Raw genomic sequence first — 72,089 nt, forward strand, 5'->3', positions numbered from 1 at the left:
ATCTACAGAAAATGTTTCCATAAAACATAGTTTTGACTTTTACTTTTATCATCCCTGTTTCACGGTCACGATTTTGCAAGGACAAACGGGCGCCCGCAGTAAGGGGCTACTTAGTTCCAGGGGAACCAGCAATTCTCCCCCCCCCCCCCCCCCCGAGACAACACATGTGACATACCATCGTAATGTACAGTTCTGAGTTTAGTAAATTTGAATTCAGAAGAATCATTTTGCAAGGAAAACAAAACAGCCAAAAACATGTTAAGTCTAAAGAGAAAAACAAAATTCCTTCCTAATGCACGTTGACCTTGTTTACAACGGAAAACTGACCACGGAAATTGTATTCCGACTTTGGGCCCACGCGGGCCCAGGTATCCAGAACCACGAAGGACTTTTCATTTATTTGAGTTGTATTCTTCGTTTGAAAAGTCCTTAAATTTACTGGCATTTCCGACAGTGTAACTTCAACCGCTCATAAATTTCCAATTTGCCTTTTACAGTGTTACAAAATAATTACACTCGTCTCGCAACCTAGTCGCGAAATGTCCTCGTCCCACTGGTTCTGGCTGACCGAACCTGTAGTTCTGGTTTGCAGACACCGCCGATTCAACCAAGGGTGTAATTGTGATTAGCGTGTGCCCCGACAGGCAGGTTTTACGGTGTAGTTAAAGAAAAAGTGTCTGGCATTTCCCCTCGGAAAAAAATGACCGCTCGTTATGACGAAGAGGGGAGGGGGGGTGAAGGCACTCCCTATTATATTGAAGGGGGAGCAATCATGTCGCTTGAGTTTACAAGGTCGAGTTAAATGTTGGACCGCCTTCGTTTGTAGTTTTTTTTATTTATTCCGGCCTTGAATGCGAACGCCAGTGCTTCGATCTAGGAAGATAGGTTGTTAAGGCCCGCGGACAGAAACACCGAGCCACACACCCTCATGAACAGGGCTTGCTCAATCACAGCGTGATGGGCTTTATCGGGCTTATTTTTATAATTTCCACATCACTTACGGATCAAGCCAGGGCTGTGGTCCTCATAGGTAGAGACCTGAAATATTCGCGAATTCATTTTATGTTATGCTAAACTTCAAATAATTATACCTTAGTGCTGCTTCTGCCATTGGTTCACTGTTAAACTAGAGGAATGAGGGCCAATTAGAGACCCTCACTCATAGAAGTGTCGAATCACAGGCCACCCAGTCGAGACGACTCACAAGTCAGCAACCAATGTACAGGTGGCATTTGCCCGATTGTGCATAGGATTGTGGAGTCTATCCTGGAGGTTATTGAACCCGCGAGTTTATCCGGTCTCTACTCATAGGGAATCCTGCATGTGTAGAGACCGGAAAATTTCGCGGATTAATTTCTCTGTAGGCTAAAAATCAACTACACATACCTTTAAGCTGCTCTTGCTTTTGGCTCACTGTTCATCTGAATGACTCTGGGCCAATGAGAAACCATCAAATAAAGAAGTACCGAATCACAGGCAAAACTGTTGAGATGACTCACAAGTCAGCAGCCAATGAACTGGCAGTATTTTCCCGAGTATACAGAGGACTGTGTAGTCTATCCTGAAGGTCATTGAAACTGCTAATTTTGATCCGGTCCTTGTGCATGTTTAGAGACTGGAAAAATTCGCGGTTTCATTGACCTCTAGGATGGACTCCAAAATCCTCTACGTACTCTGGAAAATGCCACCTGCTCATTGGTTACTGACTTGTAAGACCTGGTGTCTGGGTTGCATGTGAGGGTTTTTCGTTGGTTTTGAGTCTTTCTAGCCAACTGTGGTCCAATAGCAGAAGCAGGAATAAGGTAAACATGTTTGGCTTCAAACCAATCGCGAAATGAAACAGCGAATTTTTCCGGTCTCTATGCATGTGTTGTAAAACCACTTGTGATTTTACCTGCGACCTCAGTGACCAAGATGGCTTCGCTGGCTGCTACTAAGTCATGATTTAAAAAAAAAAAACTGTTTAATTTGGCGGGGAAATTATTTAAATTGTACACTGTTAAAATTTTCACAATTGATTTACGAAAAACTTTGGTTACAAATCATACAGGGTTCTTCGTTAGTTTTCCATATTCTTCATAAATTTGCTGGTACATACAAAGTTCTCGTATTTTGAACATGAACCCACAAGAATAATCTTGGTATATCAGCAAAACTTCTAATTGTAAAGATTTCTTGCAAAATACTGTTATGTCTTCCACATGTTTACCCTTATCTATAATTTAAACACAGGGCTCTGAAGTTGAAATACGGAATACGGCGTAGTTTATACGAAGATTCTGTTATCTGAAATTATGAAGAACACTTGGTTTATTTTAAGCGAATTCTTCGTTTAAATATCTGTTAATTTACTGTAATTTCTAACAGTGTTGTAATTCTTAAAAATTAATTCACCTGTGACTTCTTAGGGAAAAAAATTGTAGCAGTTTTTACAATTAACTTCAGGCGTTGTATTAAATTATCCTAATAATATTATTAATGTGAAAGTTTGTGTGTGTGTTTGTTTCCACTCAGCTTCTTAACGATTGAACGGATATTCATGAAATTTTGAATACAGTTACTTTAGATCCTGGGATAAGACAGTTGGTATTTTCATCCCGAAAAAAGTGGGATAGTAACAACACATAACTCTATAATTTCTGAACGGATTTTTTTTTTTTCATTTTAGTGTATTCGATGGGTGTACGTCCTGAAATAACACAGGTTATTTACCTGGAAAAATGTAAGTACCTACCTACAGTTCTTGTGCCTTGAATTGCTGAGAGTATTTTAATTATTTTAATGTGGTTTGGCGTATTGGATAAACAAATCAATATGATATTATTATTTATCAGTGGAAAAATTACTGTTATGATGATTTTTCTTTTCTGGACTATTTTTATTCGATTAGGTATCTGATTCTCTTGGTTCAACTTTAAATATATATGTGTATATATTTTTAATATAATATTCTGTATATATATACATTTTATTTGACCGTTTGAAGTCAGGTACCATAGCTAGTATACTATAGGTAGAGACCTGCAAAATTCGCGGATTAATTTCGTGATATGCTACAATTAAAATAATTATACCTTAGCGCTGCTTCTGCAATTGGTTTACTGTTAATCTGGAGTAATGAGGGCCAATTAGAGACCATCGCTCAAAGAAGTGTCGAATCACAGACACTCGGTCGAGACGACTCACAAGTCAGCAGCCAATGAACATGTGGCATTTGCCCGAGTGTGTAGAGTGTAGTAGAGTTTATCCTGGAGGTAATTGAATCCGCGAATTTTGTAGGTCTCTAACTATAGGATTTAACAAATATAAATTTTGAAAATCCAACTATAGATAGATTCCGGAAAAATTCGCGGATTCATTCGGTGATAGGCTAAAATTGAACTACATGTACCTTTAATCTGTTCTTTTTATTGACTCGCTGTTCAACTGTACGACACTGGGACAATGAGAAACCCTCAACCAAAGAAGAATCTAATCCCAGGCAAGCCATTTGAGAAAAATCACAAGTCAGCAGCCAACGAACTGGCGGTATTTTTTTTCCGGGTGCACAGAGGATTGTGTAGTCTATCCTGAAGATCATCGAACCCGCGAATTGTTCCTGTCCCTAACTGTAGAAAATATCTACGACCAAGATTGCTTACTTCACTATCTTATTCTCCCCCATAAATAGAGACAGGAAATATTCGCGGATTCATTTCGCGATTGGCTGTAAGCCAAACGTGTTTACCTTATTCCTGCTTCTGCTATTGGACCACAGTTGGCTAGAAAGACTCAGAACCAACGAAAAACCCTCACATGCAACCCAGACACCAGGTCTTTCAAGTCAGTAACCAATGAGCAGGTGGCATTTTCCAGAGTACGTAGAGGATTTAGGAGTCCATCCTAGAGGTCAACGAAACCGCGAATTTTTCCAGTCTCTACCCATAAAGGGATAAGAGCGCCTGATCAAGGAAGACTTCCGAACCCCTGAAGTGCCGTCACAGGCTCGTGTGTTGGGATCATGCCCGGAGTGTTTGGGCTCGAACCCGCGACCCCCGCCTCGGCCAATGAGAACTGTTGCGCCCCGACAAAGCTCGGTCTCGCACGCTATGTTGATTTTTTTTCTTTTTTCGTCATGACTAGGGGCAGGCATTTTTCGCGAAAAAAAAAAAATCTGAGCGCTCATTAGACTGCAACAAGGTATACCCGCAACAACGGTTTCTCCCTTGTGATTGGCGGCCGTCTGCGAGACAAGTCGTTACCTTTTTTGACCGAGCCACTAAGGACGTGTTTGATTCCGTACTGAATCACTGTGATTGGTGTTCTAACAGTAGACATGAACCTGAAAGAAACTCACCCAATCACTAGGGACCGGGAAAATTCGCGGGTTCAATGACCTGTAGGATGAACTCCATAGTTCTGCGTACACTTGGTCAAATGCCACCCACTCATTGGCTACTGTCTTGTGAGACGTTCCAGCGTAGCAGCCTGTGATTCGATAAAGCTTTGGTTAGGTGTTTCTCATTGGTCCAGAGTCATTCAGGTGAGTTGTGAGCCAATAGCAGAGGCAGCGTTAAGGTACACTGAGAAAAAGGTTTGTTTGAATCAAACAAATATTTGTTTATATATGGCGAAACAAATATTTACTTGGTGGAACAAAATATTTTGTTAGCTTAACCAAACTCGGTAAGAAACAAAAATTATTTGTTACACCTAACCAAATATACATTTGAGTTGACAACATCATTTTGTTGGGTCGGCAGATTCTTTCCTACTACAAAATATTTGTTTGAATTAACAAAATATATTTATTTCGCCACATACAAACACATATTTTGTTGAGGCAAACAAACCTTTCTCTCAGTGTATAGCGATTTGTATTTTACCATATCGCGAAATAAATTCGCGAATTTTTCCGGTCTCTACCAATCACGAAACACAGACGATGCTACTGTATTTTAACTTCCAGCTAGTCTCAGAATCTTTTCGCGAAATATGCATGCCCCTAGTCATAACTGTCATAGGAAACTTACTTTTTTTCGTCGTCGTTGTGTTGTCTATAATATCGGTTCATTTCCATAGTTGTGTTCGTGCATTTGCTGCGTTGTCCAGGTTTTGTTGTCTTCCTGCATTTACTGTTATTGTTGAAACTGTCTCGTCGTTGTTACCCCACTGTGTTCGTCTGTTCTGTTAATATTTATTTCAGGACTAAATTTCTTCCACAAAATTCCTGTACTGTCTGATTTTTAAGTTTGAATGTGTTTTGTCTGTGCTGTCGTCGTCGTTTTAGGTTAATCGTTAGGTTTGTATGTTTGACGTCAGCTGATTTTGGTTTGTTTTATATGAGTTTATGTTTTAATTGTTTTAAATTATTATTTTGCATTCATGAATTTTTTTCCCATGACAAACAGTGAAAAACTGTAGTGGTGTATATCCAAGAAATTGTATTAAATTACTTTTATGGTAAGCACAGCGAAAACATATTTATATCGTCGATCAGGTGTATTGGAATAGAGTCGTTTTTTGTAGAGAGAATAATTAAGAAATCCCACAAATAATAATGGACGGATATCAATCGTATCAATAATTATTTTAATAAGTTTATTTGATTGATTTTGGAGTTCTCTAGAATTTATAGGTCAATAAATACAAATGCTCAAGATGGTGGCCATATCGGCTTACTGGAGGCTGGTAGATTAAGAACATTAACCGCTTTTAGGTTTTTACATCATATTTTATGAATATTTTTTACTTAAAATTACTTTTTTGCATCTACCAGGGATCGAACCAAGGACATGAATCTATTGAATCAATCAGTCTATTAATAAGCAATTTTTTGATAAACTTTGGATTTTTCGAATTACTAGCTTAATAATTACAGATTTCCAAGATGGTGCCAAAATGTCAAGTTGTTGGGATACCATGTCAGTTGACTGTCTATTAATTAATTATTCCTACACTTTAGTGGGTAAAAATCAAACTAGTATGGCGGCAGCACACTGTGGCCAGCGCTCCTGGTATAGACTACTAAAATAAGCTGACGGGAGCGCTCTCTAGCAGGTAATGCGTGTTAACTAGAGCTCCTGGTAGCATGTATTGAAGATAAATATGGAGTCAACGCCCTTTATAAATTATGATATTATTCCTTCAAATTAAAAAAATGTTCGAATATGTGTAATTTTTTATATACCTTAATTAATTCTCGGTCTGGTAAATGTATTGATGACCGTGCGTCCAAATAGGTGTGTTTTCCAACCCATAGGTACCAGCTCCCATGATTCGAATCATGGCACTTCCCATGTATTTTGTAAAAAAAAAAAAAAATTATTGTGCCAATAAGGACCACAACAACATTGGCAAGTAACGGATCATCGACCTTATGTGCATGATACAGAGCGATGCTGGCGCTATCTAGGAACAAATAGCAGAAACAAAGATGACGTAATCCAATATGGAGATCTTTAGCAGACAGAAAAACAAAATGGCGGGCGTGCCATCATCCAAGATGGTGGCCTCCAGCTGATGGCGGACATGTTGTTTCAATTCAATATGGCGATCATAAGGAAAATGGTCACATTCAGGGATTGGGGCGCTCGATTTCAAGATGGAGAAATTCTAGGTTAATAGTAAGGGTAAAATTTCATGGTAAAGGTCAAAGCTAAGGTAAAATTTCAAGGTCAAGTTTAAAGTTCAAGTTCAAAGTCAAAATCAAAGTTCAAGGTCAAAGTCAATTTTCAAGATCAATGGTAAAGCTCAAGGCCATCGTGACGTCAGGGTGGTCGGTCATTGATTGACCCCACCTCACACCTCGCCCCAGCTCCAGTGCCAGTATGGACCAATTCATACTACTTCTAATCAGGGTTTTCGAAAAAAAAATGTTAACATCAAGTTTTGTTTGCGAAACAGGGAACCAGAAAACATGGGTCGGTCAGTGGCTTCCTCCTTCGTCACAACAACGCGCCGTGCCACACCTTCGCTGCTGATCCGCGAGAGTTTTTGGCCGAACAAAAAACAACTTTCGTGTCAGTCCACGTCCAAAAGTACTTCCACTCGTGGAATAAACATTGGGCTGGGTGCGCATCGCTAGCCCAAGCAGAGTGCTGTCGAAGGAGATAAGAAAGCTTGTTATTGCGTTGGTAATGCATTGAGACCTGCAAAATTCGCGGATTCATTCGGTGATAGGCTAGAATTCAAACACATATACCGCTTAGATTATTTTGCAATTGGCTTACTGTTCATCTGGACGAATCTCAACCAGTTACAAACCCTCAACCAAAGAAGGATCGAATCACAGACAAATCAGCTGAGACGACTTACAAGTCGGCAGCCAATGAACTCGCGTTATTTGCCCGAGTGTGTACAGGGGTATGTGCAGTCTATCCTGAAGGCCATCGAAACCACGAATTTTGCATGTCTCTAGCAATGTAATTATTCGCCGTGTTTTGTGATCACACGCAAGAGGCGCGGCGTGCGGGGTGGTGCGCCGGGGTCAAGGACCTCCTGGCAGGGGTCAGCGACCCTGGAGCCACCGCAAGCAGCGGCGCCCGCCCTCGAGGGCCCAGCACAACTACCAACAATCGAATACAAAATATCTGCAGCAACAAATACTGTTATGCTACAAGAAGGATATTACGATTTTGTACTACAACACATGATGGCTATGGTTATTCTTACATATATGAAATACATTTTTCGACATTATACTGAGTATTCCTTACGAAAAATGGCACTTAATTAATTTTTTAATTGATGTTTAGGGGCAGGCGTTTTTCGGGAAAAGATCTTAACGCTTAATAGACTGCAACAAGGTATACCCGAACCTATGGCTTCTTCCTTGCGATTGGCGGCCGTCTGCGAGAGAAGTCGTTGCCTTATTTGACCGAGCAACTCAGGACGCGTTTACTTTCGCACTCAATCACTGTGTTTGGTGTTGTTACAATCGATATGTATCTGGGAGAAACTCACTTAATCACGAAACACAGACGATGCTACAGTGTTTTAACTTTCAGCTAGTCTCGAAATCTTTTCGCGAAATCTGCATGCCCCTATTGATGTTTCATTGAAGAATAAATACCTATATTTTTTTAAATCACGAAAAGATAATCGAATTTTCAACAATTGATTTTGTTTTATCGTGCTTATTTATGTACGCAGTTACTACTGGGAAGAAATACATGAAACGGTTTACAAATATCTTTTACTATTGGAGTTACTGAGTATACACAAAGAATGAATTCCCGGGTAATAATCCAAACACTATTTTCCGCGGACACTATTTGGTAGATGTTTTTGACAGATGTTTTCATGTAAATCTACAACTGTACAAATATCTGTAATTTTACATTAATATTTCTGTTCTATTAAAAAAAAGTATAGTGCACTATGAGCATGAAATTTTTTTCGAAATAATATGACCCTCATTAGACTCCATTAAAGTATGCCCGCTCCAGCGATTGTTCCCTTGTGATTGGCGGCCGTCTGCAAGAAATGCCGGGCCATTCAGGACGCGTTTGCTTCCTCACTGGGTGGCTGTGATTGGTGTGCTTAAGTCTGACACGTATCTGAAATAAACTCAGCCAACCAGGGATCACAGAAAATGCTACATAGTTTTAGCACACAGCTGGACAGGAAATATTTTCTGAAAAAGCACAAGACCCAATTTATCGCAAGAGATTGGAAAAAAATTCGCGGATTCGTTCAGCGATAGGTAGAGACCGGAAAAATTCGCGGTTTCAATGACCTCTAGGATAGACTTAATGATACTCTATGTACTGGGCCAAATTGCACCTGCTTATTGGATAATGACTCGTGATAAGCGTCAACTGGGATGCTTGTGATTTGAAACTTCTTTTGTTGAAGGTTTTTCATTGGCTTAGAGTCCTTCAGATAAACGGTGATCCAATCGCTGACTCAGCATAAAGGTGTACGAGTTTGGAGTCCAGCCTATCGCGAATTGAACCCGCGAATTTTTCCGGTCTCTAGCGATAGGCTAAAATTCAAATATGTAAATATTCTTTAAGCTGCTTTTACTATTGGTTCAATGTTCATCTGGCCGATTCTGAACCAATTATAAAACCTCAACCATAGAATTATAGAAAAATCAGTTGAGACGACTGATAGGTCAGCAACCAATGAACTGGCGTTGTTTACTCAAGTGTACAGAGGACTGTGTAGTCTATCCTGAAGGTAATCGAAAACGCGTATATTTTCTGGTCCCTACAAATCACGTGTAATCTGCCAAATGATGTGACCTTGTTATGGCCCAATGATAACTCTCAAAAGAATCGATTGAAAATAGCCTGTGCTGGAGTGAAATGAATCGTCAAATGATCGTGGCTCTACTTATATTTAGATACACAGAATCCATAGACACGGGAACGTAGTTGCTAGAGACCCGGAAATTTCGCGGATTCATTTAGTCGCAAGCTAGAATGCAAACCTTCACACTGTCTCACTGTGTTCATGATTGGCACGCAGTTATTTGGTCACGCCCCTCTACGACCGTGAGCCAACGATGTCCAGCTAGGAGAGAAGTAAGCGAATCATGTAGTGCCAAATAACAAGGATAAAAATGTTCTCGCTAAGAAATCAACCAATGGGAAAGTAAACATGGGTCGAGCACACCTATAACTTTGAATTCTATCCTGAAGCCAGAAGATTCCGCGAAATTTCCGGGTCTCTACTAGTTGCAAAGAAAACCAACAGTAAAATGACAAAGTGGTTCTCAATTGCGACATACACCATTTAGAATAAAAATTGATATGTTCTTTCTTACAGATATTAATGGTAGGTAGATTACTACAGATAAGCAAGTTTAAATAAAATGAATTTTTTTTCTATGCTCCGCATTCGCTACGAAAATATCTGAAGTGTTTTAAATAATAAGTTATTTCAAAATTTGTAATTAAAAATAATGTTAAAATTAATTCTAATGTGTAATTATTTTGTCAAGCCTCCTTTACAATCAAGTTACACAATATGCTTACTACTTAAAATTTCCTGAGGGTATACTGAGAATCATGTAAACATGTAAAATAAAAATCTTAATTTTGTAGCAGCAACTAAACAAATATTTATACAAACGTGTATGAGATACGTGAACGAAAAAGTGGTATTTAAGTAAAAGTACTATTTTGATCTCATTTTTTTACTTAATTATTGTTAAAATTTTCTCAGAGAATATTATAAAAAATGTCATTCTAAACTGTGTTCATTTTCGTTACTTGAACAATTTTGTACAATAACATTGTCGTGAATCTGAGAAAAATAATCTAAAAATTACCATATTTTTTTTACAATATAAATCATATAATTAGGGACATGCTGATTTCGCGAAAAGATTTCGGGACTAGATGGAAGTCAAAACACTGTAGCATCGTCTGTGTTTCGTGATTGGGTGAGTTTCTTCCAGGTACATATCGATTGTAACAACACCAATCACAGTGATTCAGTGCGGAAGTAAACGCGTCCTGAGTAACTCGGTCAAATAAGACTACGACTTCTCTCACAGACGGCCGCCAATCACAAGGAAGAAACCACATTTGCGGGTATACCTTGTTGCAGTCTAATAAGTGTTCAGATCTTTTCGCGAAATCTGCATGCCCCTACATATAATGTATTTTTACAAAAACAAACGTGTCGAAACTACTTGAAACCACTAAAGTTTTAGCTGTAGAATTTATTTGAAAGTATTCTATAATGATAAGATTCTATAACTATATCTCACAGAGAAGTATAAAACTAAAAGACCAAACGAGAGAAAATGTCACTGGATTCATTTTACTATTGCACTTAACTCAGGTTACCGCTTTGTAAAATCAGCGAGCATTCGGAAGAAAAGAATATCATAAAATATAACACTAAGTGATAAACTGTTGGAAGTAGGCTTCATAAAAGCAAACATCAAATGGTTTTAAAATAACAGTTTTGTCAACGTAGAATAGGCTCCGTGCACTATAAACTGGTTTAATGAACGGTTTTGTTAAAAATAGCCTATAATTATGGCCATGCAATTTCCATCCAACAGCTTTCTTGCTGTCGAAAGAAATGTCACTCTTGTGTCAAATTTCCTGAGTTTTACATAATTGCAGTAGAATATAAATATATACATATAGAATCGATTACAAAATTAACTATGAATGTTTAAAACTTATGAAGAGAGATGATCTATCACGGTAATGTGTCTGTTTTATAATCTTCAATACACTTTGTCCGTATTACAAACCAATATTTTCATATTAGCGCTTATCGGCTACAGAATCCTGTTCGTATTTAATTCAGCCAATAAGGAAACACACTGCAATACAGAAAGTCTATGATTAATCGTTAAATAAATACGACATATAAAATACATTTTTTTCCATTAATCCTAATTAGAGAGCGGAAAACTTCCTGGATTTATTTCGTGATAAGATAAAATCCAAGTTTGTACACATCCAAGCTAAATCCGCTATTGGCAAACAGTTTATAGGGAATTCTCTTGGCCGTTAAGGATCCCTCACCTGAAGATCTACCGAATCACAGGCTGAACAGTTGTGACCTCTCACCAGTCGGCAGCCAATGGACAGGTGACATTTGCCCGCGAGTGTACAGAGGACTGGGAAGTCTACCCTAGAGGTCATTGGAAACGCGAATTTTTTATGCCCATAAACTTGAGTGTAAGAAGGAGTTAGAGTCAATTGCAAACTATCTAGGTGCTACGTCCCTGTGTTGAGTTTAAAAGTTTGAGACTGCATAGGTTAGGCCCTGCCTGTAGATATTGACCAGCATTGGTCTAAAATAAAATAAAAAGTTATTAAGTCACCAAATGACTGGAATCAGCAGTCAGATCACTGGCCTCCATCTAAGGTATTCGAAATTAAATTTCCGGAATGTCAAAACAGGAATTTTTGCCAAACACCCCCCCCCCCCCCCCCCTTCCTTACGGCCCAACTAGTCAGAAACGTGACGGACGTTGCTCTGTGAGCCTAGGTACTCCCGTTTCCCCCCTTAAATGCGCTACTTTACTTTTACGTTATCACTTACCCTTCTATCCGTCTTTAATGATGCAAATGTTTACGATTTTTTAAACCCTTGTTCTTCAGTCATTCAGTGTCTGACTTTCAAAAAATGGTCTCACGCGACCAGTTGGTCATTTCATTTTGTTGTCATTAATACTGAATAAGGGTTGTTATTGATTGTTGTGACTTTTTACTGGTAAAAGATAATATTTAAGAAAATATACGTCGAGAAAGTCTGAAAAGAAACGTTAAAGAACACCATCGAGATAAATTCAATCACCGGAAAAGCTCTGAATTGATAGTAATGACTAGGGACACCTGTATTTCGCGAATTCATTTCGTGTCAAGGTATTTCACAAACTACTGTAGCTTTTCTCCTGTGGTTATTGGCTGAGGTCGGTGAGAGGTGTCGTCCCGCTCTTGACGGGGCCAATGAGAATGTGGTCACCGTACTGCTGCACCCTCACAATCTGCCATGACTCTTAGAAAAAGCTACAGTGTTTTGTGAAATACCTTGACATGAAATGAAATCGCGAAATACAGGTGTCCCTAGTAATGACAAAGAAAATTATCTTACCGCGTAAGAACCACGCGATTAAAGCAGTTTTTTTTATTTACTATAAGTAATTTATCTCGACAAAATTTATAGACAAAAAAATATCATTGTTTTGGCCAAAAAAAATTGAATCGCACAAAAAAAATTGTTTACTGTTGGTCTGTGTGTTTGAACGACTGGAACAGATCTGAGTTCCCGAAACGTCGCAACTGTTTTGTCTTGGGTGGACTACTGTGTTCGTTTATGCTGTAGTCGTTGTAATGTCCAGATTATTGACGTGATAACGTCTAAGAAATCGATCAACGCCGGCTGCACGCACAAAAAGTGTCCGGTTTGTCCGGTTACGCTGTGTCCCGTTACGCTCATTGTACGCTTGCGCCGCATCTATCTCTCTTCCACTCGATTGGAACAACCATCGGTTTGACTTTTTCGAGGCACATTAAACTTGAAACACTCCCATTCGTTTCCTACTTTTCCTATCATCGTCCTATCCTTAACAGAATAACACAGATTGGAAGAAGTTAAATAGCAAACATGTATAAAAGTTATAGTTAAAATAATCTGTTCGTTAAAGTAATTAACATATTTGAATTAATGAGTGCAAATAAAAGTAAATTTATCAATTAAATTGTAGATTTCCATTCACTTCTTTGTATCCATACAAAATAGTGATAATTCAATAAAAATGATTCAATTTTATTCATAAAGTATACAATCATTTTATAAATGTTTTGTTACGTTATGTTATGTTATGTCACGTTAAACTATCGTCCGTAAACTGACTTTACAGATAACCAATTTTTGTTTGTCACAACTGTTTGTCGCTGTGTCGTCCAAGGTTGGATTTGTATCTTTATTTACTGTTATTGTTGCTACTGTCTCGTTGTAGTCGGCCTCTGTGTTCGTCTGCGTTGTGGCATTTTTCTGATCAATTCCTTCCAAGGAATTCTAGGTCTATCCATATCAATTTTGACATCGCCCGATTTTGGATTTTTTCTTCGTTTTTGCGAATTCATATTTTTTGTCTGATATCGAGGTTTATCTATGAAATACAATGTAACTAGCAATGGCTAGGGGCAGGCATTTTTCGCGAAAAGATCGAAACGCATATTAGACTACAACAAGGTATACCCGCACCTGTGATTTCTTCCTTGTGATTGTTGGCCGTTTGCTAGAGAAGTCGTTGCCTCATTTGACCGAGCCACCGAGAACGCCTTTACTACCGCATTGAATTGCTGTGATTGGTGTTACAATCGGTATGTATCTGGGAGAAACTCACCCAATCACGAAACACAGACGATGCTACAGTGTTTTAACTTTCATCAAGTCTCGAAATCTTTTCGCGAAATCTGCATGCCCCTAGCAATGGCATATGTAAAAAAAAATTAAAATCAAATTTTTCCCACTGCAAGAATAATTCAAAGAACGCGTCAGTATATTATTTATTATTTTACCTAACAGTTCACTATTATAATTTAAGGTACCTACATAAGTACAATAGTAGTATGCCATATTGCTCAAACACGAAAGATATACCGTATGGCACCTATTCAGTTCGCTTTTATACATCGCATGTTTTTTTTTTTTTTAATTTTAATATTATCTATATGCAATCCCTAATATAATACACATAGCAGGTTTTTGTAATTTGATGTGCAGTTGGGTAAAATAAATAATAAAAATTCTCACTCCTTCATAGCTTTGAATGTCAGTCTTTATGAAAGATATCCACAGGTTCTGTTCATCGAAATGTAAAAATAGATGTTCAAGGACGTCTATCTTCTCTAGACTAGCCACACAAGCATCGCAACTTCATTAGCCTATCTTAATTGCCCCGCAAGAGACTAGACGTTTGCTAACTCTGCTTCCTGAAAGTTTGTGATAAAAAAAAATAACTACCCTGTTTCTTAAATTTCCCACATTACACCGAAGATTGCAGGTAGTCCATAAATTATTATGGAAAACTTCGTTGTGCTTACAGGACAATAAACAGCCACTTTCATACATTTAGGTCAGGGGTTGGAGTCCTCAGGAAAATCTTAAATGAGTGTTCTGGTTTCAGTATAAAGTTGAGTTTATAAAACCCCGTCTATCAGCCTTCAATCACAACTAGGAGGTTGTGAGGATATGTGGAACAAAACGTTTTTATTGGTAGGAACTGGACATATATGTTGGTTTCACTGGCCTCTAAGATAGATTTTACCAATTCTCTACGTACAAAGGAAAAGTCTCCTCATCGGTCTTCATTCCTTCCATATCCCATATCCCATTGTTTATAAATAGGTACACTAAAGAGTTACTTCGCGGTTTATAAAACCAAGATTACATTTATGGACTTATTCAAAGTAAGTAAACTTACTACTCTAACATTTACGAAAATAAAGGTAAATTTAAGAAGATCCATGGATAATTTGTGACAAGCGTTCTTCTTTAATTTAAGGTCAAAATTTTTAAGCGTGTATGCAAAGCCGAAACATCTTTGTTCATATATATACACTTCGGAGGAAAAATAATCCTGTTAATTTTTATGAAATATAGTTGACACCAGGACCTTAAAGTCCATTTTTCGCTGTATGTATTGGTATAGAGCACTTATTCCATAATGTCCGAAGTTAAATTTTTTGTATACAAAGGCCCACAACACTAATTCTAGCATTATTTTCAAAAATGAAAACATATAATTATTACCTTGAAAGCATATTTTGTCTGTATAATAAAGAAGATAAAGAATGACGTCTCAAGAGTTTCATAAAGCAATTCATACCACTAGCGAAGATAGTTGAAAAAAAAAAGTTGAAACAAATCGAAAACTTGTTCTCGCGTAAAGCAACAATGTCGTGACATTTATACCTCTGGTGTGTGTGTGTGTTTATATATATATATATATATATAAATCCAGTGTCCTGATGTTTGTTTCCAGTGAACTCTTCAGCAAGTCAACCGATTTCGATGAAAATTGGCATTTATGTGTAATTTTTTCCAACTTGAGAGATAGGATAGTTTTTATTTCCATTAATGTTTTCTTACAGACAACTGTTGTACTGTCTGACATAAATATCTCATAGATAGCGCTACGTTTCAATTCAAATTTTATTTTTCTCCAAGTTGTGCACATTTTCGTTGATCAATGTACTACGTAACCTCGCTTATTTTGTATTATTTTGGAATTTATTCTCACGTGTTTAGAATTATTGATATCTTCAGCTGTCAATCTACAGATATAATAATAAAACAAATAATATTAGCTAGAGAATCAGAGTTCATCAAATTTTAATTCATGTTAAAAAAAATTGTAAGTATTAATTAACTCTATCAGTAGTATATAATAGCCGGTCCTGAAACTGGCTTCTGGTTGTGGTGCTTGGTGCCGAGCCACATCTCTGACGTCACGTCTATCTGTGACGTCACGTCGGCCATCTTGGACGAGCGTAACGGGACACAGCGTAACGGGACACGGTGTAACGGGACATAACGTAACGGGACAAGTAGATCACGGCGGCCATTTTGGATCCGCCATCTTGGATCCGCCATCTTGGATGACGTCATTTTGTTTTCTCGAACTTTCCACCATTTTGTTTTCCGCCATCTTGGATTATGACGTCACCGTTGCAATTTCCGTTACGGCCGCCATCTTTAACTTTTTTATTTATTATCCGATTTTAATGAAATTTTTTTAAATTTATAAAAAAAATTAAATTAATAAAATTTTAATAAAATATTTATAAATATTGAACTTTTTAGACACGGAGTTCGGAGTCCTCGGTTCGAACCCGACGAGGTCAAAAAATTAAAAATGGCGACCGATCCTTCCCCCTGTGGTGGCTGCTGACAGACTGCCCCCCACCACTTTTTTCAAAGCATATATATCGACAGTGAGCATGACGTCATGTCCGCCATCTTGTCTTCGATGTTGGAAACCATCATCATTGTATCGGAGGCGAGAGTGCGCTGACGCCTAGTTAGTTTGATTCTTACCCGCTAGAGTGCAGTAATCATTTATTACTGTGACACCCGCCATCTTGAAATTTGGCCGCCATCTTGAAAATCCGTAATTTTAATGCTAGAGATTCGGGAAAAAGTTCAAAATCCATTAAATAAATTTGTAATCTATATACTGATTGATTAGTTCGACTAAGGTCCTTGGTTTGATCCCTGGCCGATACAAAACAACTTTAATTTAAAAAAATACTAAAAAAGTGACTGGATTGAGAAAATAAAAAACACCGCAAGTACTTTTAAAAACTTTGATTACATAAATTCAATACACTACTACAAGCACAAAAAATAATACACAGACATAGAACTAAAGTCTTGTGGATTTCTCGATTCAAACAGTCTTCCTATTGTATGGACTAAGTCCTTTACATGTTCGTAAATGTCTATTCAGTCTATCAGGTCGACATATTGGTACACTACAATTTTCACACAAAACCGAATTATCGACTTCATTAAAAGGACAGTGATATATTTCATGTTGTTTAGCACTTCGAATAGTTGTAAATGTTTTGTTACAAAATATACAGCTTGATTCTGATGAATGTACAGCCAGTCTATTACAATTCCTGAGGTGTCGTTTTAATCTTCCATAGTGTATAAACTTGCTTAAACACCTGTTGCACTGATATTTAATACGTTCAGAGTTATTATTACAATTGTGTATTACATAATCACGTAATTTCAAGTTTTTGATCTTCTCACAGTACGTACAGTTGGGCGATGGAACACCGTTGGATGCTCCTTCCTTTATCAATGACACTGGAACTGTTGACAACCATTGTAACACTGCTGTCATGTTAACTTCGGAAGCCTTTGAGGTCTGCTCTGCAGAAGATGTTGCACGCGACGAAATCTCCTGCTGTGCTGAGAGAGCAGGTGTAGCTGTAGACGACGTAGTCATCGTGGTCTGCACTGATGATGGTAGACCTTCGATCCAGGTCGGTGTTGATACTGGTAAAGACACCATCGAGGTCTCAAGAACAGCTAGTTTTTGGTCTATTATTCAAGTCTAACTACCCGATGCGTTCATCACCGCAGCCAGAGACGGACTAATGTTCATATCACCTGGGGTCTCACTTATATGTTCTCATCAGCTGGTACAACACATGAGTCAAAACAATAACCATGTTCATTATACTTGCACTTAACTGTCTCGGAGCATTTTATATAATGACGATGTAAGCTGTCGAGGCGTGAAATTAGTTTATTACACTTATTGCACTGAAATTGTATTGGTTTCAGTAAATTATTCGGACAACTGCTTCTTTCATGTCTGCGAGCGCTTGAAGTGCTAGTAAATGATGCGCCACAGTATTTGCACTGATGCGAAGTACGCTCTTCATTAATTGAAGTCTCCTCTGCAGTCGGTATCGGGATCTCCGCGACTGTCGACACCGAAGCCACTGAGCTCTCCGCTGTCGTGGTCTCCTCTGCATCCGGTATCGGAATCTCCGACTCCATCATCATTGCTGTCATCGAGGTCCCCGCTGCTGACGGTAAACAGTCTATCCCGGTCGACATTGGAGCAGTAACTAAACCTCACGAAATTGACTGAAGAGAGCAGGCCCGTACTGCACCGCGGCCAGAGGTATATTGAGGGTCCACTCGTCTGAACTTCGCTTATATACCCGCGGTCTACTGGAATACTACATTAGTCAAAATATTGTCTGTAATTAAAATTAATTTTTATTAGGTAGCTAAAAATTGTAGAAATAAAAAAGAAACTCAAGTTCAGGTTTTACACATTTATTTATAAAAAAATTACACAAATGCATGTTAGGTTAAGGAATTAAGCATTTTCGCAAGCAAAGTCTTTAATGCCGCACGAACTGCCTCTTCGACTCCGGTTCCAACTGGTTCGCAGGTCACGGGATCAGGAACACAGGTTTCCAGCTGGTCATCTTCTGCGATGTCGTCATCTCGAGCAAGACATGGTCTATGGCGTCTGTGACCACGTCTGCGCCTTGGCTCTACTGCAGTGCTTGTTGGGACAGATTCACTGCCTGAACTTCGACGACGTGACGCACGCCGTTTGGAAGTCTGCGTAGAAGCATCACAGGTAGCAAAAGGTTGCAACACGCTCATGTTTGGTGTTACACGTGCAGACGAGGCAACTACCTCAGCGATGCTAGCAGGAAGGATTGTGTGCGGTCTCATGTGATAGACGGCACAGTTTCCAGGTTCGCAACAATCTAATAGCTGCTGAGTCGGTTCGTAGGACACAGGAAAGTGAGCAAACCGCCAATGCTGAGCATCTCCATCACAGGTTTCTGTATATGTACGTAGATACCCGGAATCCCAGTAGCTGTACTCGACACTGCTGAAGCTAGGTCTTGCGCTCACGTACACGTTAGCAGGATGAAACGTAAACATCTTCTTGCAGGTTGAACGTCAACTGAAGGCATGTACGTAGGTACGACATTTATATATGCAGGCTCCTACTAACACTGTGTGTACCATTTCTGCATTAACTGCGAGTTTGTACAGGCACAGACACATTCAAACTTGTCACGTAGCTGCACGTCGTATATTGCACTAAGCTTGCGCAGGGAAGGACAGCCATAGTCGGTCTGTAAGTCTACAATTTCAACTGTTCCGTCGTCACATAGATCTCGTAGCCATTTTTTCTGTTCAGGTCCGGCAACGTATATTGTTTCGTTTTGAACTAGTAAATCTTTAAGTGTGTTTTTCACTTGGTGGTATGGGATTTTTCCTTCGTCCCACTCTAGTCCGTGATAATATTTGCATAGCCATTCGTTCGAGCGTTTACTTTTTTCGTCTAGTAGTTTCCAAGGATACGGAGGTCGGAAGCTGCGGGTTCGAGTCTTGTCTCCAGAGGTGACTGCAATTTCTTTGAGAACAAAGCCGTTTTGGCTCTGAAAACCTTGCAGGTTGCAGTACATCTTGTCGCTAGCAATGCTCGATCGTAACTGAATTATTATCGCAATCGAAACAGTATTTAAGTCAGAATTTTCACAAGTTTGTCTCGACAATTGTACGATGCAAGCCGATCGTGAAGTATCAGACAAAAAGCATAGGTGTTTGGTGGAATATTTCCGCTAGTCGTTATCTCGATCCTACAGTCGATGATGTTTGAATTTAATCGATCATCCTGTTTGGAAACGTCAAACACCATTAACGGAGCCTTGTTCTTGAAACTGTCGGGACTCAGTATCGGTGACTGTCTCCGTCCATAGTAAGCTTGCTGAAACTTGGCATACATTTGATATGCGAGAAGAAATCTTCCACTTTCAAAGTCCATGTTCATATCAACGTACGGATAACTTTCGCTGTTTAAAAATATTTTTACATTACGTAATTGACAGTTATCGAATAAGGAACGACTTACTCCTGCATTGAGCTGTCTTCCGGTCTGAAGCCCGACGATGATGTATCTTGGTTTTTCCGTAGCGAAGCTGGACTTTACTATCCAATTGATACGCTGACTATGAGGCAAGCCAGGATAAGTTTCCAGGCTCCAGGATCGGAATGGCACATCGAAGTTCTTGCCATTTTCTATGTTCTTCAACATCTTGACTCGTTCAACGGTGCTCACTTGGATGTGGGGCAGCATCCACTCGATAGACTGTAGTGTTAGCGAGACATCTTGAGGGTTTTCTGCAGCGACGACAATTGCATTAATGTGTGTGTTGGCTAGAAGCAGTACGAGCTCTTGTTTCGAATTAATGATTATATGCCTGTAGTCCTCAGCGAATCCAAGAAGCATGGACAGAGGAACACAAACTTCGAACTTTCCTTCGGCATAAATTGGAAGCTTATATTCATCCTCGAGAGCCCAACCGGCCATCTTTGCAGCAGTCAGTTCATTTGGCGTGAGCGAAAGGTAATTTTTCATAGCAGATGTTATGCCTACATCTCTTGTCTGGTCTACCTCGACGCCATTGAGTACATAAGTAATGCGCTCGATGAGGTGAAGAATACCATTGCAGGATATTGACGTCGTTGTCGGATGCGTACCATCCGCCTTTGTAAGCATGCCTCTTATACGTAGAAATGACTGTGAAGGTAAAGTACAAATATCTTGGTGCTGTACAGCAATGCGTACTTCCGATGGAAGTGCGTACGGTCCGAGCAGGAAAGGCTGGTACTCGTGCAATTCCATTTTCGTAATGCTGTCATCAAAAATTACCGGATCTTCCACGTTGAGGATTTCGTCTTCCATATTTATTCGGCACTTGTCCAATACTAAGAAGATACTTTATGTTGTCAGGTGTTAATGCACCGATGTCTGGTAGAGAACTGTTCTTATTCACGTCAATACGACTTCTTTTATAACTGTTCGGTGTTACGAACTTTATGCCCATCGCTTCAAGTGCAGCCGTAATGTAATTTCTTCGTCTTGAAAATTCACCAATCGTCCTCGCTGGTCAACGATTCTGACGACGACTTCGTGTGCACACTTCACGACGACTGGAACGTAAATGATACTTTGCGGTACTTCGACCAGTTTATATCCTGGCGGGACCATCGGCGAAAATTCGTGCAGCATGTTGCTTAGTCTTCCGTTGAGATACGTTCCACTTGCCAAATTACAGTTTATTCTTATGACATTCACAGGCAAAATGTTTACTGCGCGCGTAGATTCGTACGTTCTTCCTGCATCATACACCTTTGATTCGAATCCTAACATCGAACCTATGGACCCAGGTTTCGTAAAGTCGACAATTTCACTGCATGTTAGAATGCTTTTTTGAGTGTTTGGATTTCCACGCAGTTGAAAGTCTACATCCTGTGGTAACATATCCCTGATGTAATTTGCAATGTCGTCAATTTCGTAAGATCCAACAGGTAACTGTATTTCATGAGCGGTCCCATCGCTTTTCAGGAAGCAGATCTTGCAGTTTCCTTCGTCGATATTCGGTATGGCATTATACGTTTGAAAATCTACGAGTCCGATACACCATTCTCCGTCTAAATCCAGAGGCGGGAAATGAACCGCCCGCAGCTCAGATGCGTGACCTGTCAAGGTAAGTGTTATCGACATGACTAATAAATTATCATCACTGCACAACCTTTAAGTAGCAATTTTTATTTGTCAGCTAAATTATTTTTTTAGTTAAAAAGCGAAGACACAAGTGTCCGCAGTTTGTTTGATTAGGCCTCTGTTCCGTTTCGTAATTGTAGAACAGTGTAGTGGTCCGGCCCAGGTACCGCCTAAGTTCAGGCGGAGGTCTCAAATTACCGAAACTGTCGTAGTAAGTAGCTTTTTTTCCAGACTTTATATACGCTACCCAGTGCGTGCCGCGACCTGCAGTCGTGTCTAAATTAATTATGGCGCGTTCGTTGGTTTTTGGTTTGCTGGGTAAAGTGTCTCGCATAAACACGCCGCAGAAATTTGGTATTTTCAATTTGCGTGCGTACTTTATTAAATCTACGTTGGTGAGCGGTCGTTTCGGCAGAGAACTTAGGATTTTCGTTTCTTTTTCATGCCTCGGCCTGATTTGTGAGGACGTAAGTACAGTCCTGCGCCGTTTTTTTTACCGATGGCAATGGCTTCCATGCTTGCATTATGTCTACGTGCTTCTTTTAACTGCTTTCGCTCATTCTTCGAAGTGTTGACTGCCCGCACTATACCGCTCGTTGCACCGATGAGGCCGCCGAGAGCACCCAATGCAGGCAAAAGCAAAGGAAGAAATCCTCCTATAATCTTCTTGTCGAGAGTCTGTAATTTTTGCTTGGCTTTTTGTATGCCTGCTCCAGTCTTGCGTTTGGTCTTGCGTGAGTTAGTCTTTGACTTGATGGAGCTGGCTCGACGAGCACCCAGTCCTAATTTGGTCTTTGCCTTCATGATTTTAGATACGCCCCAGGCCGCGATTTTTTCTCCTAGACCCGCGTGCGACGATTTACTAATATTTTCAGCTTCCTGTGCCAATGTCTCGTCGGCCCGGTGCCTGGATTCCAGATCCTTGCTGAGGGAATACGCAATATCGTGCTGCTTGCACTTTTCGTCGAGAGAATTAATGCCCACGTCACCGCGAGCTAACCTTTTCGCTAGTTTAGTGCCGGGGCCGCAAAATCTGTAGCCGGGAATGTGTAGCTCGAATGGTAGATTGTTTATCAGCGAGTTTACGAGTCCTGCACCGATGTGTTTATTGTTCTTACCTCTTCGAGTCATTACGCGCAACTGACCAGAAAGTATAAATGTGTTTGATTATATACAATTTATTTAGTACAATGCAGGTCGTCAAGAAAGATGTTTGTTTGCCCGTGCGCATTACGCAAAACGATGAAACTAGCGGTCGCGAATCGCGACATGGCTTACTGTTGCCTTCTGCTGTACGATGCATAATGGCGGGACCGTCAAACTGTGGCAAGACGTGCGTTCTACTGAGTTTACTGGAGGAGCCAAACGGTCTTCGGTTCGAGAACGTTTACTTGTATTCCAAGTCGTTGCAACAGCCAAAGTACCAGCGCCTAGCAACTGTTCTACGCTCGGTGGAAGGACTGGAGTATTTTCCGTTTAGCGATAATATCGATGTGGTGTCTACCGACGAAGCAAAGCCTAATTCCGTGTTTGTGTTCGACGATGTAATGTGCGAGAAGCAGGGTATTATACAAGAGTACTTTTCCATGTGCAGGCACGTCAAGGTAGACTGCGTATACCTGTGTCAGACGTACAGTAGAATACCCAAACATCTCCTACGAGATAATGCGAATGTTATAGTGCTTTTTCGCATGGACGAACTTAATTTACGTCACGCCTACGACGACCACGTAAACACCGACATGTCGTTTCAGGAATTCAAAGACATGTGTTCCTTGTGTTGGAAAGACGAGCACGGATTCATAGTCATCGTAAAGGACTGGCCTATATATAAGGGCAGGTACAGACGAGGTTTCGATCAGTTTATCGTCAAACATGAGTCATAGCATTTCGAAATTCGGTCGTAGCAGCAGACATACTGTATGCCCCGACTCTGATATCCGCAAATACATTATACTACTGTCTCAAAAAGTAGAAAGTGTGAAAAACGAAATAATAGAGTATCTCGTTGCCATCGACCTGCGTGTGGAAGCCTCGGATTCTCGCATTCGCGACATGATCGAAGTATCGAATGCACAAAGACGTGACGATTTGAGGACTTTTCAAAGTAGTCTGAAAGCATCACTATCTCACTTGTCAACTAATTAAGATTTTGCCACACACAAGAAAGAAGTTTCTGCGAATGAATAAAAAAGTATATAAAGAGGACTTGCAATACGTTTTCAGCCAGTACAATGTCAGACCTGGCCAGTGACCTTCATCGAGCTATACAGTCTGTTCGTGAAAAATATTTACTTGCTAGACGAACCAGACTTGCACGTGAGATGGAAAATGAGGAGATATTTAAACCAATCACTAGTCGCCTCGACGAACTTAAAAACATGGAAGAACCAGCTATCATTGTGAAGACAGAAGTTGAAGATGAAATGCCAACTGTAAAGAAGAGAAAGTATGAACCAGATCGAGAAGAAGAAGACTTAACAAGTACAGAGACCATGCACAAGAAAAAAATACCGAAAAAGGGACATCAAGTGAATGCAATGGTCCGACCATACCTGATATCGTTTACGAGTCGGAATAATGACACGACCTATGGAGTGTACAGAAAACATAATAAGTGGTTCCTCGGTGCTAAAGAAATAGACTTTCTACCAGGAAATATCGTTCGCGTAGAAGAGTTCAAAACGCGCGGGACTCCTGGTCTGTACGAATTGCTGTTTCGCAGGGAGCCTAAAGGATATTCTCACAAAGACTTACAAGAGTACAAAAAACTGCTAGAGCTAACCAATGCACATTTTCGCGATAACGATCCAGATAGTGGTGTATATAAAGACGTAGATCATGAAAAAATCGACATTCTCGCTAATCTCTTCAGTGAACTAACAATACATGGCGAAGGTTTAAAAAAGCTAGAAAGTGGTCAGATATTTGACTATGTATATTGGGACGATCCTAATGAATTAGTTGATCGCCTTAGAATTCTACATGCTTCGCTTAGCGTAGGAAACTATTCGCACATCAACGAAATAGTCTCCATACTTGAAGAACTGAGGGAAGCCGGCTACATACAATGAGTCGAACCGGAATCGCTCACGAACTTCATGCTCCTGCTAGACGAAAATACCTTCGTCGCAAAGTCATAGTTCGTGGAATTGATGATTTATTCCAGGCGGACCTTGTTGAGATGATACCGTATTCCCGAATGAATAAAGGTTTCAAGTACATGTTGACAGTCATCGATGTTTATAGCAAGTTCGCTTGGGCTAGACCTGTCAAATCAAAGACTGCAACTGAAGTAGCCAAGGCCATGAACAATATTTTGCGTGATGGACGTGTACCGTCGCACCTGCAAACGGACCTCGGGAAAGAATTCTACAATGCAACCTTCAAGGCTTTGATGAAGAAGTATGGCATCAAACACTACTCTACATTTAGTAACGTCAAAGCCTCCGTTGTCGAAAGGTTTAACAGAACTTTGCGTTCCAAGATGTGGCGGCAGTTCACGGCTAACGGAAATTACAAGTGGCTTGACATCTTGCCGAAACTAATAAACGAGTATAATTCCGCGGTGCATTCTACCACGAAAATGAAGCCAAAGGATGTAAGGGACAATCGCCTGCTTCGAACAGTGTTTTCCAACATGAAGAAGAAAGATCCACGAAAGCGTAAAGCTAACGTCGGTGACATTGTGCGAATCTCCAAGCAGAAAGGTATCTTCGAGAAAGGTTTCACTGCGAACTGGAGTCCCGAACTTTTCCGTGTGACACATGTTCGTGAATCAGAGCCTAGGACCTACTACCTCGAAGATTTGGACCACAAACCTATCCGTGGCGGCTTCTATGCCGAAGAGATTCAGCCTACGTTGTATCCTGATATGTACTTGGTGGAGAAGATTATAAAACGAAGAAAAGGACTGTCCTACGTCAAGTGGTGGGGCTTTCCACCTCGCTTTAATTCGTGGGTGGCAGATGCAGACATCGAGAAATCCACAAGACTTTAGTTCTATGTCTGTGTATTATTTTTTGTGCTTGTAGTAGTGTATTGAATTTATGTAATAAAAGTTTTTAAAAGTACTTGCGGTGTTTTTTATTTTCTCAATCCTGTCACTTTTTTAGTATTTTTTTAAATTAAAGTTGTTTTGTATCGGCCAGGGATCAAACCAAGGACCTTAGTCGAACTAATCAATCAGTATATAGATTACAAATTTATTTAATGGATTTTGAACTTTTTCCCGAATCTCTAGCATTAAAATTACGGATTTTCAAGATGGCGGCCAAATTTCAAGATGGCGGGTGTCACAGTAATAAATGATTACTGCACTCTAGCGGGTAAGAATCAAACTAACTAGGCGTCAGCGCACTCTCGCCTCCGATACAATGATGATGGTTTCCAACATCGAAGACAAGATGGCGGACATGACGTCATGCTCACTGTCGATATATATGCTTTGAAAAAAGTGGTGGGGGGCAGTCTGTCAGCAGCCACCACAGGGGGAAGGATCGGTCGCCATTTTTAATTTTTTGACCTCGTCGGGTTCGAACCGAGGACTCCGAACTCCGTGTCTAAAAAGTTCAATATTTATAAATATTTTATTAAAATTTTATTAATTTAATTTTTTTTATAAATTTAAAAAAAAATTTCATTAAAATCGGATAATAAATAAAAAAGTTAAAGATGGCGGCCGTAACGGAAATTGCAACGGTGACGTCATAATCCAAGATGGCGGAAAACAAAATGGTGGAAAGTTTGAGAAAACAAAATGACGTCATCCAAGATGGCGGATCCAAGATGGCGGATCCAAAATGGCCGCCGTGATCTACTTGTCCCGTTACGTTATGTCCCGTTACACCGTGTCCCGTTACGCTGTGTCCCGTTACGCTCGTCCAAGATGGCCGACGTGACGTCACAGATAGACGTGACGTCAGAGATGTGGCTCGGCACCAAGCACCACAACCAGAAGCCAGTTTCAGGACCGGCTATTATATACTACTTCTATCTTTCCTGCAAATTTTATAATCTAAGTTTATGAAAATTACAAAAATATCTATGGTTTAAGTGCTTGCTTTTTATTTTCTCATTTTGATTGAATTTTTATTATTTTCAGTAAAATGCCACAGCAACGCGTGGCCGGGTCTGCGGTGTACAGATGTATACAACTCCGGTGTACAGATACATGTACCTTCGGTGTACTGTGAAGGCTGGAGTCGGGAAGATACAAGGTACTTGTCGAGGAACCACACGGCAGTCACCAGGGTGAAAGGGGTGGGGGAGGGGAACTCCCAGAGCAGACGGCAAGCTTCGAACCCAGGACCCCGCGCAAGCGAGCTGGACGTGTTGTCACGTGACTCATTCGAATCCTTCACGCTCGGATAACGAGAGACCGGAAAAATTCGCGAATTCATTTCGCGACAGGCTAAAATTCAAATAATTATACCTTAGTGCTGCTTCTGCCATTGGTTCACTGTTAATCTGGAGTAAAGAGGGCCAATTAGAGACCCTCACTCGTAGAAGTGTCGAATCACAGGCTACCCAGTTTAGACGTCTCACGAGTTAGCAGCCAATGAACAGTTGGCATTTGCCCGAGTGTGCAGAGGATCGTGGAGTCTATCCTGGAGGTCATTGAACACGCGAATTTTTCTGGTCTCTAGTGATTGGACCACCGTTTACCTGAAGGACTAAGCCAGTGAAAAACCTTCAACAAAGTATCAAATTACAAGCATGCCAGGTAACACGTGTCACGAGTCATTATCCAATGAGCAGGTGCAATTTGTCCTAGCACATACAGGATCTTGGAGTCTATCCTAGAGGTCATTGAAATCGCGAATTTTTCCAGTCTCTACTAATATCTAACGTCGGTAACGAGCAAACACTTACGTTTTCATGTTTCGGAAACGAAATTAGTAGAATTCTTTTAAATAAGTAATACCTAGCGAGATAAATATACATACGCAAATTGTGTATTCAGCTACTTTTCTGGACGCGAATCACGCGTAGTTCCCGCACCCGCCGCTAGAATTCACTGCCGGAGCAGTGACGTCGACTATTGAATCATTTGTTTAGCAGACCGAAATGTTAAACTATATATAAAGAAAATGCTCCAATAAAATCTTAAAAAAGACTTGAAAAATTACTGAGTTTGTGCTTTGTACCTGATTTTGGACAAGGAATTTAATTAAAATATAGCTATTGTTAAAATTAACTAAACTGTTAACACTATAACGTTTGCCTTCTGTTCATGTGAAGTTCGGTTTGCACCATCCGCCACAGATGGCAGCATCGCGGTTGTTATTCATTTCCGTTGAAATCACGAAATCACTTCCACCAAACGACGTGTACTTGGAGCTAAGTTGTTAAAACATAAAAAAAAAGATTACAATTTTGAAATTTTACCATCAAGATGGACGTTAAAAACGGCTATATTTGTCTGTCGTGATATGGAGCCATTCAGATAAACAAGCGGACACTATGGATTCTTACAAAAAACACGTTTTACAGTACACAATTATTTTAAAATTAAAAAAAATGGGTTAAATTCTCTAGTAATAACAGTATTTTTCTTTTTACGTGAAGGCAGTGGTGATCATTTACTTTGGCGTGGCCTGAAGAAGGGGAATGCGTACAGCCGGGAATTTCGCGAGTCATTTGAGGTCAGTCTAAACTGCACAGTTATATGTATACTCTACCCCATATATGCTTTCCCATTGGTAGATTACTTCCGGCATACCCTCCCCTTCTTCTGAATGGGTCGATGTGATTCGGTCACACAACGGGTTAGCTGGTAGCTGACTGGTCCACAGTGTTAGAAGGGAGTGTCCAAAAGATTGTGATCCAATATTAAAACAATGGATAGATATACATGTTTGCAGTTAATGTTGCGAAGAAAAGTATCGGCGAAAACAACGCGTGTCTGGGTATGTAATAACTCTCAGAAATATGGGATACGGGTTTGGAGGTGCTTTACAGGAAAATTTGAAAAATAAACAAAAAACCTAACTTCTTTAAAACAAAGTTTCTAAGCCAACACGTAACTTAAATATCGTCAATGGATTTTTCAAATTTATTTTAAGGTTCGGGATTACATTCCGTTTTTTTTTTTTTTTGTTTTTTCGTCATTCTACTTATTTTTAAGGGCTATTTCTAAAATTTCAACTCGATACCTGCCTTGCATTTGCTGTTCCACCACAAATATTTGCAACAAATATTCATTTAGTGTAATATCATGGGTGTTATAAGATGCTTACTAAAGTCTTCGTAATTCAAATCCCAATATTATGAGTGTGAAAAGGTGCATAAAAGATTTTGGTAACGAATACTTGATTGAGTGCCTTTTAACACCCATGATATCACATTAGTAAGTGAATTTATTTTATAAATATTTGTGGCAGAACAAAAAATTCAAGGGAGATATCAAGTCATAAAATAATAAAAAAAAAACTTTAAAAAAAGGCAATGACGAGAAACTAAAAAAAAATCAACTTTGGCGTGTGAGACCGATTCTTAAGGAATATTAATATCAGCACTAAAATTCAAACAATTTAGTTCACTATATGATAAATAGTATCCTACAATTTAATGATAAAATTTTTGACATGACACGTGCGTTGGTATATAAGGGACGGCTTGCCTGAAATATTTTTAACTGAACAATAATATATAGGGACCGGAAAAATTCGCGGATTCAATGACCTCTAGGATAGCCTCCATTATCCTCTGCACTTCTCAAGTAAACACGCGTGTTCATTGGTTACTAAATTGTGAGTCGTCTCCACTGGGTAGCTTGTGATTCGACGCTTCTTTGGTCGATAGTCTCTCATTGGCCCAGAGAGCTCCAGTTAAACCGCGAGCCAATAGCAGAACCAGCAGAATTATACATATGTTTGAATTTCAGCCTATCACGAAATGAATCCGCGATTTTTTCCGGTCTCTAATAATATACATGTAAACTTACTATGTGTAAATTTGTACACTTACATGAAAACAACTGTATCACTAAATAAAATATTTTTTACAGTTTTGTTGGCTTCGGATTCCCACCCGGGCATTCATGTTTTGTATTGTCCCAGTACTTCCAATAGTCAAAGTTAGTGTTAATTGCCCACATAATATGTATAATAAACCAAAATCAGTAGTTGAATATATGATTTACTTTTCTGTGGCTTAAAACAATGTTGATTGATAATAATTACATTAATAGTATATCTAATATATAATACATAGTATATACTACATACATTAATAATAATTAATATATACACATTGTACAAAATTACAATAAATGTATTGTAGTATTGCAAACTATTTCATGGCAAACTGGTATCAATAGGAATTTTTTGTAAAAGAACATTTTTTTTCCCAGTGTAGGGATGAGTGAAGTGATCAGTACAGGTCCGGAGCGGAGCTGCGAGACGGAGCATGCGAGCGTGTGGGGGAAGCGGGAGCAAACGAGGAAACCCTGCGGGAACCGGCGACGCCTCGCCACTCAGGCTGACTGGAGGACGTCTCGCCCCGCCCTGGCGACCACTCGCTCGAGCAGCAGCGAGGGTCGCACGAGACAAGGCTCCAGTGGGACAGTGACCGACTGTCCAAAAATATTTCCTCCTGAGAAATAATTATTCGTATTTTGCACCGATTTTTTTTTTTTAAGTGAATAATTCTTTAGCAGCGTTGAGCGATTTTTGGTAGGGGCAAAACTTATGGGTTCGCGTCACCGACATGCTAGTGACGTGTTGCGCCAGACTGGCGAATCGCAGCGGCCTGTGTTCATGCATACGCATACATTGTACATACTCGACTGTATCATGTGCGTGTTGGACTCTTTTTTTTTGGATGGGTAAAATCTTGTGAGTTTGCATCACCGACATGCTGTAGTAGCAGTAAGTGAAGTTAATTTGACCACGTGAGTACATGACCTAGGTCTGACATCACTGGTAAGTCATAGCTAGGTAATGAATTTTTACATAATTTTTACATACCACTGGCATCTGTTGTGACGAAAAAATGACGTAAGGATTTAAATGACATCGTACTGATATAATACCAAAATCATTTTCTTACGTACATTTGACGTAGAAATGATGTCATATTACACATTTAAAAACAAAGTTTTAAGTTTTCAGTTCTGTTGACAGCCCCTATGATTGGCTATTTTTTCCCCCTTCAGAACTTCTTCAACAGCAATAATAATGTAAACGGACACTATTTTATGTTCATAAAAATAAAAATACCGAAACTTATAATAAACCGGAAAAAATTCGCGGAATCTTTTCGTGATAAAATAAAATTCAAAATTTGTATACCTCTAAACTACTTCTGCTATTGGCACACAGTTTATAGGGAATTAAATACTCTTGGCCAATAAAGAATCCCTCATCTAAAGAACTACCGAATCACAGGCTCCCAACTTGTGACCTCACACTAGTCGGCAGCCAATGAACAGGTGAGATTTGCCCGAGTATAAGGGGGACTGTGGAGTCTATCCTAGAGGTCATTGAAAACGCTAATATTTTCTGGTTCCTAAATGTGGAATACAAAATAAGATTTTTAGCAAGGTGGGTAGTTTTAATGCAGTGACTGTGGGCGCCATTTACTCTATCCTGCAATATAATCTTAAGACACTCCTTTGTCATTCACAATAATAAAAAAATGGCGTATGCGATGCTCTGTTTGAGATAAAGAAAGTGGAGCGAGATCTAGGACATCTATGGCCCAGGCTTTGGGAAAGAATGCACTTAATGCCGTGTGAGAACTCTTGTTGACGTGTGTACGGTGTGGGAAACAGCGACATTTTGTTTCAAGACATTGCCGTGAGCCGTCAGCTAATACGTTAATGCACGCATTAATTCTTCAGCAAACTAGACTTGAAACACGTATACCCACATCTGCTTCACTCAAAATGATTGGTCCAGTAGTTGTCTAGGCACGCCTGTAATAAGCAAGGAGATACACTCGTGTGCGACCTATTTCAAGGCATTGGAAGCCTTTGTCCTTGAAATTGGTTTTGGCCAATGAGCTCATCAAAATGGTTAGTTTATGTACCTATAGTAGGTGCACCACAGTTGAGTCTAGCTTCACGAGAAAAACCGCAAAATATTCGCAGCTCTACTAATAGGTAGAGGCGTTTATTTTTCACGAAAAAAATTCGAGACCACCTGTGTGGTAAAACACCATAATTAGAAACCTGCAAAATTCGTGGATTCATTGCCCTTTAGGATAGACTTCACAGTACTTTAAATACTCGCGGAAATGACACCTGTTCATTGGCTACTGACGCGTGAGACGTCTCAACTAGGCTATCCGTATTCGGCACTTTCTTGGTTTAGTGTTTCCCATTGGCTCACAGTTCCCCGGATAAAATGTGGGCCAATCGCAGAAGCGGTACGAAGGTATAGTTGTTTTGATGCTAGCCTATCGCGAAATGAATCCGCGAATTTTGCATGTCTCTAACCATAATATCGTCTGTGTTTATTTATCGTCCAAAATCCGGCACACTGATTACAACAATTTTTTTAATAAAGTAAATGCCTTACTTAGCCTGGCTAAATAAGGCATTGCCAATGCCGCATTGGCTTCTCTTGCAGACGATCACCAATTAAGAGGAAGAAACCGCTGGCGCAACATACCTTATTGCAATCTAATAAGTGTTCTTTTTTTTTTTTTCGCGAACGACGCCTGCTGCTATTAAAAGGAAATAAGGACATATTAGGTGAATGTCTTTTTTCGCGCAAAAACATGTGAGAGTCAGTCTTTCAGTTCTCGCCAGTGATGTGTGACATCTAACCTCGCTAACGAGCAAACTCACGTGTTGTCACGTTGGAAATAAACATATATATAATACGAAACTTGGACACAAAATTTAACTTAGAATTCTTTTAAAAAAAAATACAGTACGTGCGTGGGCGTGCGTGCGTGATAAATACATGAGAAGTATTCATTTGAAGGAAAAACGGTTAAAGATTTCCCTCCTTTTTAAAACCTAAATATAATTATGTTTATCAAGATGGTACTATTGATTTCTCAGGACTAGCCAAACAACAAGAGTACCGAATACGTCCCATGTAAAAGCCTCCACGCTGATCATGTGACATTTTCCCCTGGACCGGAATGACCAACGCCTGCGTGTTTGAGGTTATACTTCTGTAGGCACATTGAGGGATAAATCTTAGTATGTACCAGAAATGCAATGAAATAAGCGCGCATTACACAACAGAAACATAACAGGTTGAAAGTTCAATGCGCACGCATGCAGAAACTGCTATAGCCACGAGTCGAAGTCATCAAGATGGCGAACCCACGTGTGGCTATATATATATATATATATATATATATATATTAACTTATATATATTAACTTTCGCTAACATCGGGGGATGTAATAAGCGTATCGGTGTGCGAAAGTAAACTTTATGGTAGTGAAACTATCCTGAAAAACATTTTTTTTAACTTGAATAGTCATAAGATAATATAATAGCAACTTTTAAAATACCTATAATTTATGAGCCAGGAAAACTTTGTTTGAAAATCATGGCATTAAATAAATTTAACATTACAGGTGGTTCTATAAAATATTACGAATGCATCATCGATGATGTATTAGTTAAAATAAAAGTTAAAGTCTAATAGATACAAGTAGGTACATTAAAACAAAATTAACCAGAAACATTTTGAAACACCTATTATAATACTAAGTATATGTAAGTATATCGGATGTAATCAGTCTGTAAATAATTCCTACAAACCTTATTGAGCTGATTCAACATTTAATGTTTAACAGTAAAAATTTAATCACGTATCTAATTATTTTATTCAACACGTCGTCGAATATATGTAGGCTTGTATCTCAACAGTATGACGAACACTGCGCTATCTACACATTTCAATGTTAACTAAGGATTGTCAAAATTGTAATGCGTAATATTTAGAGACCGGAAAAATTCGCGGATTCATTTCGCGATTGGCTGGAAGCCGAACATGTTTACCTTATTCCTGCTTCTGCTATTGGACCACAGTTGGTTAGAAAGACTCAGCACCAACGATAAACCTTCCCATGCAACCCAGACACCAGGTCTTACAAGTCAGTAGCCAATGAGCAGGTGGCATTTTCCAGAGTACGTAGAGAATTTTGGAGTCCATCCTAGAGGTTTGCGAAACCGCGAATTTTTCCAGTCTCTAGTAATATTTAAGTTGTCGTGATTTCTTTTTATGACTATAAATATAACATAAATTATTAGAGGATGGTTGTACTATTATCAAATTTACGCTTAGTACTACTACATCCCCCGATGTTCGCGAAAGTTAGTACAAACGGATTAATCACGTGGGTCCGCCATCTTTTCGAGATTTTTGAGATTTCCACATAATGGCAGCGCCGTGTATAGGGACATATTTAAGTTCCATTCACGAAATTACTCCGAACAAATGCCGTATACAAGTGCGTTACGGGCCATCGAGTTACTTGCTTCTTCCGCACTGGATCGCTACGATTGGTGTGCTGACAGCAGACATGTAACTGAGAAAGAAAAACCCAGCCGACCACGGAACACAGTCGATGCTACAAGGCTGGTCTGGATATCTTTTTTGGCGGGAAAATGCATGGGCCCAGTAGTGCGAGGGAAGTTAGTACGTATGGATAGAGACTGGAAAAATTCGTGGATTCGTTGACCTCTAGGATGGACTCCAAAATCCTCTACGTACTCTGGAAAATGCCACCTGCTCATTGGCTACTGACTCGTAAGACCTGGTGTCTGGGTTGCATGGGAGGGTTTTTCGTTGGTTCTGAGTCTTTCTAGCCAACTGTGGTCCAATAGCAGAAGCAGGAATAAGGTAAACACGTTTGGCTTCCAGCCAATCGCGAAATGAAGCCGCGAATTACTCCGGTCTCTACGTATGGTATATTGGCGACTGCGCACTTGTGGCGCACACGTGAACGAACGCGAACGCGCCGGAAGGGTTCGGGCCGCTGGCGGGGTGGAAAGGGAGGGGAAGCGCGGAGGGGAGGGCCTCCCCCCACCCGTGCGCCCCCTCCCCTGACGCGCCGCCCCGCTGCGCTCCGGCGGGTGAAGGTAACGGTAGGCCCGGACGCCGGCGCGGGTTGACCTGTACGTCCTACACGCTCTACGCAATGCGTGAGGCGGCGACGCCCTTGCTTTGGCTTGCACTGGCCAGGGCAGCCAACCTCTGCGTGCGCGCGGTCGCGCGGCAGCGCTGCCAACCCCCTCGGAGCTCGGCAACACGCCGTTCTCTTCACTCCACCTTCTGCCGGAGTCACATCGCGATAGGCTAGACCTCAAATAACATTCCGTTTTTTTTTTTTTGCTGCCACAGTTTAACTGTTTATAGTCTGTGAACCAATCAAAGAAGTATCGAATCACGAGTCAGTAGCCAATGAGCAGGTGATCTTTGCCCGAGTACATAGAGGATCGTGGAGCCCATCATAGAGGTCATTGAGACCGCGAACTTTTTCCTGTCCCTACCAATCGCAGCCGGTTTTCCTACGAAAAGAATAAAAATTGTGCAGGCTGTCCATATAAGAATGTCCCATAGTTTCAATGGCATACGTATTATAACAGTTAAATTTAGACTTTTTAGAACAAATCATACTTAAAACTGAAAGTAAACTAACCTAGTTTTTCTTACGAATGTTCAATATGTGCACCTTTAGCTATACGGCACACATCTGACAGTCCAATTCTTCAAACACTTTGGCTAATAAGTCAGGAGTAGGGTAATGGAAGCAATAGTCTCTTCAAATATGTGTCTCTACTCTGGCAAATCATTAAATAGTGGCGGAACGTAGATACGATCTTTAATAAAGCCCCAAAGGAAAAAAATCGCATGTCGTTATGCCAGGTGAACGTGGAGGCCAGCGAAAAAGAGCTGTGTCGTCTCGACCATTACGACCAATCCAACGGCCAGGGACTTCGACGTTCAACCACTCTCGTACAAACGAAGCGCACGTTGAACTGAAATTATAGATTTACTTTCAGCAAATCGCACAACAAAAAACGCTTTACGCTCAGGAGTCGCCGTTTAGCGTAGGTGGCGCTGCAAGCGAAAAAACAACAAAGCAGTACTCGAGCATGCGATGTTTGAGTTACTATTTTATTGTGACCTTGAACCTAAACTATGCAACCCTTACAGTTGATACTAATAAAAATTATAACTGGCACATTCTTTTAATGGATATACTTTACTGTTTCCCACTATGAGTGCGCAACGTGAAATTTTTGTTAACTGAATGTTTTGGTGACCAATAGTTTTATTTTTGTAACTTACGTTCAGTAAACGAAAAAATCTTTCAATAAATAAATCACCAACATGCTACAGTGTTTTAACACATAGCTGGTCTCGAAATCTTTTCGCGAAAAATGCACGGCTCTAGTTATAGCTAGAGACCTGAATAATTCTCGGGATCTTTTTCACAATAGGCTAGAATTTATTGCTTCGGTGATTGGGCCACAGATTGTCTGAAGTTCTCTGGACCAATGAAAAACCTTAAACAATAGACGTATAGAGTCACAAGCGTCCCAGTTAACAGGTGTCGCGAGTCAGTAGCCAATCAGTAGAGACCGGAAAAATTCGCGGGTTGAATAACCTCCAGGATAGACTCCACAATCCTATGCACACTCGGGCAAATGCCACCTGTTCATTGGCTGCTGACTTGTGAGTCATCTCGACTGGGTGGCCTGTGATTCGACACTTCTATGAGTGAGGGTCTCTAATTGGCCCCCATTCCTCTAGATTATCAGTAAACCAATGGCAGAAGCAGCACTAAGGTATATTTATTTGAATTTTAGCATAACATGAAATGAATATTTTTCAGGTCTCTAATTATTATGTATAAAACTAAAGTTTAAAAAGCTTAAAATAAAAAATAATAATTTTAAAAATCCTGACGCAAGAAATCAAACTATTAAAAATCATAAGTAATATATGATTATTAATTTTCAATTGATCATATTCTGTTATAAATTTAGGTTAAATTGATATGACAATTATTCTGAGTAAATTAACTACTTAAATACCGACTTGGGCTTACATTTTAGGATTGACAACGACTAAACGATTTTGTAATTTTTTTTTGTTACCTACTAATACTGCTTTACGTTCGTTAGTTTTATCTCCCAATTGTGTTTACGTAGCGGTCCCCTGACGCCTATAAGTATCATAAATCATTTGAAATTTAATAAACAGATTTAGTTTATAAATTTAGATAGTTCATTTTCTTTTGACAATTTTTTTAAATTTTTACTTTAAATTTTCCATACAGTTTCAAAGTTACCATACAAATATGGTAAAATTCCTATAAATGTAACTTTTTCTACACAATAGTAACAGGAATAACTTGATCTACACCATTCTTAATTTGCTATCACACTCATACAATGATATGGGAAATGTCCAAACCATTTCTCAGACGATACGACGGTATTTCTTAGCTGTTTCAAAGCTTCGTAAACGACCGTGTTATCGTTATGTTTCTGATTGCTTGCCTGTTGTGAGGAACATTATCAGTAGAGACCTGCAAAATTCGCGGATTCATTCGGTGATAGGCTAGAATTCAAACACATATACCTCTTGGATAATTTTGCTATTGGCTTACTGTTCATCTGGACGAATCTCAACCAGTTATAAACCCTCAACCAAAGAAGGATCGAATCACAGACAAACCAGCTGAGACGACTTACAAGTTGGCAGCCAATGAACTTGCGTTATTTTCCCGAGTGTACAGGGGTATGTGCAGTCTATCCTAAAGGCCATCGAAACCGCGAATTTTGCAGGTCTCTAATTATCAGTGACGAATTGATAACGGGGAATCGCCATGCTATTGGTTGACTGAACCGGCTATTTAAAGGATTGTTAAAAGTGAATTACATTCGACTGTCGTCACTATCGAAATACTGAGTGAAACTAATTTTGAAAATGTTAACGAATGCACTAAAGAGACACAACCAAGTACTATGTGAGTGAGGGGGAAATCAAAGCATGGCAAAGTTTGGCTCAAATTATTGAGATATTTTCATTAATCGGACGTAAAGACTTGATTGACACTTTTGAAAGTTTAAATAATAAGCACATGAGCGACTTTTCCAGTATTCGCCAGAGATGTGTAACATCTAACCTCAGTAACGAAAAAAATTCCTGTGTGTTCTCATGCTGCAAATAGGTACATCTATGGGTTGAAACTCGGAACCGAAATTTAAAATATAATTCTTAAAAATATTTATGAGTGTGATAACAGCCACTTCGAATAAAGAAACATTCGATTTACAGAGCGAAATGCTAAAAATACACATTAAAACGGCTCCGATAAAAAGTGAAAAAGTCTTGAAACAAACACAAACTCCGGCTTCGGACTTGACTTTCGGCAACGATTTTTTTTAAATACTGACCATCTCGTTAAAAATACAGTTTACAATAAATACCATAAAGTTCTCCTGTGTCTTTGTGAGCTTTGGCTGGCGCCATCCGCCACAGATGGCAGCACCGTGATTACACATTCCCGTCCCATTCACGAAATTGCTCCTACCAAATGCCGTATACTGAGAGCCTAGAGGTTAAATATCAATAAAAAATTGGTTGTCTGTAAAGTCGGTTAACGGATGATAGTTTAACGTGAGAAAGTCATAACAAAACATTGATTACATGATTGTATACTTTTATGAATAAAATTGAATCATTTTTATTGAATTATCACTATTTTGTATGGATACAAAGAAGGAGTGAAATGAAATCTACAATTTAATTGATAAATTTACTTTTATTTGCACTCATTAATTCAAATATGTTTATTACTTTAACGAAGATATTATTTTAACTTTAACTTTTATACACGTTTGCTATTTAACTTCTTCCAATCTGTGTTATCCTGTTAAAGATAGGACGATGATAGGAATGGGAGTGTTTGAAGTTTAATGTGCCTCGAAAAAGTCAAATCGATGGTTGTTCCAATCGAGTGGACGCGAGATAGATGCGGCGCAAGCGTACAATGAGCGTAACGGGACACAGCGCAACGGGACAATGTGCGTAACGGGACACTTAATCGTGGGTGCAGCCGGCGTTCATCGATTTATTAGACGTTGGCACGTCAATAAAAATATATAAATGTATGCGAACGTAAGAAAACTATGATCATTATTTTTTTCCCTTCTGGAATAGATTGAGCTTTCGGGCAGCTATTTTTCTTCCGGTGAATGGGAGGATTTCTCCTTCTTTCTATTAAATCTTGTCCCTAGTCGGGAGATCACCGTCGCCGAGTACATAAATCTGTTGCCCCACGCACAAAATGGCGTCGACACGTTTATTACTGCCTTCACACACAAGAGCCGCATCCACGGAGAACGCTGCGAAAGTGGGAACCACGCGCGGGTTATTTTTACACGCCGCGAAACCAGTTTTGCGGCGGATGTGAACCGCTTATCTCGTGACGAAGTAGCGCACTACTTGTGTGCGTTTCCACCGCTACACTGTACTTATACAATAATTCCTATGGAAATCAGTTCCCAAGGAAATAGTTTGTAATATTACAAGAAAGATAATTATTACTTCGTGCAACACATTGGCATGGTTATTTTTGGAATATTTCTTGTCGAGGTTAAGAGAATTGGAGCATAATATTTAATTTTAATGGATGTTTTATACAAGCATATTTTTTTCCAAACCATGGAAAACATAATCGAACATACGACAATAGTATTTTTGCTTTGTTTTATTGTGCCTATTAATATTCGCAGTTAATACTAGAAAGCTATTTTAGGGAACGATTTGCAAATAACTTTATGAGGTACTGGAACAACATAAGATCACGAATGTCCGGGCCAGAATCAGAACCACAAATACCTGTAATTTCATATGATTATTCCAGTTCCACTTACACAAAATTAATTTACAGTGTGGGATTCTCTCTCTCTCTCTCTCTCTCTCTCTCTCTCTCTCTCTCTCTCTCTCTCTCTCTCTCTCTCTCTCTCTCTCTCTCTCTCTCTCCGCGCAAGCTTTCTAAAAATGACGCCACGCGGGCTAAATTTCAATCCGGTCCGAACCAAAACATAACAAAAAAAGAGAAAAAAGAACGCAGATGAAACAAATACGAGTCAAGAAATAAATCCTTGCACCACCGGTTTTTAGGAACTCGATTTCGTACAAATAAATGTAAAAAAAATAAAGAAAAGGACGGAATGGAATTAAGGTCGGGAGGTTGTGTGTTCGGGCGGGAGCGGCTTGTCGGAGCAACCCGAGGGAGGGACGAGGGGAAGGGAGGGGGAGGAGGGAGACAGATAACAAGAGCCCGTCCGAGGCGAGCGAGAAGAACCGAGGAGTCGGAAAAGTGGTGAGACCTGGCGCTCGGCTCCAAGAGTCCTGCGTGTCGCGCGATGCTCGCTCGAGTCCTTTTCAGCTGGCGACCCACCTTTCTTTATAGGAATACCTCCACGGTCTATCGTTCCATGGTGGAGTCAAAAACCTTATTTGTAGGGACACCTGTATTTCGCGATTTCATTTCATGTCAAGGTATTTCACAAAACACTGTAGCTTTTTCTAAGAGTCATGGCAAATTGTGAGGGTGCAGCAGTACAGTGACCACATTCTCATTGGCCCCGTCAAGAGCGGGACGACACCTCTCACCGACCTCAGCCAATAACCACAGGAGAAAAGCTACAGTATTTTGTGAAATACCTTGACACGAAATGTATTCGCGAAATCCAGGTGTATACATAATTTACCATCAAATATTGCAAATATATGCTTTTGTTAAGATACCGATTGATTATTGATAAACAATTTGTGTTCTGATTTGAAAATGGTCGACAAAATATTGTAGCAAAACAGTTATTTATTAAACAATAGATACGTGTTTGCACACAATTCCGATTTGTTTCGATTTTTCTTATCTTTTTCTGATGGTTTATTCGATGGTTTCTGATAGTTCTAGGATCGGGTCGCGACCCACCTTAACCCTTCACACGACCCACTAGTGGGTCGCGACCCACCGTTTGGGAACCGCTGGTCCACACTATGAATGGAAAAGAAAAATTAATGTAAATTTACAGATATTTGTAAATTTGTAAATTTACATTAAAAAAAGTGCCACTACAAAATAGTGTTCGCAGTAATACTGGGATCGGATTCTTACCAGGGGCATTTATGCTTTGTATTGTGTACCTACAATAGTTAGTCATTCGCAACACGTTCCCTGAATAGCTTTCCAGTGTTAACTGCGCACATAATAAGCATGACACAACAAAGTAAAGTCCAAGTAATTAAGATTCTATTATGTTTACCATGGTTCAAAAATGTTATGCTAGATAGAAACATCAGTTAAAATATAAATTTATGCGCCAATTTTTGTAAGAAATGTTCAGTATTATCTCGATAAACATATTTCCTATACACAAAAATAACCATAGCCATGTGTTGTAGTATTACAAAACTCTTTCTTGGAACGTGGTTTCCAAAGGATTCTTTGTAAAAATATTGAAATTTTTTTGTGTATGGAGTGGGTGTATGTTTCAAACGATGAAGTCACTTCGATTAGAAATTATTGTTTAACAAAACAATCCACAGATGCATAAATGCTTATACTAGAAGTTGGCCTAGCTCTAGTATTTTATCATAGAACTTAACTGTAGAGATGTAGATTTTCCGGAAAATTATATTTGGTACATTTTCTAGTAATTTACTAAAAACTGTCTCGGCCAATCAGGATTTTTTTAAAGAGTTATGCTGTAACAAAAACAAGCAACTCAATTTTATAAGCACTTTTATCTAAACAAAACGAAATAAAACATTGATATTTTTTAAAACACAATGTTTTTTTTTATTTGAGAGTTAGTAGGAACAAAATATCTTTTTTTCAACAGTATCTATCAATCTGCTTAAAATAAGGTAGGCTTATTGTATAAATTTTATAAATTTATCTTAAATTATGTAAATTTATGTGTGTAATTTAAAAAAGGGTGCGTGTACTTATGTACGAGCGTTAGAGTTTAGGTATACTTGCCGTGATAAAAAAACTTACTTTAATTTTGCATGCAAATAATTAATAGAAATAAAATAATAACAGGACTGACTGATATTATAAATACAGTTGTATAATATAAATTTATAAAATTAAATAAATACTCAGTATTGACTGTAAATATAAATATGTGTCAAATAAATTATTTAATTTAGTAAAATAATCGAGACTAATTTTAATTATACCTGAAAGTATGTAGTATAGATTCATTTCTTCGGGCGCTGGTGCCACTGCGTAGTGCCTGGTGCCAATCCTCCATCTTGGAGTGTGACGTCACGGCAGCCATCTTGGATGACCTTGACCTGGACCTTAACAATTTGCCAACGTTACTTCAAATATCTCAAAATTTGCCAACAATTCGTCAAAGTTGGCAAAAAATTTCTAATTTTTATGCAAAAATATATCAAAAAGTGGCAAAAATAAAAAATTCCTTATATCTAAGGAAAAATTCTCGTTTTGAGGGAAAATGTTCCGTTTTATTCCTCAAAAATGCCAGTGGCTTGAAAAGTGCGCAAAGCGGCTTGAAGTCCGCATCTACAAGCGGCCCTAAGCCGCCGAGGTCGTGACCATTAGGATGTCATGGCTGCCATTTTGTATTATGACATCATAGTTGCAATTTTCGTAATGGCTGCCATCTTCAAAATTCGTATTTTTTTATGTTAGATAACAGGCAAAAATTTATGAATTGATAAAACATAAAGTAATTCAATTTTTTAAAAAAAAACCGGCATCTTGAATTAAATATGCTGTCATGTCCGCAAACTTTGAAATTCGTAATTTTCATTTTCAAAAATCGGAAAAATAAAATATTAATAAAAAAACACATATCGTGCAGTCTTCAGTTCAAAACCGGAGAGAACAAAAATAAAAATGGCGGAGGATCCTTCTTCCACAGAATTTTCCGGCAGACTGATATCCCACCACTAATGCCAAGGTGTGTGTGTGTGTGTATGTGTATATATATAAAGAGAGAGAGAGATAGCTAGTATTACGTCACGTCCAACATCCTGTTTTCGTCTGCTGGAGGACGTTATCTTAGTTCACGCATATTGTTTTCGTCTGCTAGAGGCCACTACCACCATACCTATTAATTTAATTTTACTCGCTACAGTGCAGTTATTATTTATTGCCAGTGCACCCGCCATTTTGTTGGCCCTCTTGGCCACCATATTGGAAATTCTTAATTACTTAGCTATAAATTCAGAAAAAATTCTAAAATTCATTAACGGCTTACTGGAAGCTGTCATACTAGGAACCTAAGCTTTTCACAATTTTCCACCATATTTATTGAAATTAATATTTTTTACATAAAATTTAATTATTTGTATCTATAAAATATCGCACCAAGGACAGGAATCGATCGAATCAGTCAGTATATTAATTAGCGATTTTTAGATTTCATTACATTTAATTTGACTTGCACGAACTAGTAGTGACAATTCGATGTTCAGTTTCAACCATTATAATGTTGAAGAAAACAAATTTTAATTTTTTTTTCTCCTTACTCTGCATGGTTACAAATAACGTACACTTAAATTATTCAACCGAACTGTTTCTGTAAAAGATTCCACGAGTTTTCACAAGCTAAAGCGTATTCATTATTGTACCTTTTACACATCTAAACATATTCTTTGTTGAGTAATTGCACAGAACGTTCTACATAGTGAATAACGACACAGTTGAGTTGAGTTTAGCTACAATAGTGAAGCCAGTTATATCCAACGGTACCTAATTCTGCTAAGTATGGTGGACACTTTAGAATTCCAAAAAAAAGAGGACGTTATTTTGGACGTTCATGTTGGTAAGTCATAAGCCGAGGCCACTGCTAGTTTAACGTGATAAAGGGCCCCCGCCTATTCAGAGGTGTGTTTTTGTTAAGGCCCCCACACACGATCAATACGAACTGACAGTTCGGACCTAACGTGTGTGAGCAAGGACGGTGGACTGATCAGTCATGGCTAGAGACCTGTAAAATTCGCGATTTCAAATCCCTAAAGGATAGACTCAATGATCCTCTATGCACTCGTGCAAATTACATCTGCTGATTGGTTACCGACTCGTAACACCTGTTGACTGGAATGATCGTGATTCGCTCATTCTTCTGTTAAAGATTTTTCATTGGCTCAGAGTCCTTTAGATAAACTGTGGCCCAATCACTGAAGCAAAATAATGTCAAAAGTATTAGGACTCTATCCTATCGCGAAATGAATCCGCGAATTTTTCAGGTCTCTAGTCATGACTGATGGCTTTCCATCAAATCGTACTGTGAGATCGAGAGCTCCCAGTCGAAACTGCCGTGTGTGGGAACAGCGTCTCGCCAGTCCAAACTATCAGTCCAAACAATCAGCTGAGTGTCGTGGCAGACATCTTTGTTATAATCTTTGAGTGTTTTTTTTTTCCTTTGTCCAACTGAAAGTGCAACTGCAACTGCAGCATGCAATGTCTCTTCCATATTCTACGATGAAACGATGCATCCCTACAACAACGGCGACCACAAGACTGATCGTGTGTGGGGAAGGGTCCTAGCTGACAGTTTGGACTGTTCTTTCCGAACTGAGCACCCGGACCGGTCGTGCGTGCATAAGGTCTCAGTTGAGTCCAAACCGTCATTTCGGACAGAGTAGTCCGAACTGGGATCTGGACTGAGTGTGTGTGGGGGGTGGGGAGGTGCTTTTAGTGAGGCGGGATATAAGTGCGGCACTTGCTGGTGCTTCTAGCGCGGTATCGCCTCTAAGCGCAAGCTTGTGGAGTTGTGGACTAGAGTGCAGTCTTCTCCTGGGAATGTGAGCAGCGACCATTTTATTATAAAATGGATAAATGAATACAAAGATGATGTAATGGAAGGCCTTTGGGTGCCTTCAAGAATCTTTACCGGGGTGAATGTAAATTAAAGGGAGTATAACATTTTATATTTATATAAAACTAGCTGCAGTACCCGGCTTTGCCCGGGCTGAACACCGGGTGATATATTGTCCGCGAGTTACAGCAAAATGGATAGCGATATGTCCAGTTTGTTGGACATTAAGAAATGACACATAATTACTGTTTGTGTATCTGTGACCTATGGTTTTCTGTTTACCCATGGCGATCGGTTGAAAGGTTTATAAGTTGATGCGCTACAGCGCCATCTAGCGGCAAGTTACAAAAAAATGGAGAGCATAAAAACCTTCTTCATGATAAAAACACTTCGATGTGCCAACTTTCATGGCGATAGGTCAAACGGTGTAAGAGTTTATCGACGTCATACATGCCAACGTCCAATTATATATATTCTTATATTTCGAAATTTTGGGGCTTTCACTTTTGCGGAAAGTGGATGTTCAGGACCTCGAATGGTTTGGAACACTCCATCTCGAAAGAATAGATATTTGAAATTCCTGAAATTTTCGAGATTTTGGGGCTTTGTCCCCAGAGGGGGAGGGGTGATTTTGAGGACCCTGAATGGCAGGGAAACACTAAAAATCGAAAGAGAATGATTTTTGAAATTTTCTAAATTTTGGGGCTTTGACCCCTGAGAAGGGGGAGGGGATTATGTTGAGGACCCCGAATGGCTCGGAAACACTCCAAATAGTAAAAAAGTATACTTAAATTTAAGAAATTTTTAAAACTTTTCGTAATTTTGGGGTTTTGCACTCCCCCCTCCCTCAAAATTGGGTGGGAAGTCGACTTTGGGTAAAAGTTCCACCATTCCCCGGACACTTTAGTTCGTAATGACTTCATTTTAATACAATTTCCCTCAATTTTTCTAAATTTTGTGGCTTTCACGTTTGTGGAAGGGGGGGGGGGGGTGGAGGTTCAGGACCTGGAATGTTTCGGAACACTCCATCTCGAAACAAATGATATTTGAAATTCCTAAAATTATCGAAATTTTGGGGCTTTTTCCCAGAGGGTGGCGGGGGTTTCGAGGACCCTGAATGGCTCGAAAACACTTAAAATCGAAAGAGAAAGATTTTTAAAAAATTTTTAAACTTTCGAAATTTTGGGGCTTTAACCACCTGGGGGGGGGACCCCGAATGGCACGGAAACACTCCAAATCGAAAGAGTTATAAAGGAATATAAGAATGTAGGCATTTACTGTACTCCTATCTACCATAATAACAATATTGATAAATAGAAAAACTTATTACCTACCTATGAATAATGATTTTTTTCTGCAAATTAATTTGCAATATACAAAAACGGTATTGAAAATTGAAACAAATATGGCGACACTACAAACTGCCAAGATCATTATTTTTTCTTACTCTCTACTTAGTTCCTTACAATAGAAAAACGTAACGTAATGGCTTGAAAGCTATTGCTCGGCAGGCATAGAGGAATGACACTAACAGTTTGTATATCTATGACACACATTACATAAAATACAGATATATTTTTTTAACCCGTTTAAGGATTATTTTTTTAGTCAAAAGATAGCCTATGTCCATCCCCAGGATATAATCTATCTCCTTGCCAAATTTCATTACGATCCGTTCAGCCGTTCAGCCGGGAAAAGGTAACAAACAAACAAACAGACAAACAGACAGACAGACAGCCAGACAGAGTTACTTTCGCATTTATAATATTAGTAAGGATGCATACAATTTTTGACTTGATAACGTCTTATAAATCGACGAACGTCGGCTGCACGCACGAAAAAGTATGACTCATTGTCACGTTCCGCCTGAGCCGAGCGTGCAAGAACCGGCCAACCACCGTGCGAAAAAATCTTCTATAATATCAAACAGGTTAAGGCGGGCTTTTTAAAAACCAGCAATTTAAAAAATTTGATTTATTTGTCCAATTTCGTCATTTCAAATTAACAATTTATTGACATTGATTTGATTTTTTTTTATTTCTATAACTAATTGTTCGTGATTATATTTAAACAAATTATTTAAATTAAATTTGCAATAACTGTAAGTAATATTTGAAAAATAATAAGTATGCAAATTTTCATCAATGTTTTCTTATGACGTTATCACGTAAAATTATCGTCCGTAAACCGGCTTTACAGACAACCCTCTGTTTATATGATTTATTTAAGAGAATTAGCGTTAGAAATGACAATGTGTTCCATGGCAACGACACGGGGCGAGAAGGAGTCTGACGGGACGGGGGATATCGGCCCCGCGCGTGTGAAGTGTCCGCGACTGGACGACGGTTGGCGATCCCGCCGCGGGACCCCGGGACCCCCCCCCCCCCCCCCCGGGCGACGGGCCAGTTCTTCCGGTCCCGCGCAGAGTGGTCTCGGCGCGCCAACGGACGTTGGATGCTGCGCGGTCCCGCGGCTGGTATCAGGCTCCGGTGGGCCGTCAGTTGAGGAGGTGGGGGGGGGGTCTCGTCTCTCCCGCAGCAGCCACTCCACCGGGGGGGGGGGGGGGGTGACCGTTAGCTGCAAGGCTGTCGTTATGTTTGCACGCTTGAAACACGTTCTCCCAGATAACACCGAGTGTTTCTTACGAGAATGTCACGTTATTTCATACCTTAACAGAAAAAATTATTCAACTATAATGGGAAAAAAAAATTAATCAAAATTTCAACAATTTCACTTTATTTTATGTTATTGTGCTTTCTATGTGCGCTGTTAATACTGGAAAAGCTATTCAGGAAGCGGTTTACAAATAACTTTTAAATATTGGAGGCACTGGGACAAAACAAACAATAAGTGTCTGAGTAAGAATCCAGTATTTCTGCGAACACTTTCTTTTGTAGTGTTACAGTTGCACAAATGCGCAAACATCAGTAAGTTTTTTTTACGAACCATGACTTGCAGACAGCCGTGTCTCCAGATGGAGGAGGTACTCTGGAGCGATAGCCCCTCCCTCCCGATCCTCAAGTTACATGAAACTATAAAACTTCAGTTTTCAGACCATAAGTTTGTTAATATTGGATCCCTGTCTCTTACTTACTTAACGTCGTGTTTTGTCACTTCATCCTTTCCTTGTATGACAGCCCCTCCAGTAAAGTCTTCCCGGATGCGCCCCTGCTTGTAAGTTTCCTGTTGGTTTGGTATAAAATTCCACAAACCACGGCATGAGAGAGCGCACCAACTTCTATTGAGCAGTCAGATGTATGTGTTGTACATACAGGATATATATATATATATATATATATATATTTGGAAATGGAACAGATATATTAATATAAATTTAAAAACATTTGCAGATTTTGTACAATCGCATGAAAACAACTGTATCACTACAAAATAGTATTCGCAGTTATACTGGGTTTGTATTCTTACCCAGGCATTTATGCTTTGTGTTATCCCAGTACCTACATCAGATATAGGTACTAATTGTAAACCGTCCCCTGAATAGCTTTCCAGTATCATTTGCGCACATATAACAAGCATGATAAAACAAAATAAAGCCAAATTGTTGAATATTCGATTATGTTTTCCATAGTTAAAAAAATATGCTTCAATTAGAATATAAAACTATTAAGAAATACTTAACAGTAACTCGAAAAAGCTATTTCACATATGCAAAATTATCAATAGATAGCTTTCTTGGCAACTGGTTTCGGTGCGAGGGATTATGGGTTTGAGTCCCGGGCAAGGCGCAGGTGTACAACTTGCATCGTCTTGATTCGTCACAAAATTAAAACAGATGAAAAAAAGTGGTAATACGTTGGACTCGTATTCAGATGACGCAAGTTCGATTCCCTGTTCATTGATCCTGATTTTTGTTGCTCATTGTTTTCGGAGATCAACCAGGCTGATGCCGGAATGTTTTCTTATTGCAGGCCACGGCTCATTGCTTCAGACATTCCCTAATAACTGCGAGGGTCCGTCTCTGATGACTAGAGACGTAGGCTAGAATGCTTTCTATTACATATTAATATATCATTTTCACTAGGTCGTGGTGTTACGTTGCTGCCTTGCCCAGTAGCATAGGCTGGCCATCACAACCACAATTCTACTAGGATCTCGAAGGGAATCAAAGACCAGGGTCGGTTCAACGACCACTTCACCGCCGGGTTTCTTGACCACAGTGAATGCACGAGTCCATGGTCGTCACCCGGGTCTGGTTGACACGCCAGCACACCTAACCGCCTCGCCGACACACCTGTCCAAGTGTATCTCTCACCATCGGCAAGGTGGAGTGCGGCGAGTCTCCGACGTATCGGCCAGAGAAGCGCCTTTTTGTGTTTGACTCAAGTGTTTGGAACCTCCGGTCCGTGGCTGTGATGACCAACCCCCCCCCCCCCCCCCTTCCTTTCCCACCTTCTACCATCTTTCGCAACGGCGACGAGGCACTGCCCCACACCGTTAAAATATTTTCACCAAAATTTACGAATACGCCGGTTACAAATTACTAGGGACCGGACAAATTCGCGGGGTTCAGTGACCTCTAGGATGAACTTTATAGTTCTACGTACACTCGGTCACATTTCACCCTCTCATTGGCTGCTGTCTTGTGAAGGTGTCCCAATGTAGCAGCCTGTGATTCGATACAGCTTCGGTTGAGTGTTTCTCACTGACCCAGAGTCATCCAAGTGAGTTGTGAGCCAATAGCAGAGGCAGCACTGAGGTGTAACTATATGAATTTTAGGCTGTCGTGAAATGAATCCGCGAATTTTTCCGGTCTCTACAAATTACCCATGGATCTTCATCAGTTTACGGTTACCTCAGTAATTTTACGGGCCCTGAGTTCACGTTCCTTGAACATGAATCAACCATAATAAACATACTATATGAATAAAACGTGTCGAGTCCCCACACCGAAAACTTTATTTGTTTCTTTTACTTCTGTGCTTGCATCGCTTGCGAATAAACACGGAACGCTGACGTCGGAATCCAGCGCGATTTCCAAGAAGATCCAGTTGTCTGACATTTCAAAGAACTCTTCGTTTCTTCCTGGTTAGTTCTTCCTAGTAAAGTTCGTTAATTTTACTGCAGTTTCTAACAGCGCACTATCTCACGCTTTTGAAGCCTCGAGACCTGCTACATATTTCGTAACAGTGGGTAGTTTGACCCACCCTGTGGAACAGAAATCAATAAGATACTTAAAAAAAAAAGTTCACTCAACAGTTTGCTATCCGGACTGAAGGTAAAATTAGACAGCAGCCAATAAACCAAAGATGTTGACTTCTTTATGTACAAGTTTTAGTTTTCCTGCACCAATAGTTCGAGTATTTTCCAACGTCAAATCATATTATTTAAAAATACTTATTATCTGGGGTGTATGAAATCAAATCACAATTTGTTCAAAGTGTGTACGATATCTGGCCAAAGTCGTTTTCCGGCTCTCTTATGCAAACATTACCCTTCGATCGAGAATGTGACTTACAGAATAAAAAATAATGCGTCTAAGTTTCGTTACTGAATTTAACTTTTCAATAATAATGCACATGTCTTTTATGATCATTATTATACAGGCGTGCATACAATGTGCAAAAACCGGTCCTGTGCATTCGTATATAGATTTATCGACGTATTCCCAAGCAACGAGAGAGAAAAAGCCACGAAGTCCCTCAAAAACATAAAATGGCACTGTTTTTCAGTGTGGTTTTGCCAAGAATTTTTTTTCTGCCATATTTGACATTAATGAAGCTAATTATTGCTGTTAAATTTCTTTGATAGATACAAAATTATCTATTTGATTTCCAAACGATTGCATCACACCGAATAATTCTTTGTGAAGCGGTGTCTTACGAATGGATGATATAATATTTGAAGTATTTTGAAAACTTAAATACAATTTAAAGCTGCGAAACAGAACTGAACGGTTTCTTAGATGATGTTTCGATATATCTAGACAATATTCACGAATCCAGTGTATTTTTGTAAAAAAAAAAGTATTTTTTATGCTAAAGCTGTGCACATGTTGGCGGACACATGAGTAGTCCCTTAAGGGGCCCGCCTACCTGAAGTTACTTTGCGAGCCGGATTCACAGGAAGGAGGAGGCGATTAGAGCGACACTGGTATGCTAATCAAATGTCACATCGCCTCTACAAGCAGGACACTGGACTCGCGTGCAGTCTTGCAGCGTTGGTATTTTTATATTCTTTTGCACTCGACAAATGAATTTGTTCTACCTACCTGTTGCAATGGAAATTGAAATTACTTTGAAATTACAACAGTTTACATTTTAACACAATCTTTATTAATGGCAATGGTTCGTGTTTAAGAAGATGTTGCACTATTTCAATTGCAGAGCAAGCTTACGCTTGTTTGCAGCAGCGTAATATTTTCAGGGGCTCGCATTGCAATAAAACGTTTGTTGTGACACAGAAAGCAGTGCAACAACTGATATTTCTGTAAAGTGATAGACACAGGGCGCAGCGCTGTGGCCAAGGTTGGAAACATAATTACTACCCGCACTATAAAAAAATCGTACTTTTTACGAGGAAAATCCTTGAAACCTAGTTGCCAAAGATATAACTTGTACAACTGCAAGAAAAAGCTTTGTATGATTTCCCATTGTACTAAGTACAAAAAACGTTTTACAGTGTGTAGGATTGCACAGCCCTAATAATAAGTCACATAATAAGTCATTAGATTAAAAAAACACAAGCTAAGAACTAAGATGTGTAACGTATTCCTTGAAAGCTTATTCTTTCAAACCAATAAAGCCTAAATTACAATGATTCTAAAATGTGATTTTACAAGTTATGATCATCCTAACTTGTGTGTTTCCAAGTTGAAATCTTAATAGCTTATGACATTTCTAAGGTAAGTGGATTTGTTTTGAGAGTTGTCAGCTATGACTTTTAAAAGTGTGCATTTATAAGCTCCGTGTGGATCGCGCTTCACTGCAGTCCTCACAACACCTGGCAGAGTTTTTGATGAACTGTAAAGAGTTAACATAGGATAGTATTGTATTTCAATTTTAAATGTGTTCTGATGTATTTAAACTGAACAAGAAACGCAAATTAGCAACTTCCTTTACACTGATGCAAGCATAATGTAAAAGATTCATTTTATAATTAAAAGGTTGGATGGATTATAATATTAAGAAAAGCATACATCATAATACCGTATATTATATAAGATTACGATATGTCACGAAAATGCTTCAGGTCAAGAAAACATTTAAAATACTCTAACTTCTTTGTAATATTTTAGTTGGAAAACATATTTCTTACTTGGCTTCGTCATTTTCGGACGAATCTAGGATTATTTAAGTTACATTAGCTTGGTGCTCATTGTCCCATTAAAGAGCCATAGGCGTGGTTCTTTCTTGAAAGAGCCATTAGGTAGTGCATTTTATAGACATATAAAAAGTATTTAATCATAGGAAACAGTCAAAAATTGTAGCTGTAAATCATATCTAATCATTAGGCCACGTTTATTTCTTGGAATAATTACACTCCAGGCTAGAAAAATGCTCATTGGTAGAGGCAGTGCTTTTCACAATAGCTATATTGTGTTCCCACACTAGACTTCAGAATGGTATTTCAGCGTCATTAACTTGTGATTTGTGATTGACGGCCATTTTCAAGAGAAGCTAGATTGTTATTTGGCCAGACTATTTGGAGCGTTTTTGCTTCCGCACAGAATTGCTGTGATTCGTGTGCCGACAGCGGGCATGCACCTGGAAGAAACTCAACCAATCACGAAACACAGGCGATGATACAGTGTTTTAACACACAGCTTGTCTCTATAGCTTTTCGCGAAAAAATCACAGGCCCTTCTCATTGGTCGATAACAAGGTCACAAGGTGATTGGGTAACCACTTCTTATCCTTGTTCCTAACTGGGCGAGAATCGTCAAGGACGTGTCAAGATCACTGTATTCCAATCATCGTTGTGAAGTAAATGTAGTATTTGGGCGAAATAATCGTAGCTGTAATATCATTACCCCTGTGAGTAGAGGCTAGAAACTAGGTCTTCAGTGACCTCTGGGATGGACTCCACAGTCATCTTTACACTCTATTCCCTCCTAATTGGCTGCTACATTTTGAGACGTCTCAGTTGGGTAGACTATGAGTGGATACTGGCTGAGGGTCTCCCCCTGGTTCGGAGTCCTGCAGATTAACTGTGAACCAATAGCAGAAGCAGCACGAAAGTACATTGTTTTTTTTATATAGACATAGGTATTCCCGTAAAAGTGCAGATATTTGTAAATTTTTACATTTACACGAAAACAACTGTATCACTAAAAACAATAATAATGTTCAAGGTAATACTGGGTTCAGAATCTCATCCGGGCATTTTGGCTTAGTGTTGTCCCAGTACCTCTAATAATTTAAGTTAAAGTTAACAATTCCCTGAATAGCTTTCCAGTGTTAAATGTCCATATAAGAAGCATGATAGAGCGATCTAAAGTCTAAGTATTGAATACTAGGAGGTTGTGAGGCACATAAGGCACCCGTTTAAAATGCTGAATATAACAAAAAAATTAATGTTATAACTAAGGCGTGTTCCACTTTACGTAGCTGTATTTCAAATCTTACTCTATTGTTAAACTTCCATCGTCTATTTTATACACACCTGTGTACAGACGGCTAACATGATATGCTTGTCTCCAAGGCGTTACAGAGTCAGTGAGTCATTGATGAGCGTAACTATACATAGGATTACATTATCTTTTCCATGGCTAAAAAAAAATGCTTGACTGAAACATCAATTAAAATATAAAATAATCCACCATTTTTCGTAAGAAATACCCAGTATTATAGCGAAAAAACGTATAGCCATTTAGTATTGCAAAACTATTTCATTGCAACTGGTTTCCAAAGGAATTTCATTTCATTTTATTTCTATTGTATCGAGTGATTTTGTTTGATGTATTAGGTTTCCGACTAATTTCCGTATATGTGGATATATTTCATTTTCATTTGTATCGTTTAAGATTATTTCGGTTATTTCACATTAATATGTTCAAGTAGATAACATTTCCACACATTTCAGTCCTTTCCTTTGATTTATTTCATTACAATTCATGCATTTAATCATAGAAATTCTTTTCTATTAAAGTGCACTGATTTCGTTATAAATGGGTTCTTTTAATGCTGTTTGTTGTTTTTTTACTTAATTTTATTTATTTTATTACATTCGGGTACAAATCATTTTATTTCTATTGTATCGAGTGATTTTGTTTGATGTATTACGTAGAGACCCGGAAAATTCGCGGGTTCATTTCGTGTTATGCTAAAATTCAAATAATTATACCTTAGTGCTGCTTCTGTCACTGGTTCACTGTAAATCTGGAGGAATGGGGGGCCAATTAGATACCCTCATTCATAGAAGTGTCGAATCACAGGCCACCCAGTCGAGACGACTCACAAGTCAGCAGCCAATGAACAGTTGGCATTTGCCCGAGTGTGTAGAGGATATTGGAGTCTATCCCGGAGGTCATTGAACCCGCGAATTTTCCGGGTCTCTATGTATTAGTATATGTGGATTTATTTCATTTCCATTTGTATCGTCCATCTGTACGAGAGTACAGAAACAATGTTTTATCCCGTGTGCGAGTATCGACGTGTTGCCCGGAGTGGGACCGTGCCCCATGTGTGCAAGCGGGCTGGAGGCGGGGTTGGGAGGTGGCCGGCTCGGCCCGCCTGCCGATGCCCGGCGGCCGCGGCAGATCGGATGAAACCTGCTTCCGAAAGATCCGTTACGGGACCCTTGCCCCATCCGCCACCCTTCCTCCTCCTCCTCCTCCTCCTCCTCCTCCTCCTCCTCCTCCTCCTCCTCCTCCTGGTCTGCGTGACCCTCGCGGTCCCGCGCCCCGACGTCTTCGGGGCTTTTCTTCCTCGCGAGCTCTGCTCACTGCACGCGCGCGGTGGAGATCTCCTCTACCTTCACAAACTCGCCGGCCTTGTTCAACCTCCGGACTCATTCCTCCGCGGAACACGAGACTGGCGTGCCGTAGCGCCGTCACCGCGGGAGCGGGGGGGGGGGGGAATTTCGTGATTTCTATACGTGCGATAGGCGAGAAATTGAAATGTTTGCCCGTGTTCTGCTGCTTCATTTGAGGGCTCGGTTCGTCTGGTCATCGCCGAAGCGCTAACACCCTCCCGATGAACCAAAGGGAGCGATCCCTTGCAGTTATGTTTTTCTTAAAGCTCTGGAATGTTATTAAAAGCGAACTGGAATGTCACTCCCACCCTACCCTATTAGGGTGCATATGTGAGAGGCACCGTGAGAATGTCGGCCCTATGTAAGTCGGAACAATCTGCCTGAAGGAATCCGAGCCATTGGAAAACCTAAAATAAATCATATCGAGTCACAGGCGTTTCAGTTTGACGGGACTCACCAGTAAGTAGCCAATGAGCAGGTGGTACTTACTTGCCAGATTACTTAGAGGACAATGGAGTATGTCGATGAGAAAAGTCGCCCCCAAATTTTTTTTTTTCAGTCCTTGTGTACCGCCATTTTTATGGTCAACAGTAAAAAAATATATACACATAGCAACTGCTTGTCCAAAAGAAAAGCTTCAGTTTTATATCTCCCACAGCAATGTTGCTCACGTGTTACGGCCGATGATTATCGGTTAGTGAAAATCTTCAATTAACTATAATCGTAAACTATTACACTCATTTATGTCGAGTTATATTTTTAATTAATACAAGTTCTTACTTTTATTCTTTAGTTTGCAACCGTACACGCGCTGTTAAAACTCTCTACTTTAATTAATTTTATCCAAAATTATTTTTTTAAAAAAATGCCACTTATTTTACCTTAAGTGATGTGTATCCTGCCAATTACAGAAATATTTTACCCGCTGTTTACTTCCCAACAGCACATCCCTGCACAACAGACAAGGAAAATCATTTTGGTGGTCTTTAAAAACATGTTCACTTCTTTGGACTCAGTACGTACAGTTGATCATTTTTTTGAAACTAAGGCCAGTAATCGCAGCTTAAGTACTTGAGAAAATTGGAAAGGCCGTTATATTGTTGGGCGATGGTACCGCTATCTCTAGTATTTTTGCCGTAACAATTGTATCAATAGTTGCGAAACGTCCGCTAGAATGCGTTGAAACCAGTTTCTAGCCTCACGCAGGGTACCGTTTATTAAAAAGGTTGCCGATCTGTTTCCTTACTTGTATTTGTTTTGGTCACGTTAAGTCCCGCGAGTTAAGTTACGACTGTATCCCAAAAAGGCTGTGCTTATTCGCTACCTTACCCGGACATCTTGGAATACCACCTTAAATAGTTCTGTGTTCAGCGTGACCTTGAGCTAATCACTAGGTGTCTACTCCCTAAAAACCAGAGAGGGTTCATGAAAATGCCAGATGAACGACAGATTGCAATCTTTCGCACATGCAGTGGGCTTGCAGAAACTCCTGCGAGCATGCAAACCGCAACACACTCCCGCATCCGTGAATTTCGCGAGGTCTACACTCTAAGGCGTTTTCGCAAATTCAGCCGAGACAGTTATGTATCGCGAAAAGAATTTTGCACAATATAGTTTTTGGAACATATGAACTTATTATTATGGTTAATAAGAAAAATTTCTTTAGGAGCGCACTTATTTTCAGGCAAAAATGTGGGCCCCATATTTATCGCAAAACAGACGAGAGAGTGAAAAATAACTTAGCGGCGAGAGCTGTAAATACAAAAATATTTCATAGATAAGGGTTAAATTATATATAATATTAATGGTTTTAAACATGTACAACTTCTATTTAAACACTTTAATAACCGGAGTTTTTTTATCTCCCATGAAGCTGTATAATGACTAGAGACCCATGAATTTCGCGGATTCATTTTGTGTTATGCTGAAATTAAAATAATTATACCTTAGTGCTGCTTCTGTCATTGGTTCTCTGTTAATCTGGAGGACTGAGGGCCAATTAGAGACCCTCACTCATATAAATGTCGAATCACTGGCCACCCAGTCGAGACGACTTACAAGTCAACAGCCAATGAACAATTGGCATTTGCCCGAGTGTGTAGAGGATATTGGAGTCTATCCTGGAGGTCATTGAATCCGCGAAATTCACGGGTCTCTAATAATGACTGAAAAACTTTTTTTTCCAAAAGAAAATAAAGTTTTTTTTGTCGTCATAATGTTGGTACCACATGTATTGAACAGATACATTGTTCATACTGGGCGTACCATCTGGCATCTAGCGGATTGACGTGATAACACGCCAGGTTTCACACAAAATTCGTCAAATGACCGAGGTTCCGTATTTATCCGAGCCTATCTAAAGCGGCCTTACCAGTAAATACTGCTAAGATTTTCCTTTAAAACCTATAAAATGATCAAAAAACTGAATAAAATTAACCTCGAATTGCCATTTACTATTTGGGCAAATCATGGAGTTACGCAAAGCACATACACAGTAGAAAAGATGGGAAAACATCACCCGGAAAAATGATACCCCATAGGATAAATGAAAACTCAGACGGTTTTCTTATTAAATCCGCATTATCCGATATTTTGCTTATCCCAGGTTGCCATAGTCCACACAGTATTTATTTTTCTGAATGGAACAGATATGGTCATGTAAAACAACAGATATTTGTAAATTGTTATATTTACATGAACACAACTGCATTAAAAGTGTTCGCAGTAATACTGAATCCAATAGTTAAAGTTATTTGTAAACCGTTACCTGAATATCTTTTCAGTATTGACTGCGCACATTAATAAGCATAATAAAACAGAATAAAGTCATATTATTATTTTCGTAAGTAATATTCAGTGCAGAAATAACCGTACAATATGTTTCTTTGTTGGCAGCTGGTTTCCAAAGGAACTGGAGAAAGAGGTTTCCTGTGCACGTGAACTCGACTAATCGAGACTGCAACTGCGGTAGAGCGGCCTGCCGTCTGCGAGTCACGCGGTCGGCGGGGCGGCAGAAGGGATGCTGCAACCCACGACACCCCCTCGCGATCACGATGACCCACTTCCCCCCACCCTCCCCCACTCCACCCCTGGTCGGCGCCACGACACCGCAACAAGTTTTGATGGGGGATCGTCGAGACGGTCCCGTGGCCGCCCGGGCTTCACCGCTAAATATTCACCAGAAACGTCTGATTGCTAGAGACTGGCAAAATTCGCGGTTTCGTTGACCTCTAGGATGGACTCCAAAATTCTCTACGTACTCTGGAAAATGCCACCTGCTCATTGGTTATTTACTTGTAAGACCTGGTGTCTGGGTTGCATGTGAGGGTTTTTCGTTGGTTCTGAGTCTTTCTAGCCAACTGTGGTCCAATAGCAGAAGCAGGAATAAGGTAAACATGTTTGGTTCCAGTCAATCGCGAAATGAATCCGCGAATTTTTCCGGTCTCTACTGATTGCGAATGGCATTTAAGAGCCATCACACTCGTCTATACAGAAAAAAAAAAATTCCCGTTTCCGAAAAAAATAGTTTTTAATACTACAGTAAAAATATTGTAAATTTGTACAATGCGTGGGCTTTATTTTGTTTTATTATGCTTGTTAATGTGCGCATTTGATACAGGAAAGCGATTCAATACATTTAACTACTGTATTGGAGGTACAGGGACAACACAAAGCATAAATGCCGGGGTGAGAATCCGAATCCAGTATTAATGCGAACACTATTTTGTAGTGATACAGTTGTTTTTATGTAAATGTACAAATTTACAAAATATGTTATTTTACATTATTTTTTTACTTTTATTTACAAAAAAAAATTAACAGTGTATACAAGTTTCATTTCATTTGTTTCGTATTTAACGTGAATTGTTTGGACAGCGAAAAAAGCCCAAAAGGGTGTTGTCACGCTTATAGGTATGAAAAATTCCAAACACAGTTTTGTGTGTGGTGTAGATCACTGCAGGGAGCTCTACTTTGATATTCCAGCTTAAAATGACAGGGTCGCCGCTACAAGTCCCGTAGAGTCGCGTTACCGACGAGAAGACCGCACGCCAGTTCAGTGCCTGGCGCGTAGAGGCCAAGACGAATGCGATGTGAGAGCCAGTGTCACCCTTAGCGCCTAGCCAGACGGTCCACTTGAGGCTGGGTTTCACACGTCATGTTCATTTTTTTTATTTCCTCTTTATCACTATCAGTTTAGAGCTGTTTCTATAAATGTAGCACCATGCCTTTTTTAGCATTTGTTGCTGTGTCACAAATATTTTCAAAATATATTCATTATGTGTAACATAAAGTATGTAAAAGTTCGCGCAAGTGATAATAATTTCAACCACTGATGCTATTTTTTACATCCATTATATTACATACATTGAAAAATTTCAAGACAGGAAAAAAAATGCACGAAAGGTTTAGTGTTAATTTATATAAATAACCCTACTACTAGTAATGAGCAAATTTTTTAAAAAATCAACATGGCGAGTGGAACCAAGTCTTTAATTGCTATGGCCAGAGGAATGCAAAGTTACAGTTATTATTCGAGACATTCTAGAAGAAATACATGCATATATATATATATATATATATATATATATATATATCACGAAAAAAAAAGTCAACCCTCAATAGAGTGTAACGAAATTTAACAAGATGTGCAGTATTTTAATGAACTTTCTTGTCGAAAATCAGGTCCAAAGCCGGGGATCCGTATTTTTTAAAGTCCTTTTTGCTTTTATCGGAGCCGTTTCATTAAATAGTTTAAAATTTCGGTCTGCTTATCAAATGATTCAATAGTCGATGCAGCTACTCAGCCAGTGAATTCTAGCGGCGGGTGTGGAAACAACGTGTGATTCGCGTCAGTTTATATGGTGTAAAACACAGTTTGCGTATTTTTATCACACTTGCCATTATTTTAAAGAATTCTACTTTAACTTTCGTGTCCGAGTTTCGTATTATAAATGTATTTGCAACATAAAAATACATTAATTTGCTCGTAACCGAGGTTAGATGTATTACACATCTCTGGCAAGTACTGAGAGACTCGCTCACAATTATTGTTATCGTGTTTATCATCATGTATGTTGTATATTGCACCGACTCCTTTATAAAAATAAGAAGTCTTATAGGTTTGGCGTCAGGCTTTGCTCTAATCAATGTTCGCTTTTCCACTCGCTGAATTCTTAGCGAGAACATTTTTGAGATTCGCTCAAAATTATTTTTATCGTGTTTAACACCATGTATGTTGTATATGGCATCGACTCCATTAAAAAAATTCTAATAGGTTTGGCGTCAGGCTTTGCTCTAGTCAATTTTTGCTTTTCCACTCGCTGAATTCTTAGCGAGAACATTTTGTTCTTATTAGTCTGCACTGCCTGATTTGCTTACTTCTCTCATAGCTGGTCTTCGTTGGCTAAAGGTTCGCAGTGGGGCGTAGTCAAATAACTGCGGTGCAATCATTAAGAGCATGAAGATTTGCATTACAGCTTGCTATCAAATAAATCCGCAAAATTTTCGTACCTCTACTTATTCGATTTCAGATACAACTATTAGTAGACGCGTTCTTTAAAAGTGTGAAGTGCGTTGCATGGGGTGCAATTAATTCAAGACGTAGCAAGACGTTGCTCACAAAAACAAAGAACAACGTAAGTGCAACCGTTTTATAACGAGCAGTGGTGGATCCAGAAGTTCGTAAAGAGTAAGAGAGAGACAGAGAGAAAACAATGGAAGTGTCTAGTTGGAGCGTTTGCTATAGAAACGTCAAGCGAAGCAACGACTGAACAATTCTGTTCCCAATAAGATGATAATTTTCTCTGTATGTTTAATTATGGACAAAAAAATGTGTTTTCTATATTGTATAACTGCTGTGCCCAACTCCCCTCGTGACTCTTATTTATATACACAGAAAAAAAATTCCTGTACTTTTACAAAAAAATTCCTATGCAAAACAGCTGCCACGAAATAATTTGTAACACTACAATAAAGATATTGTAACTAACTTTGTACAACACATGGCTATGGTTATTTATGCATATATGCAATAATAAGTTTTCTAGTTAAATCTGAGTATTTTTTTTACGGATATTGACACACGATTTTATATTCTAATTGATGTGGCATAAATTTTTTAACCCGTGGAAACGATAATCGAAAATTGAATAATTGGACTTTATTTTGTTTTATTGTGCGTATTAATGTTCCGTTAATACTGGCAAGCTTCTAAGGGAACGCTATTGCAAATAACTTACTACGAACACTAGTTAGTAGTGATACAGTTGTTTCTATGTAAATGTAAAAATTTAGGAATATCTTTGATTTTCATGAATATTTATGTTCCATTAAAAAAAAGTGAGTGTTCCCCTGGACTAAGGGAAATTGGATCACGTATTAGACTTATTTTAGAACTCTGATTCTTGGGGATTTGAATTGGCCTGAAAAAAAAAACAAAGCTAGGAGGAAAATCCCTGAAAAATAATAACAGGAGCTACACATCAAACAAACAGTAATTAGTAGTCGTGACTGTAAAAGTATGACACAGCTTCTTACAATAGACAATCTTGAGGGTTTCGATGGATGAAGGGGGATATGTCCAGCCCCAAATGTAGTTTTGAATCCGCCAACGGTAAATACGTGCTCGATGAAAACTTTGTCCGGGCGTTGCCTCACGGGGTGGGGTTTTCAGGCTGTCGCGCCACCCCTTGCAGCCAAAAGGGTTGGCAACAGCAGGTGCGGCCCTGAACACTCCACATTAAGGTAACGGCACTCTCTGAAGGGATGAGAAATATTATTGCGCCGCTCTTCCCTCAGCAACCCTTCTATACTTATTTTTTTTTATTTTGTTGCCCTTTCGTGTTTAATCAGAAACCGACCCTTCCCCGCATGGCCGGGCCGAAAGGGCTGACCTATTTTTCTGGCCGGGGGTTTTTCCCTGCGAAGTCCTTCTACACACCATGTCAAAATCATCGACCGCTCGTTAACACGCCAACACGCACGCCGCAGTTGCGAGACCCACGAATACCGGTGTCGGCGTATCACGCACTTGTGCGGTCCAATCAGTGCCGATAGAATAGTAATGACGCAGACTCGAGGTTTTTTGCCCTATTCGACCCACCCGGAGCAAAGCTTCGCCCACCACAATGACTTTTTTCAACGTCAAAATGTATATTCTCTCGTTACAACGGTAGTCGGTCGAACTTTCTTGTGTGAAAAAAATACCGTCAGATAATCATCATTTATAATGTTCGCAGGCTTTCACGGCCATTGTCTGAAGTAGCTTGGCTTCTGGGTCGTAGCCGCGTCCTTGGCTTCCTGCTGTAGGCAAATGCTCCCTGATGATGGCGACTGCAATGTCGACCGAAACGTCGGTGAATTATTCGCCAAGGACACGGCTACAACCCAGAAGCCAAGCTACTTCAGATATTCATCATATTTAATGCGTCAACAATGTTTGAGTCCACGACGGATATATCATGTCTGTACGGTTTGTCACGCAGTAGGGTATTTGTTTTGCCTGTGACGTCATCGGTACCAGTGTAAGCGCATTCGTGATTGTTACGATTTATAATTAAATTACACATTGATACGAAACACTTGTTATTATTTTATTCTGACGTTTGCACAAAAAATATCTATGAAGAGAACCCGAACTGCATCTTTCTAAATTTTTTCTACCAATACCAGAATTTTAAGAAAGAATTTGAAAATATGGGGTGAAAAAATGTTATTCGTGAGCACTACCCACTTATGTCAACACAGAAAACGAACTTCTAGTCAGTGACCTTTACGTAATTAAGCAAACAATTTTTGATCATGAATAGGCGCTTGACTAATACAAACACCAGATTTCGGTAGAGGTAGCTTATAGTTAAGGACAAATTTATAAATCAAATTCTTAGTTTAAACAATTAAATTTATGTACAAACCGAACAATTAGATAAAAATGTAAATTTAAAACGGCTAATTGTTTAACCATATACAATTTCCGTTATTTCGGGACTTCTTTGGACAATTGAGTAGATTTACTCTTTGATGTTTCAGCACCACACAAACAATTTTTTTCTAAGCTTACAAATATAGGCTACTTTTTTAGCTGTAAAATGTATGATTTATTTGACAATGATCCTAATTATTGTTTTTGGTGCAAAACCAAAGAAAAAACGGTAAAATGGCTTACTTGGACGACCTTTCAGGTATTTTAAAATTAATTAAAAATTTTGAATATACTTTTATGTTTAATTTAAGAAGCTATGCACGATATCCTTTTACAGCGAAATTCGGGAGAAATATTAATAAAACTACTGAACTATTTTTGCTGATTTGGAAACTAATATGTTGAACTGCGAAAACACTTCTGTCTTCTTTGCAAAAATATAATAGCTTAAAATATAGAAAATACCACAATTTCCAACAATATAATCATAGCTTTTAAATTTAGTACTTAAAACTAATTTTGAAATTAAAATTTCAGTTACGTAATTGATGAGGGAAATTCCTGGAAGATATAATGCTAGGAACGTAACTAGCTGTATTTTAACACTCACTGTAAGTTAAGAGTATTTATCTCAGGATTATATTTGTATTATAGTTAAATTAAACAGACATTAACATCTTACTTTGATTTTTTTAAATTTATATCGTCTTATTTCTTTCAAAACAAAATTTATAGGAATTTATACCTTCTCACGACCATTTTTAAAGTACTAAATTTTCATCGAATCACTATAATTGATATCACTAATAAACAGAGTAACTGAAATAGTGATGATAATAATATTTAAGGAAGCAGTACTAAACATAAATATAATAACCATAGGAATTTAACACAGTTAAAGAATGATGTTTTAGATAAAAATTACGGTCGACATTGGCAGGTTAAAACGGTTCGTCCTTGTGCCTTTAACATGGGTTAAAACCTCCTTTATAAAATTCCTTACAAATTTATGAACGATTTCTATGATTATTATTACCTTGAATATCATTCAATGGCTCCGTCACACCAGGCAGATATTTACTGAGTGTAATATATGTAGGGGCAGGCATTTTTCGCGAACACATCTGAGCGCCTATTAGACTGCACAAGGTATACCCGCACCAGCTGTATCTTCCTTGTGATTGGCGGCCGTCTGCGAGAGAAGACGTTTCCTTATTTGACCGAGCCAATCAGGACGCGTTTGCTTCCGCACTGAATTACTGTGATTGGTGTTGCAACAATTGCTATGGACCTGAAATAAACTCAGCCAATAACGAAACACGCACAATGATACAGTGTTTTAGCTCTCATCGTGTCTCGGAATTTTTCGCGAAATATGCATGGCCCTAAATATATGTTGAGGATATTTGTGACGGAACAACAAATGCAAGAGATGTATAATGTTTAGGGACACCTGTATTTCGCGTATACATTTCGTGTCAAGGTATTTCACAAAATACTGCAGCTTTTCTCCTGTGGTTATTGGCTGAGGTCGGTGAGAGGTGTCGTCCCGCTCTTGACGGGGCCAATGAGAATGTGGTCACCGTACTGCTGCACCCTCACAATTTGCCACGACTATTAGAAAAAGCTACAGTGTTTTGTGAAATACCTTGACATGAAATGAAATCGCGAAATACAGGTGTCCCTAATAATGTTACATTTAATTAATTAGCCTTCATGTAGTAGAAGTGACGAGGAAATGAAAAGATGATCAATTAGGCGCGTGAGACGGGTAGGGAGGGCGTTAAGGCGGGCGGATCGCGGGCCGAGGTAGTTAATGCTAATCAGCGACTCCCATCTTCATTAAGGTCCCCGGGTAAGTCAGCCGGGCGGGAGGGGGTGATGCGGATGTCACCTCCTTCCCCCCCTCCTGCAGTCCTCGGTGGAGTGGGCGTTGCCAGCACTCTAGAGGGCGTGGCGAGTCGAGACGTGGACACGACGCGACATCAGCCAGCCTGACGCGTGTCCCGACGAGGGGTGACGTCACGCGCTCTCGGCTCGCCATGCGCGTGTGCGGGCGACAGGCAGGGTTTGAAACAACTTACCTTTTCACGCCATAGCTAGGGGCATGCAGATTTCGCGGATTCATTTCGCGATTGGCTGGAAGCCAAACATGTTTACCTTATTCCTGCTTCTGCTATTGGACCACAGTTGGCTAGAAAGACTCAGAACCAACGAAAAACCTTCCCATGCAACCCAGACACCAGGTCTTACAAGTCAGTAGCCAATGAGCAGGTGGCATTTTCCAGTGTACGTAGAGGATTTTGGAGTCCATCCTAGAGGTCAACGAAACTGCGAATTTTTCCAGTCTCTATCCATAGCTAGGGGCATGCAGATTTCGCGAAAAAAAAATTCCGAGACTAGATGAAAGTTAAAACACTGTAGTCATCGTCTGTGTTTCGTGGATTGGGTGAGTTTCTTTCAGGTTCATGTCTGCTGTTACAACACCGATCACAGTGAGTCAGTGCGGAAGCAAACGCGTCCTGACTGGCTTGGTCGAATAAGGCAACGACTTCTCTAGCAGACGGCCGCCAATCACAAGGAAGAAACCACAGGTGCAGGTATACCTTGCTGCAGTCTAATGAGTGTTTAGATTTTTTTCGCGAGAAATGCCTGCCCCTAGCCATAGCTAAGGACCTAAACAATTAGCGTTCCCAATTACCTCTAGGATACACTCCACAGTCTTCCGTACACTCGGGCAAATGTCACCTGTTCATTGGCAGCCGACTGGTGAGACGTCTCAACTGTTCAGCCTGTAATTCGGTAATTCTTTAACTAAGGGATTTTCATTAGCCAAGAGCATTCCTTATAAACTGTGTTCCACTAGCTTAAGTAGCTTAAAGGTATACACATTTGAATTTTCTCCCGTCACGAAATGAATCCGCTAATTTTTCCGGTTCCTAGCCTTATCTATTTTTAATCGCGGATTCATTCGGTGATGGGGTAAAATTGAACTACACATACCTTTAAGTTGCTCTTGCTATGTGCTCCTTGTTTACCTGGATGACTTTGAACCAATCATAAACCCTCAGCTAAAGAAGTATCGAATCCCAGGCGAACCAGTTGAGACGACTCACAAGTCAGCAGCCAATGATCTGGCGCTATTCTCCTCCGAGTGTACAGAGGACTGTGCAGTCTATCCTGAATGCCATCGAACCATCGAGAGTTTGTCCGGCCCCCACGTTTAACTTGTGAGTTACATCCTCCATGATTATTTCGCGTGTAATTTTCACGTCAGAACTTGGATATGCACACGAATTGCTCAGTCTTCTTCCTACTGTCTGTTACTGGTGCATTGTAGTCTTAGGGCGTGGTCCGGTTATTTGCGTACGATGTCTGCTTTGCTGCCTAGTGAACCCGCCGAAAAGCTCGTGCGAATGGACGCACAGTAAAAGTTCAGGTTCGCGGCCATGCTGAGTTCCGGAACGCTGGGGGACCCCCCCCCCCCCCACAAAGGCAGGTTCTTGCCCCTCCCTTCCAGGAAGTGGCGGATCCAGAGGGTCACTCTAGGATTTCAGAGTAGCCAGAGAAAAAATGTCTTAAAATTACTAAATTTATGTTTAATCTACTCACACTACACATAACATCCAACCACCAGATTTTATGATTCTACAAGAAATTCATTAATTATATTAAAATATTTTATTGGTTTCAGAAACAATCATTTTTGTCGGCAATATTAATGTAGCAGACAAATGGTTTTTCGGGGGGGGGGGGGGACACTTGCCCCTGGTGCCCCCCCCCCCCCCCCTTGTATCCACCACTACTTCCAGGATATAACAAAAAAAAGCTAAGACACAATATCACAATTGCAGAAACCTAGCTACATCAGGTGTTACAGGGTTAGGTATTATTATGAAAGGATTTTTTTTATATCCTTAGCGGGCTATAATAATGGAGGTATATCCACCCCACTATAGCCCGACCTACTACACACACACACACACACACACACACACAAAAGCGGCAGGGATTGTGGTTCCAAGTAATCTGTATTTAATCCCGGTGTGCACACGTGTTTTTCCACGCATTTCTTTCACACAAACTTGACATGAGTGTTACTTGTATTTAATAATATAAATTTGTACCTGTCGTAGTAATAATCCCAGAAATAAAAAAAATGGTTGTCTGTAAAGTCAGTTTACGGACGATAGTTTAACGTGACGACGTCATAACAAAACATTGATCAAATGATTGCATACTTTTATGAATAAAATTGAATCATTTTTATTTTAATAATAATAGAATAAATACTTGAAATTAAACTAGTAATCAGATTTTTAAAATGCAAGAATATTTAACCTTTATTGCCGAAATTGTTGTTTTAATAAGCAATGAAAACCACATAAACTTTTCACTTCACTTTATAAACAGTCGAGTGGAAGAGAGATAGATGCGGCGCAAGCGTACAATGAGCGTAACGGGACACAGCGTAACGGAACAATGTGCGTAATGGGACACTTCTTCGTGCGTGCAGCCGGCGTTCATAGATTTTTTAGACGTTGTCACGTCAAAAATGAGTGGCTTAATTTGCATTGCAAAGCTTTGAATAACATTACGTCTACGAACTAGTTACGTCTACAGTAAGCACACATAATCGTTAAATCCGATTTAATATTAATACGTCACTTAATAATAATGCGTGTGTATTAAGTAACACCATCACTCCTTGTATCGAATACTGAAAACAAGATGGCGGCAGCACTTCTTAGCAGACTGCGTGTGTACTACATGGCTCTAGCTTTCCTTGTAGAAAGTACTGAAAATTAAGATGGCTGCCTCCAGCAGACCAAAACAAGATTGTGGTTATGTCATAATCCAAGATAGCGACATCCAGAAGACGAAACAATATGGCGGTTCTAATGTCATAATCCAATATGGTGGTCTCCAGCAGATGAAATAAAATGGCGGACTTGACGTCATACTCGTCATAATATAATCCTTGATATCAGTGGTGGGAGATCAGTCTGCTGGTAGCCTCCATGGAAGAAGGATATGTCACTATTTATTTTTCTTTTTGCTCTCACTGAGTTCGAATGGAGGATTCCGAGATGTAAATGTATTTTTTATTAGAAATTTATTAAAATTGTTATAAATGTTTATTATTAGTAGCTTTATTATTATTTTTCAATATTACGAATGTGATGACTTAATTCAAGATGGCGGTGCATTTTATATTAAAATTTTTACTACATCAATGTTTCATAGATTTTATAAATTTTCCCGATTTTTTCGTAAATAATTACGGATTTTATAGATGGCCTACACGAAGTCAGCCAAGATGGCGTTATGTGTTTTTATTAAAATTTTATTTATTTATTTTTTATACATTTTTAAAAAAAATCCTGTTGTTTCGATAATACATAATTAGGGATTTTCAAGATTGCGGCCGTAAATTTATCATAGATGGCATAATCTGTTTCCTTTAAATGTTATTAACTAAAATTATTTATGTATATTTTTTCATTTACCCGATTTTTTTCGATACTAATTACGGATTTTCAATATGGCAGACGTGATGTTTATTCCAAGATGGCGGCTGTGCTCTCCAGCAGACGAAAGCCAGATGGTGGCCCGTGTCAAATGCCCCTCCCCCATCGCAGTTTTTTGGAGGCTTTTACATGAGGTATTTAAGTCTCTTTGAGGACATTTCAAGCTTCTGATATTTTTTGAGGACTGAAATGGGAAACTTTCCCTCAAAACGGGAAAGGTTAACTTTAATTTTTTCTTATTTTTTTTTAGATTAAGTATTTGATGTAAATTTTTCCCCAAAGAGTAGAGAATTGTTCGAATTTCGGGTTAATTTTGGAAAAATTTGCCGATTGAGGTCAAAGTTCAAGGTTAAGGTAATCCAAGATGACCGACTTGACGTCACGATATAAGATTGCGGACTGACTATTCAATTCTCACTGGCTTCGGACATACTCTTTTATACTACTTGTGTAATTAATTAATTATTTAATATCGTAAAGTAATCGATATAAATTAAAATTAATAATAAAAATCAATAAATATGCCAAACATTATTCTAATTTATTAATTTTAATTATTGATTAAATACTAATGTAGTAATTTAAAATGCAAATCAATTATACATACGGGAAACATAACCCCACGTACCTAAATATACTTGAAAAATTTTATAAACACTATTTATACCACTAATATTAACAATGAATAAATGTTTATAATTATATGTACCAGTACTCAATATCAAATACTAAAGTATAAGATTTAATAGCAAATTTGTAATTTTTTATTTGAATGTAACTATTATTTTAATTCACTCTCATTTTTTCCATAACGCGCCTAAAGATGTGGAACTTCAGAAAACCTTGAACGAGGTGGCTCACTTTACAGAATGCCCCTGTCGTTCAACGGTAGAGGGGAGGGGAGAGAGCGAAACGTGACTTGTGCGGTTGTTCCCCCGCGGTCGCCTCTCGGGACAGGAGGGAGGAGTCATAGCGGAGACTGGCTCTCGGGTCACGTGAAGGTCACTCCCCGCGTGGAACTGGAGCAGAACTGGCGTGCTCCCCCTCCAACCCCTTTCGATCCACGGACTGGTTCTGCCCACGCCACTTTGCGTCGTGTAAGGCTGGCTTCAAAGATACATGGCAGGCCATGCTCGCGACTGTACACATATGCACGCTCGGGTTCGTTACCACAACGCAGAAATACCATAACGCCGAATGTCGAAATTGACCACAACGCCGACAGTTAGAAATCTGCTGTGTACCACAACGCCGAAATAACAACTGAATGAATTTGTGTGTGTTTCTTAAATGTACTTTAACGCCGAAATACCACAATCGAACCTAACCTTACCTAACCTAACCTAACCTAGCGTAATATAACCTAACCTAACTTAACCTAGCCTATCCTAGCCTAACCTAACCTAGTCTAACCTAACCTAGTCCAACCTAACCTAGTCTAATCTAACCTAGTCTAACCTAACCTAACCTTTGTGGCAGTCCTGCAATGAATTTTTCGGCGTTGTGGTAATTCGGCGTTGTGGTACACAGCAGTTTTCTAGCTGTCGGCGTTGTGGTCAATTAGGCATTTCGGCGTTGTGGTAATTCGGCGTTGTAGTGCGTCCCCTGCACGCGCACTTGCTCTGCATGGTTAATACCCCGCATGGTAGCGTGTATAGGCTTCGGCCTGAGACACACTTAGGTCCTCCCCTAACTTGGACCCCCCTTACACACTTAGATTAACTTAGACTAGGAAAAAAACAAATCGACTGTGGACACAACCTGTACAACATCAGTTCGCAATTGAAAAATCTTACTGATGATCCAAGGTGTCCGTAAAATAATGTTCCAATTTCAATAGTATATTATAATATTTTAATTTAAACTAACTAAACAACTCGTACATGTAACTGAAGGTTAACTAACGTATTTTTTTTTTCGTACAATTGTTAAATATATGCACCTTTAGTTATACGTCACACATTCAACCTTAAGTCCAATTCTTCCCACACTTTGGTTGACACGTCCGAAGTAATGGAAGCAATAGCCTCTTCAGTTCTGTGTCTCAACTCTAGCAAATCATTGAGTAGCGGCGGAACGTAGACATGCTATTTTTATAAAGCCCCAAGGGAAAAAAATCGCATGGCGTTATGTCAGGTGAATGCGGAGGCCAGCGAAAAAGTGTTCTGTCGTCTCGACCGTTACGACCAATCCAAAGGCCAGGGACTTCGACAGTTAAACTTCAAAAAGAAACGCACGTTGAACCGAAATTAAAGATTTACTCTTAGCAAATTGCAGAACACAAATCGCTTTACAATCAGGTCCGCGCCGTAGGTTTTCCGTAAAAAAAAGGTCAGAATAAGATCATAACAAGTATTTCGTATTAAAATGTAATTTAATTATTAATATCTTTAGTACAATGGTTACATGATCCGTAGACTTTGGACTGCCGCTGTCCGCTGTGTGCCCAATGGACCAGTTACGTAATCGCTTTGCGCCGCTTTTTCTTTCCTTTTTAAGTTTTATGGATACCTTCCTTCTATAATTAAGAGCATATTTACGAGTGTTATAAAACGACATATTTAATTATTTTTTAATTTTCAATTTATTACCGATTTTCACATATATTTCGGCGAATAATTGTATTGTCTCACTTCAGGCCCTAGTAGTGCTCTGCTAGCTCTTCACGATGACACCCGAATCAATGTCCAAGCTAAACACGTTTCCACGCCACACCAATTTATAATTTTGTACAAAACTATTTCATAACATTCGCACTCATGTGTTGCATACCTACTGCGCGACAAACACGACAGACATGTCCAATCCGCTGCGGGTGGGCTCAACCAATTTTGACGCATTGTTAATCTCGTAGTTATTAGCGATTCGAATCTGACGGTATTTTGTCACACAAGAAAGTTGGACCAACCATCACTGCAACGAGCGAATGGGCGTTTTCACGTCAAAATTATTTGTCCCTGTGCTCTTGGTTTCTCTCGGTGGTCATTGCGAACTACACAACAAACCAGTACAACCTGCTTTCTAAGGCCCGTTCTACAATGACACGTAAACGTAGACGGATCATGTAAACGGTGACAAATCTCCCGGAACATTTAACTATGCTGCTTCTACAATGTACGGAAACGTAAAGAATGGCTTCCAATGAGATTTCATTTAAATATTAAGAAATGTTAATATAATTTTTGGAAAAACAATAGCACGAGCAGAATTTTCATAAATACTAAAATTAAACGACAAAGATATAATAGAACAATTGATATTCTTGTACCTGAAACAAAGTTTAACGTATTTATAACATAAACAAATATGGCTACAATCTCAGCCAAGTACTCGGCTTCTATTGGTCGCACGGAGCTACGTAAATAGAAGAGCTCAGAATTGCCGAGCTAATCCGTGCGATTCCGTCTCCGTCTGCGTGCTATTGTAGGAACTCTGTTCCGTGAGATACGTATCAGTTTACGTCATCCGTCACCATTTTCGTGTCATTGCAGAACGGACATTATGTTTCGCTGCCCGACTGAGGACATGTCTGCTGTTTCGCTCATCGCTGTAAACCTTAGTGTGTCAGGCGCTGCCTTCCCTGATGTTCTCCGATCCGAAGTCATCGAGATATTGTTGTTTCAAACTTTACAGTTTTGCTGTCGCTCGTCATTTCGGAGCCACACCCAGCATTCGTACCCAGCTAAAAGATGTTTTCGAGTCAAGAATAGTTATCGATACTAATATTATTAAGTAATGGTACGGAAAAAGACATTGGTGGTTTTTCTAACTCTAGACGTGACTACAGAATGTTCCTAAGAAATTTCTTCCAAATGAAACGATCACTTATCTTCCCGACTTTTTAAATTATTTCACTGGAAAAATATCTCTCGTTTCCGAGTCAAGCTGGAGCACAGTGTAAACTGTGTTCCTTTTCTCACCGGGGCATTTATGCTTTGTGTTGCCCCAGTTCCTGCAATAGCTTAAGGTTATTTGTCAACCGTTCCTTGAATAGCTTTCCAGTATTAACTGCGCACATTAATAAGCATTATTGTCCTATGTTTTATATTCAATTATGTTTTCGCTTGAATGAAACATCAATTGAAATATGAAATTATGCGCCAATTCTCGTAAGAAGTAGTAGATATCATACATAGCCGTGTGTTGTACAGAGTTACAATATCTTTCATGTGGTATGACAAACTATTTCTTGGCGACTGGTTTCCAAAATAGTTCTCCTGTGAAAGAACCGTGTAGAAGGTTCGGAAGGAGGCGCTATTGAGCTGTGCCTGACGCGACGACATTCCAGCCGCTAGTGCCACCGCGAGGACGCGGCAGTCTGTCTCTGCCCCCCCCCCCCCCCCCCCCCCGGGAGGATAGTCTTCT

Source organism: Bacillus rossius, chromosome 15 (assembly GCF_032445375.1).
Source record: "Bacillus rossius redtenbacheri isolate Brsri chromosome 15, Brsri_v3, whole genome shotgun sequence".
Taxonomy (NCBI): Eukaryota; Metazoa; Arthropoda; class Insecta; order Phasmatodea; family Bacillidae; genus Bacillus; species Bacillus rossius.